Source organism: Triticum aestivum, chromosome 3A, assembly GCF_018294505.1.
Source record: "Triticum aestivum cultivar Chinese Spring chromosome 3A, IWGSC CS RefSeq v2.1, whole genome shotgun sequence".
NCBI classification, from domain to species: domain Eukaryota; kingdom Viridiplantae; phylum Streptophyta; class Magnoliopsida; order Poales; family Poaceae; genus Triticum; species Triticum aestivum.
This window is the reverse complement of record NC_057800.1, coordinates 705,933,791-705,985,378: the sequence shown is the minus strand read 5'-3', so window position 1 is coordinate 705,985,378 and position 51,588 is coordinate 705,933,791. Positions and strand designations below refer to the sequence as shown.

At 44.6% G+C, this 51,588-nt stretch overlaps 1 long non-coding RNA gene across 4 annotated transcripts; it reads right to left on the bottom strand.

Moving 5' to 3' along the window:
- Positions 1–29,457: 29,457 nt before the first annotated feature.
- Positions 29,458–35,169, bottom strand: LOC123059299 (uncharacterized). 4 transcript variants are annotated; one of them, XR_006427409.1, is made up of 8 exons: positions 34,335–35,168; positions 33,518–33,738; positions 33,398–33,447; positions 33,011–33,092; positions 32,186–32,259; positions 31,065–31,162; positions 30,538–30,617; positions 29,458–29,713 (listed from the first exon to the last, which is right to left on the bottom strand). It is a non-coding gene; the product is annotated as an uncharacterized lncRNA (long non-coding RNA). The 4 variants fall into 4 exon arrangements; XR_006427408.1 differs by having other exon boundaries at positions 33,011–33,447; positions 34,335–35,169; XR_006427410.1 differs by having other exon boundaries at positions 33,011–33,738; positions 34,335–34,414; positions 34,912–35,169.
- Between the last annotated feature and the right edge of the window lie 16,419 nt (positions 35,170–51,588).

Genomic DNA, 51,588 nt, shown 5'->3' with positions numbered 1-51,588 from the left:
GTCTCCTCTGGATCCCGATCCAGATCGGGCGAGAGGAGGGGGGCAAGTGGGTGGAGTGGGGGGTGTCGGTGGAACGTGGGGGGGTGAATGGATAAGGGAGAGGACGTGGGGGCCAACCTGGGCCGGCCTGGTTGGCCCGATGGCCAGCTGGGCCGCGTTCCAGCAGGGGGGGGCTTCTCTTTCTCTTTTTTTTTGTTAGCTTAGTTTTTCTCTTTTGTATTTTCTTTTCTTTTATTTATTTACTTTTCTGTTTTAAATAATTTTAAATTATTTAGGCCTTTTATAAAAATGTGTTTATTTCACGATAATTACCGATGCAATATTTGGCAACCCCCGAACATTTTAGTTTTAAATTTTTGAAAACTTTTATTGCTATCATAGATTTGAATTTGAATTTCGAAACAGTTTTGAATTAACCCGAGATTAGGAACAGTAATCGAGGTGATGTGGCATCATTAGCAGAGGATCACTGTAGCTTAATTACCCGGGCGTCACAATAACGGAGTAGTACTATTTGCTGCACAGTATTACTGGCCGCCATATTTGAGCACAACATTATTATGCATGGACCTTGACTATGTATGTCACCATGTGTCCAAATCTGAGATGCCGCGTGTACCAGATGAACGGCGCCGAGTTCGACCCCCGTGATGCTACGTGGGTGTCGAGGAACACTCTTGGAGAGTACTCGCTTTTTATTGGGGACAGCTACCCCATTGTGAAGTGGATGCCACCTTCCGTGCACGACACGGAAGGTCTGCCGTTCATGAAGCATGGTTGTGTCTTCAGTGCGCACCGCCGAATGAACGACATGCTGGGACACGCTATCCATGATTTATGCCGCTTCAGCTTGTATGAGTCTCCATCATGTGGAACCGGACTAGAAAGCTGTGAGAATGATTCCTGTTGCCCATCTATACGGATCGTGCCATCCATGAAGAACACCTGGGACTGGAACCTGGAGCAGGACATGTAGCCCATCTATAACATGTAAGTGGAGCACGGTAAATTATGAATGGTAGTGCTGTGAATATATGTAGACTAGTCGTGCATAAATTTATCACATGAATTGGAGATGAACTTCTGAGGCATACTGGCATTTGTCCTTTAGAATTTATTACTAGTAAATGTGTTATGTGTACGTGCAACTTGTGTGGTTGTTGCACGGGCTCCAACACGCTCTTTAATTAAAAAAGGTGGCACGGCTTTGGATATACGTGACGTGGCGGCATCATACAGTAGCATCGTTCGCTATAGTTGTAGTACGCTCCTACTAGGACGACAACTCCTATAAAACCTTGCGTTTGGCTCTTTGCCTCTTCGGGAGGTTCAACAGTTCATACTCGTGTGAACCTTGCACTTGGCTCTTCGCCTCTTTGGAAGGTCCAACAATGATGATACTATAGTACACATTATGCTTCTGGCAATCTGACACCGATTGAACTGTTGCACGTCCACCGCGAGGGCGAGGGCGAGGGAGAGGGAGAGGGAGAGGGCGCCGTAGTCAAAACCCTCTCCTCGTCCTGTGAACCACCATGCGCGTGGGCGAGGGAGAGGCGTAGTAAGCAAGCTTCTCCTCGTTCGGCGAGTTGACGGGACACATCAAAGCAGTATTAGTACTAGTCCATACTGCATCCTTTCCGGTTAATATGGCTTAATTTGAAACAAAAATAGACTGGCGGTCAACGTATGTGACAATACGCTCTTTACAGTCACTATATATAGTTTTGCGGTGATTATACGATCACTAGCTCATCGTAGAGCACCGTATTGCACCCTACTGACCGGCCACATAGTCGACGTGGCACTTTGTTGACTGGTTAAATTGTCACCTGGTTTCTGGGTCCCACCTGTCAGTTGGCAGAGCAAAGAAATCAGCTAAAAAACAAAGAGTGTAGTACATCTACACTTCCAATGCATTTAGCCTTTAATCTAAATCGATCTTGATTGACTAATGCACCAACTTGTGCTCTAGGTATAGGCTACATGTCTATCCTTAATTACAGCATGCAACGACCTTCATTTAATCTTCTTCTCTGAATGGACGCATGCACACATAAGTCTGCTACTTTTGGGCGTTAATTATGCCCTGGTCAATGTGTAAATCTCTACATGTACAGTCTTTCACGGACGTAGGGAGTAGGTTGAGCACTTGAGCGTGAGTGTGTGTGTTGTGTCGTGTGTTGTGTGCCACATGGGTGCGTGAGTGTTGCGTGCGTCCATGTGTACGTGTGAGTGTTGCAGGTTGCATGCATGCATGCATGGGGCTTACTCCCTCCCATTGACATGTTCATATTTTAAGCTTTCTCTGTTCGCTCCATATGGTGATACTCCCTCTGTTCCCAAATACGGAGTAAAATCCTCTCTCTGTTCCCAAATACGGAGTATTTTTCTTTTAGAGATTTCAACAAGTGACTACGTACAGAGCAAAATGAGTGAAGTGAGCGTAGAGGCATAGGGATAATGTAGAAAGGAAGTCTTCGCGATCCATTATTCCCTATCTCAGTCAGAGAGAACTAATCAACTAGTCTTCGCAGTGAAGTGACAATACACGCTGCAGCAGATGGGACACTTAATTAATAAGCTGAACCAGCGTGTTGGTGTTACTCAATCAACCTTACCTAGTACTGCCATCATGTTTGCCAGTAGAGCATGCTTCTGTCCTCCATTAACTAACATATGGGCCCTCTTGTGGTAGACACATATGTCATCAGTGTAACTATTTACACTCCAAAGGACGGTATATCCTGGTAGTAGTAGTAGAATTGAGATTTAATGCACTTTCTTCCCTGTCTTCCACTCTTCTTCCTCCTCTCTTCTTCTTCTTCCTCCTCTCTTCCCCATCATCAGCCGCACACCATTTCCCCCGCTCTCTGCTCGCCCGCCCGCGCTATCTTCCTTGGTAGCTCGCGCGTACCATATCCCCCCTCTCATAGCTCGGCCACACGAGGAGAAGCTTCTTCGCTCACCCGCCCGAATCCACTTCCTCGCTAGCTCGCAGGCACCGAAAACCCCAATGGCAGAACCGACTAACACGCAGATCCATGATTGGAATTCCCTCCCCGATGTTCTCTTGGAGCAGATCTGTAATCGTATGGACCTACTCAGCACCATCCGTCTGGCCGCATGCTCAGTGTCTTTGTACCGTCTACTCGTCTGCAACCGGCCGGCTCTTTTCAAGACACCCTACTTGCTGATGCCCGATCCTCGCAGGTGGCCCAGACACCGACTTGACGATCCTACGGAGGTTGCCGTGGTGCCCCTCGACATGCTACCAGTACCCGTCCACCTGTCCTTCATTCGCGACCACTACTGGGAGGGCATGAAGGCCAACTGGATCTTCCTCATCCACCAATCCGATAGTCCGTGGCGTCTCGTGCATATCTACACCCAGTGAGAGATCACCCTTCCATCTTTGGATACCGCCGCCATCGAGCCTCGCGGCCCGTCGGACAATCCTGCCTACTACGCACGAGACGCGTCGAGCTTTTGGCTCGACCTTTGTTTGCTGAAGGTTGTAATTTGCGAAGTGCCCACACCATCAGAAGACTACATGGATTACAATCTCATTGCCATGTTCAACATGGGATTAGTCTATCTGGAATCCGGTCGCCATACATGGTTATGGATCATCATCGATCCTCTTTACCCAACACTTCTGTCTGATGCTATAGTGCACGATGGCATCATTTATGCGGTCGACGCACAGATTGGCTGCCTATACTGGTGGAATCTATCGTTGTGTAATTGTTCTATCTCATCTCATCTTTACCTTAAGAATATGACTGCCTGTTCATTGTTACAAATTTAGAATATATAATATGTCTATAACCACATCATTGCTATATGTTCCTCTCATTTCCTAGATTTTTATGACCACACATGTTATTGTTAGAGTTGATATGAGAACAATTGGTATCTAATGATTGTTAGAATAGATATTATGAGTACAACCTCATGATTGCTATATGTTACTCTCATTTCCAGGATTTTTATAACAACACATGTTATAAAATAGAGTTGATATGATAACTGTAGTAAGTGCTATGGTAGAATATGAGTAGGCCCTGTCATATCTGTTTTCCTATCATTGTTACGTGATATTTGAACCATGATATATTGCTAGAATATTAAAGTCATTGGCTTATTTTTTTTAACTTGGTGCATGATTATGACCACGGCATTGCAATTCTCTGTCTATGATATGTGTCACTGTTATAATAATCTTAATTCCACACATACTCCGGACATGATTGTTTATTTTTTGTCCTTTTGGTCTCCAATTTGAATTGTTGCAGCAGACGCAAATGTGCTGGCCTTCATGATTCCAGGACCTGCAATCATACCAGCCGATGGGTGGTGGTTTATCGCTCGTTCAGCTGACGGTGGTCATTTGATGCTCATTTTCATGTACCAAATTGAACAAAACATTTCATCAAACCACCTGCAGTACAATGTCTGGGGCGTTCGTGACATTGATGGTTATGGCTGCTTCGTGTTCGAGAAAGATCCCAACTCCGTTGGGCCAGGCGTATTCAACTGGAGGCGGGTTTACAGCCTCGGCTACCACTCCATGTTCCTCGGGCTCAATTATCCGATCTTCCAACCAATCATCAATCATATCACCGACGATGATTACCATGCTATGCAACTTTCATTCGCCAGGGGGACTGTGTTTACACATCATACCATGGGTTTCATGAATCACCATATCCAGAGATTCGTCAACACAGCTTGTTGCCAGATAATCTTCAGTGTGTGAAAGGCATCAATTTTCCATGCGATAGATGGCTTTTGCAAACCCGACATGCGGCGATGTGGTTCATGACAATAGCAAATATGCACAACTTGATTCGTACTGATGTGTAGACTGAGCCATGTATTCTGCTGCTGTAGCACGACCCTCTTTTGTTGGATATTATGTATTGTTGTTAGTTTGAAGAACTCCTCTGGTTTGAAGGATACATACCTTTCTGGGATCAAGTGCACACTACTAGAAAAAAGGCTATTAGTGGCGCACCACATATTGCTATTAATGGCGCACTATGGGTGCGCCATTATTAATACGCCATTAGTAATTGTTAGTAATGGCGCACCTTTGATGCGCCATTGGTAATCCAAATACCAATGGCGCACCACATGGTGCGCCACTACTAACCCTTAGGTGCTCCACTGGTATTCCCTCCAGGTGCGCCACTAATAGCCTTATAGGTGCGCCACTAGTAATAAAGGAAGGTGCGCCACTAATAAGGGCTTAAATGCGCCACTAGTAATGTATTTGGAAAACAAAAAAATCCAAATTTACAGAAAACAACCTATAAGGAAATATAATTTAAAAACAAAAAATGAAATAGAATCATAATTTTTATTATAGTAAGAATATTACAATGTCTTTACAAGTATCCAATAAAAGGAAAATTGCAAGGAAATAAAATAAATTCCTAAAACTAATCTTCTAGTAATATTTTCTTCTTTTTCTTCACTTTATCCCTGCAAAATGTAACAAAATAAACAGAAAGACAGACAAATAAACAGAATATTACACTGAGCTAGAAAGAAAATTCACCAGGAAACAGATGGCCGGCGACTTACTTCCAAACGTTGAGGATCTCGTTGTGCCCGGCAAAGACGCTGTGGAGCGCGTCACGGACGGACTGCTCACAACGATAGATGTGCAGATCGATTTAGAAGCACCCCGGAGGAACCAGTACGAGTTGGTGGGAAGGAAGAAGCAGCCAATGTCCCTTGAACGAGTTGGTGGTGGTGGTGGTGCTGCTGCAGAGATGTCATAAACTGGTGAGTACTATATCTATATGGCATGAGCAAAATCACATGAGAAAAGAAATGAATTTTCTTGTGGAACTAGTAGAAATTATCATGATTGTACTGCTGTACAAGGTTGGTACAGTGAGGCATATTTGTGGAACTAGTTTGAGGGTAGGTCCAACAAGTGTCTGCGGGTGGTGGTTGTGATTATGCACCACCAACAAAAGTGGTGAAGCTGAAGCAAGAATAAGTGGGTGAATAGAACTTGTTCATTAGTACTCCTCATACAATATAAACTGAAGATAGAAAAGGGATTGCTATGGCGGATGAACGAGACGACGTTCAATTTGAAGGTGTTTGGCAACCACTTCGTGGGCGTTCAGAGCGACGGCTCGGTGGTGGCCATGGCGACGTCCCCGGGGAAGTCGGAGATGTTCCGGTTAGTGCGCAACGCCGGCAAGGACAGGATGCGGATTATGGCGCCAAACGGACTCTTCTTGCAGGTAAGATTAAATGAAATATATGTCTGTCACTACTCATATTTGCCAAAGAGGCAACAAGTGTCATTCTTTTACAAACATGTAAAATATTCACGTCTCACTACTCAGTATCCATATTAAATGGAAACCAAGTGAAAACTATATTTCAGATGTTCTAAAAATTCTGAAAAAATACAGTATGGTAGAGAGTTAATGTCTGCAAACATGTAGACCCTCTGTTCCCAAATCCTACATCTAGAAACAGAGGTAGTAAAATTTAAATTTAGTGCTAATCTTTGAGCATATCTCAACAAAATTGCAACAACATACATTCATCATTATTAATCCACACTAGAATGAATGATCCAACTCCTGCATAAGAAAGAAATTAGCAAGGTATATCCAACAAAATAATTCAATGATTTACATACAGTTTCTTAAACATTTACTAGTCAGGATGTACGTACATTCAAAACCGGCATTGTACTCAACATGCGCCTCCAATGTTGACTTGTCTAGCCGTCTAGGATATTGACCTGGTTGTATAGTTGTAGGCGGAAGGAATCCTTCCTTGTAGGATCCCCATCGCTGGAGAGGCTCCTCTGGCAGGCTTGGCCATGTGAGACCAGTCTACCTGGTCAGTGTCGGAGTAGCTTCTCCATGGCCCGCCCCCTTCCTTCAACTGCATTGCCTGCACACAACCACACGCACGCACGAACGCATCAGATCAGGGGAAGAAGAAGAAGAAGCAGCAGCAGAGGAGGAGGAAGAAGAAGACAAGGCACTCACGCGTGCGTCAGATGCTCCTCGGATTTGGAGGGGATCCCGTGCTGCTGCCGGATTCAGGTTGGACGCAGCGGCGAGGGGTGGAAGGAGGCGTGCTTCGTGGTGCACAAGGCGACGTTCCTCTACTTGTTGCCGCAGCCCGACCACGGCTATGGCCGTGGCGGCTGGATCTGGGGCCTTGGGGTGGCAAGGAGCTCCTCCTCCTGCAACTTGGCGGCCTCCACACCCCGGAGCAATGCCCTCGCCGGAGGACGTGGTCACCAGCTCTCCTCTGGATCCGGTGAGGAGGGTTGGGGAAGGAGCTCACCGTGGATCCATGCCCTGGATCTGGTGTGAGGGAGGGGGAAGGGAGAGGAAGAGACCTGCAGCCGGGGCTTCCCAATCTAGATCAAACTCGAGGGAGGTGGGTGGGTGTGTCAGGAGGAAGGGGAGGGGAGAGAACGTGGCGAGAGGGAGGGGTTAAGGGGTGATAGCAATGGCGCACTGGTAGGGGTGCGCCATACATATAGATAGCAATGGCGCATCTCTTACTGGTGCGCCATTACTAGTTAAAACTAGTAATGGCGCATTTTCTCCTGGTGCACCACTGCTAAGTCTGGGGAGGGGTGTGGGGCCAGTACAAAACTAGTAATGGCGCACCACACACCAGGTGCGCCATTAGTAATATGGCCACTAATGGCGCACTACATACATGGTGCGTCATTAATGTCCGTATTAGCTATAGCCGTTTTTGTAGTAGTAGCATCCTAACTGACCAGCGCAGGATGTACTGATAATGATGATGAAGATGTTGTGCAGGATGTATTTGAAGCCTAAGTGCATATTTGTTAGTTAAACCTATGGTTAAAATGTGACACTAAATACGACTAGTAAGTAGTACAGTAGCAATACTAGTATACCTCGGTCAAATTATTCATCATGTCCACACATTGAATTGACGTGACAACACGCAGCGTGTGAGGTGACACAAGAATCCCGGCGGCGTGTTCGGGTATTCTAGACTTCAGATTTGGAGTACCACTTATCTGTCAAAATCTTTCATCATTCACTTAAAATAGTAGATTGATTATACATTGAGTACCATATAACTCAAATTAACCCATGCAAGTCGAAGAAGGATTAGCCGGTGCTGCCAGCTGGCGTCAAGTTCGATCCCACGGATCAGGAGCTGATCGAGCACCTTGAGGCCAAAGTGAGTGCTGATAGCGCGAGATCTCACCCTCTCATCGATTTGTTCATACCAACCATCGACAGCGAGCACATCATATGCTACACCCATCCTGAGAAACTCCAGGTAAGACCCCGATCGGCCGTCTACTTGCACAAACATATTCCTTTATTTATAGCTCTCTATTTTTCTTTTTAGACGCAGACCTGGTGAAGCAATTACAATTTGACAGTTAATAAAAAGTGAAACAAGTGTCTGGAACATGCCAAATATGTTATGAAAATGCCAACTACATACACTAAAATATGTATTCGACAATATTGCAGGTATCACACTCAGTGGCCTAAGCAAGCATTTCTTCTAGCGGAATTCCAGGGTGTTCAAAAGGGGCACATGGAAGCGTCGCAAGATACTGTCGGAGTGTGGCATGCACGCGATGTGGCACAACACCGGCAATACCTTACCGGTGATGGTCAACGACCGGCAGACCGGCAGCAAAAAGGTTCGGGTGCTGCACACCAACAAGAACTTCGACCAGTAGAGGACCAACTGGGTGATGCACCAGTACCACCTCGGGGACCTAGAGCAAGAGAAGGAGCGGGAGCTGGTCCTCTGTAAGATTTTTTACCAGACGAACACTAGGGCTAGGAGTAAAAAGATTATAAGTTAGTTTGGTATTGATACTTGTCCTACCTTGTCGTCCGCAAGTTGGTATTTTTGTTAACGATCTTTTGGTATGAACTTGGCATTTGCTTCCAACCATCATGCCGAGGGTCGACATGGATATAAAGCTGAATCATTTGTTTCAAAATGAATTTTTAGGCATCTGATTTTTATTTGATAGGTAGCATAAGCACCTGCCGTTCGAATTCCCAGTTCTCCAAATTTTTCGAAACAAGTGCATGCTCTTATTATCATGATGAAAAAATAATATCTCTGCTGCATCCCAGTTATCAGTCTGTACTTGCAGAATTCTCTTGTTTATTGAGCACGCATATTGTTTTTTCAGGTCGAGCAAGTTTCAACTGGGTTGTAGACTGCCCAGGCTTGGTTTTGTTTTTAACAGGCCTAGCCCATGACGACAACGAGGCACAAAGATCATGCGTACACAAGGTTTATCAAAAAAGAAACTTAGTCAACAATCGACTCTACCAGCGTCACACCGTTAGATGTCAATCTAACGGCAATCGTGCTTCTTTAGTCTCTGATCTTCCTGCCTCAGCCGCCCAAACCAGCGCCGTCGAAACCGCCTGCTCCCGCCTCCCGTGGCCGGTTGTGCTACCGGGTAGGCCTCACGGCCCCATCATATACTCACATCCCTGGCCTGTCTATCCCTCTACTCATCCACACCTCCTGTTATTTTCCGACGATGGCAGCCGAACCAGTCAACCATCGTACTCTCCATCACGTGGGCAGCCACTGCCGTGTCTTCCCCGGCTCCGTGTCGTTCCCTTCGTAGGCCTCGTCGTCGTCCACCTCCCCGGTGCTCTCGGCGCGGCGTGGTCAACATGGTCAACGAACGACATCCATTAAAGTGGACTGTACGTGGAGAGGCTGACAGGTGGGTCCACGGCCGCACACAAGGAAATGCCTCCTTATTACGCGCAAAATAATGATTCCTCCACCTGACATCTGGGACCCGCCGGAAGGGCCTCTGTATTTCGTGAAAAAACATTCCCTTCGCTGACAGGTCGGACCCACCAACTATATCTTCACACTCAAGGAAGTGCCTCCTTATTGTGCAAAAAAATGAATACCCCTGCCAGCTGGGACCCACCATAGTGGGAGGCTGACTTGTGGGCCTACTAAGTTGACGGGGACATAGGGCTTTGTCAACTTAGTCAATATGAACGATTCTAGCTCTAGTGACTGTACGATGTCCATCCAACGGCCTTAGTGCTTCTTCAACCTCTGGTCTTCTTGCTCTAGCCGCCCAAAGCAGCGCCGGTCGTGCCGCCTGCTCCTGCCTCCCGTGGCTGCCTGTGCTACCGCGGAGGCCCCACCGTCCCCATACTACTCCCACCGTTGGCCAGGCCATCCCTCCACTCACCCACATCCATTATTATTCTGCGACGACGGCAGCCGAACCAATGAACCCATGTACTCCTCTCCGCGTGGGCATCCACTGTCGCGTCTTCCCCGGCTCTGTGTCGTCCCCTTCCTAGGCCTCGCCATCGTCCACCGCCTTGGTGCTCTCGGTGCGGCGTGGTCAATGCGGTCAAGGACCGACTTCCATCGGAAGAGTACTGTACGTGGAGAGACTAACAGCTGGGTCCACGGCCACAACCCAGTTTTTTTGTGATTTGCCAAGTAAGTCGCTCTGTCAGGCCTGTTGGGCTGCAAATCTTTCAAGACGAGGAGAGCTTCATTTGGCTGGCCAAGAAAATGGCCTATCAGTAATGAGAAATGGGTTGTACATTTTTAAAACACATCAAACCGGCAATGAGTTTCAAATTTCTTTTTTTTATTTCGAGATTTTAAATTGCAATGATTTTTATGCATGGACAATTTGTTGGATTTTATATTGATATACATTTATTTTTAAAATCAGTTTGAATGTGACTCAAAATTTCGAGATTAAAAACAGTTCAGACCGCACCGACATATGCAAAATTTCGTATAATTTTTTAACCGTGGCCATAATATGGGCTGTAATGCTAACAAAAATAATATGGGCTCCAAAAAAACCTTAAGAATTAGCAAATGGGCTGTGAATTATTAGAAATAATGGCAGATGGGTTGTATGATATTTTCCACAGATTTGAGGCCTTCCTAAAAAAAGGTTGACGCACAAGCAGTGACTGTTGGATGTCCATCCAACGGCCGTCGTGCTTCTTCAATCTCTGCTCTTCCTACTCCAGCCGCTCAAACAAGCACCGGCGGGACTTCCTGCTCCCTCCTCCCCGCGGCCGGCTGTGCTGCCACGCAGGCCTCACTGCCCCACCATACTCCCATCGCTGGCCTAGCCATCCCTCTACTCACCTACACCTGTTGTTATTCTCCGGCAACGGAAGACAAACCAGTAAACCCTCGTACAGTCGTACTCCCCTCCGCGTGGGAAACAACTGCCGAGTCTTCCCTTCCTCCGTGTCGTTCCCTTCCTAGGCCTCGCTGTCGTCCACCGCCCTGGTGCTCTCAGCGCGGCCTAGTCAACGACCGACATGCATCTAAAGTGGACTGTACATGGAGAGGCTGACAGCTGGGTCCACGGCCGCACGCAAGGAAATGCCTCCTTATTACGCGCAAAATAATGATTCCTCCACCTGACATCTAGGACCCACCAAAAGGGCCTTTGTATTTCATGAAAAAAAATGTTACCGTCGCTGACAGCTTGAACCCACCAGCTATATCTTCGCATGCAAGGAAGTGCCTCCTTATTACGCACAAAAAATGAATATTCCCCCTGCTAGCTGGGACCCAGTATAGTTGCTGGTTAACTTGTGGGCCTACTAAGTTGACGGGGACGGAGGGCTTTGTCAACTTAGTCAATATGCACGATTCTAGCTCCAGTGACCGTACGATGTCCATCCAACGGCCATAGTGCTTCTTCAACCTCTGGTCTTCTTGCTCCAGCCGCCCAAACCAGCGCCGGTCGTGCCTCGTGCTCCTGCCTCCCGTGGCCGGCTGCGATGCGGCGGAGGCCTCACCGCCCCTACTACTCCCACCGCTGGCCAAGCCATCCCTCTACTCACCCACACCCCCTGTTATTCTGCGATGATGGCAGCCTCACACCGCAGCGAACAAGTGAACCCTCATACTCCTCTACGCGTGGGCATCCACTGTCGCGTCTTCCCCGGCTCCGTGTTGTCCCCTTCCTAGGCCTCGCCTTCGTCCACCGCCCTGGTGCTCTCGGTGCAGCATGGTCACCGTGGTCAAGGTACGGCTTACATCGTACGTGAACTGTACGTGGAGAGGCTGACAGCTGGATCCACGGCCGCAGCAAGGAAGTGCCTCCTTATTACGCGCAAAATAATTATTCCTCCACCTGATAGTGGGGACCCACCGGACGGGCCACCGTATTTCGTGAAAAAAAACGTTTTCCCCTGATAGCTAGGACCCACCAGCTTCAACTTCGCACGCAAGGAAGTGCTTCCGGGCAAAAAAGACGATTCGCCCCCATGACTGTTGGGACCCACCAGCTACATCTTCGCACGCAAGGAAGTGCCTGGCTGTCGGGACCCACCTGGTCGAAGCGTACGTAGCGTTGTCATTCTGGTCACGAACGTGTACATACATACTGGTCGATGTAGAGGCGCGCACGTGTCGTAGTAGAGGCGCGCATGTAGCATGTACACGTACGTACAGCGGTCAGTGTGCAAGAAAGAAAATACGGCCACGTACGTACATACGGGCAGGATCTTGAACGCCTACTCGCGCATACGTACGGCCAGGGCTCGTGTACATGGCTGGGTCGGAACGGAGAAACTGCGTCGTCGTCGTGTTCATGGGGAGCTAACCGACTGGGTCAGAACGGAATGCGTCATCGTGTTCATCGGGAGGGCTTGGACGGAACAACCGATGGAAACGAGGCCTGGCGTACCACAGAATGGAGGAAACGGCCTTGTGTTCGATCGGCCACATTCGAAACGGGATCCTGTTCATCGGGAGGGGTCTGGCGTACCGCAAAATGGAGGAAAGGGACCTCCTACGGTTGAAACGGGGGTCCTATTCATCGGGAGGGGTATGGCGCACCGCAAAACGGGACTCCATGGGATACTGTTCATCTCCACCGTCGACCCCCTCCAGCCTCCACAGGCTATTGTTCATCCACCGTCGACCTCCTCCAGCCTCCAACTGTGACTGTTCATCCAGCATCCACCGCGCGCTACTCCATCGGCTGCTGTTCAACCAGCCCTCTCCACGGGCTCATGTTCAACCACCCCTCCACGGGCTACTGTTCATCCAGCCCTCCACCGTCTACTATTCATCCTGCCCTCCATGGGGTGGTCCTGTTCATCCATCCCTCCACGGGGTCCTGTTCATCCAGCCCCAACCGACTCGATCGGTCGGGGTCCTGTTCATCCAGAGGTAACACCACGGGGTCATGTTCATCCACCCCTACCGGGAACTGTTCATCCAAGGCCCCCAGCAACACTCACTGTTCATCCAGAGGCAACACCACGGGGTCCTATTCATCCACCCCCACCGGGAACTGTTCATCCAACCCCCCCCAGCAATGCTCACTATTCATCCAGAGGCGGCATCGATCGGCTTCAGTTAGCAGCAGTAGCGAAGGAATCACTCGATCGGGTTCAGTTAACACCCATCAATCGATCGCTCGGGTTCAATAACGCGTAGCCTGCAGTGCAATTGCTCGGGTTCAGTTAGAGCCCAACGCCTCGCTCGGGTTCAGCTAGAGCCCAACGCCTCGCACCCACGCGCGTGCGTGTACGAGAGAAACGCGCATCGCTCGGCCTCGACCACCCACCTTAACCGGGAACACCCCGATATTTTCCTCGCACTCGCTTCTACCACGATTTTTTCCATCATGGACGGCCCAAAGAATGACATGCAGCTGCGTATCCAGCCCGCCCAGGACGAAAAGCCCATTTTCTGTCATGATTTTTTGTCATAGAAGTAGGACCCCACCACATCTATGATGATACCGTGTTTTGTCACAATTATTGTCATAGAAGTGTCATAAGTATGATAGAAAAAAATTCGTTCGGATCAAAATGTCACGGATGTGTATTTTTTTTGTAGTGTTTCTCTACTTGATCTACTTCACTCGGAGGACTCCATCCACTACTTATTTTATAGGGCTTGTAGTATTTGGTGCTTGTAAGCTGCTTCGGCAACACTATGTATATGTTGTTTTTCTTTCTTGCTCTTGTTACCAGCTATCCGCAGTTGTTAACTGGTTGTAACAATGGCCTTGTGTAATCCCTGGTCGGTTGATGGCTTTGTTAATTCAAAGTCGAGCTCTTCTTGAGCCTTCGTTCTAAAAAAAGCACCAAAAGCGCAAACAATTAGCCCGCACTCAGGTCGACGCAAAGCAAATGATAATCCGATCCGATCGCCCTCTACCCACTAGTAGCAGGGCCTTGTGTCCCAAGTGGGCCGGTCCGTCTCCCATGTTCTACTGTTCCTCGCCCGAGACCGCTTCTTCACTTCATAGGTTTTTGCACAGCCGCTCATGGGGACGGCGGATGGAGGACGCGGTCGCCGGAGGGGAACAACAAGGATTTGGATGATGGCCGCCCCCTGTAGTCCAGGTTTAGGTCCGGTCCCTCCCCCTTTTTTGAATGAAAATTATCTGAAATGTAATGAATGTGCTCCAGTTTGTATGAAAATCATCCAGGTTGCATGTAATTCGTCCAGTTTGTTTAAAGAGTGTTTCAAATGTATGCATGTAGCATTGGATGGCCAGTTTCCGCATCCGTGTCCGCGAATGAATGCGGGTGAAAATTTAGGGCTCAGCGTTGGAGATGCCCTTTGATAGTATGTTAGTTTCAAATTGGAGTTAATTGACGCGGGCTAAGATTTGTAACCAAGTAAGGACCAAAAAAGAAAACAAAGACTACAAAGAAGAAAGACAACATTAGGCTATTTTGTCAATGCAAACGGGAGGCCATCTTCAATTGCGAGGGGCGGAGGTGTCGTCGCGGAAGATTTGCCGCTTCCACAAATTTCAGACAATATATGTGGCTATAACATTGAGCATGTCTCTACCATTTCATACAAGTAGCGAACGCACCCTCTCCCATCAGCTTGGCAAATTAGTGTTGAGTGTAAAGCCCAGGGAAAGCCCGGACAATGGAGCAGAGCACACATGTATAGCCAAATCTCTTTGTAGGAAGAAATTTATGTGTCAAGTGTGAAGTAGGCTCCAGACATGGTCACATAATTAATGGATGGATAGCTGATGCACTTGCCATCCTTCCGTGGTGTAAGCACGATGGGCTAAACGGCACACTCCTCCGCGACATCTACTTGTAGCATGTACTATGTTACCAAGATAGTACAAGAAGCCAAGCAAACATGGTGGGAGTCGAGGCTCCCGAGCCAGAGAGCACTGAAGACAAAACAATGGGGTTGAGTCAATCAATCCTTTATGGAATAAGAATGGGAGGCATATGGGAACGCACCGTCTTCAGAAACCATATGCGGCATAGCAAGACGACACAGATTCGTGTTGGTTAGGAGGGAATGGACACCAGGAGAAGGAGAATCTCCAAGAGTATCCCGTAGCGAGAGAGCTGCACTGGGATTTGTGGCACGATAGTAAGATGGTGCGAGTAATCAAACTGTTATTCACCGGCTAGAACAAGAGGCACTACTTACACTTGTTCAATTACTGCGGTGCTACTATAAAATGTAAGAACAGTGGCATGTACGATAAGTGGACAGCCACATGCTACCTCTTAAGCATGCGTTGGTTTCTCCTTGAGTAAGAAAGGGTGATGCAGCAAAGCAGCGTAAGTATTTCCCTCGGTTTTTGAAAACCAAGGTATCAATCCAGCTGGAGACCACGCGCGAGTCACCTCATACCTACACAAACGAATAAGAACCTCGCAACCAACGCGATAAAGGAGTTGTCAATCTCTTCACGGCCACTTGCAAGAGTGAGATCTGATAGATATAATAATAATATGATAAATATTTTTGGTATTTTTATGATATAAATTGAAAGTAAAGATTGCAAAATAAAATAGATTGGAAACTTGTATGATTGAAGATAGACCCGGGGGCCATAGGTTTCACTAGTGGCTTCTCTCAAGATAGCATACGTATTACGGTGGGTGAACAAATTACTGCCGAGCAATTGATAGAATTGAGCATTGTTATGAGAATATCTAGGTATGATCATGTATAGAGGCATCATGTCCGTGACAAGTAGACCGACTCCTGCCTGCATCTACTTCTATTACTCCACACATCGACCGCTATCCAGCATGCATCTAGAGTATTAAGTTCATAAGAATGGAGTAACGCTTTAAGCAAGATGACATGATGTAGAGGGATAAACTCATGCAATATGATATAAACCCCATCTTATTATCCTCGATGGCAACAATACAATACGTGTCCTTTCCCCTACTATCACTGGGATCGAGCACCGCAAGATTGAACCCAAAGCTAAGCACTTCTCCCATTGCAAGAAAGATCAATCTAGTAGGCCAAACCAAACTGATAATTCGAAGAGACTTGCAAAGATAACCAATCATACATAAAAGAATTCAGAGAAGATTCAAATATTGTTCATATATAATCTTGATTATAAACTCATAATTCATCGGATCTTGACAAACACACCGCAAAAGAAGATTACATCAAAAATAGATCTCCAAGAGAATCGAGGAGAACTTTGTATTGAGATCCAAAGAGAGAGAAGAAACCATCTATCTAATAACTATGGACCCGAAGGTCTGAGGTAAACTACTCACACATCATTGGAGAGGCTATGGTGTGTTGATGTAGAAGCCCTCCGTGATCAATGCCCCCTCCGGCGGAGCGCGGGAAAAGGCCCCAAGATGGGATCTCACGGGTACAGAAGGTTGTGGCGGTGGAATTAGGTTTTCGTGGTGCTCTCTGATGTTTTCAGGGAACGTAGGTATATACAGGAGGAAGAAGTAGGTCGGTGGAGCCATGAGGGGCCCACGAGGGTGGAGGGCGCGCCTAGGGGGTAGGCGCGCCCCCTGCCTCGTGGCCTCCTCATTGGTTGCTTGACGTCCAGTCCAAGTCCTCTGGATCACGTTTGTTCCAAAAATCAAAGGTTTCATTCCGTTTGGACTCCGTTTGATATTCTTTTTTGCGAAATACTGAAATAGGCAAAAAAACAACAATTTGGGTTGGGCCTCTGGTTAATAGGTTAGTCCTAAAAATATTATAAAAGTGTATAAATAAGCCCATTAAACATGCAAAACAGAATATATAATAGCATGGAACAATCAAAAATTATAGATACGTTGGAGACATATCACCACACATCACCTAACATCTCATCAACTCGAAGTGAGCACACATCCATCGGCCACACCAGTTCCATCCTCCTCTTGTACACCTTTGCCCCCTCTCGGATTCAAATTCTCCAAACCATCTGCAGAAGCAGAAACACTGAAGAAACAAAACGAAACCAACCAAAACAGACCGAGGGGGCAAAGCCCGCCACCACCACCTGTGCCTATAGCTGATTGCTCAGGTCCTCGCATGCCTTGACATGATGTAGGTTTCTAAGTGTGGGTTCTTGAAGACATCTGTCTTGGAGATGAAAAACATAACAATAGTGTGGTGAAGTTGAGAAAATGCAACAACACATGTTTTTTCCTTGGATGCAAAAATCATTGAAGTGGAGCACCATGATGTTGGGAGTTTCTATTTTCTTAGATAGTATATTGATTTCAAATTGGAGTTAATTGGCATGGGCATAAGATTTGCATCCAAGCAAGGTCCGAAAAATAAAACAAAGGCTATAAAGAAGAAAGACAACATTAGGCTATTTTATCAATGCAAACGGTCACGTCATGTCATTTCAATCTTGGAGGCCATCTTCAATTGTGAGGGCCAGAGGTGTTATCGCAGAAGATTTGAGCATCTTGCCACTTCAACAAATTTCAGAAAATATATGAGGCTATAACATTGAGCATGTCTCTTCCATTTCGTACAGGCTGCAAACGCACCCTCTCACACCAACTCGGCAAATTAGTGTTGAGTAAAGACTAGGGAAAGCCCGGACAATGGAGCAGAGCACACACGTGTAGCGAAATCTCTTTGTAGAAAGAAAATCATGTCTCAAGTGATAAGTAGGCTCCAAGACATGTTCACGGAATTAATGGATGGATAGCTAATGCACTTACCAACCTTCATTGGTGTAAGCAAGGTCGGCCCTTATAAATGGCACACTCCTCCGGGTCGTCTACTTGTAACCTTTGATTATGTTACCAAGATAGTACAAACAACCGAACAAACACGGTGGGAATCGAGGCGCCCGAGCCAGAGAGCACCGAAGACAAAACAATGTGGTTGAGTCAATCATTCCTCATTCCTTTACGGAAATAAGAATGGAAGGCATATGGGAACGCATGATCTCCAAAAATCATACGAGACATAGCAAGAGCCATCAGGTCTGTATTCGTTAGGAGGGAACGAAGACCAGAAGGAGAAGAACCGCCGAGAGCGGTACGTAGCGAGGGAGTTGCGTTCCAATTTGTGGCACGGTAGAAAGACCGTGCGAGTAACCAAACTGTTACTCACCGGCTAGATCGAACCGCATTGCTTATACTTGTCCAAGTACTGTGGTGCTTGTTCCCTTCAAAAAAAAGTACTGTGGTGCTACTATGGAGTGTAAGAACAGTGGCATGCACGTTGAGTGGATAGCCACACACTACTCTACCTAACAACATCTCATCCGCCTTGACAACCCCAAGTGACCAAACAACAAATCCATCGACCACAGGAGATCCGCATCCTCCCTACACCTTGCACTCCATACCTTTGCCCCCTCCCAGATTCAAAATCTCCAAACCATCGGCAGCAGAAACGAAACGCAGAAGAAACAAAACGGAACCGGCCAAAGCAGACCTACTCTGGGGGGCAAAGCCCACCACGGAAGAAAAGCACCAAAAGTGCGAGCAAAAAAATTAGCCCGCACTCACGCTGGCGCAAAGCAGATGATAATCCCATATTCCAATCCGATCGCCCACTAGTCACGCCCCACTGAGCTAACCCAGTGTACTAGCTGGAGGAGAGTAGTAGCGTTCCGGTCGCTCGTCCACCAGCGACGTGAGTAAAGTCACTCGCCCCCTTCACAACCGCCGCTCCCCCTTCCCTCCCACCAGCAGCGCGGCCAGTGCTCTCCTCCGATTCACCTCGCCTCGCTGTGGTTTACTTCTCACTTTCTCCCACCTTCCTCGCCCACCGCACCGCATCACCTCCTCCTTCTTAAGCAAGCCACCGACGGCGGCCGCGGAGCAGGGGCCCGGACCACCACCACCTAGAAGCACCAGCAGCCCACCCACCGACCCGCTCTACAGGCAGGCAATGTCGTAGCTTAAGATGCAGATGTGCCCAAGCTAAAGGTCATCAGCGCGGGCAAACTGCTTCTATCCGTTCTTCGCGCACGGATGGAAGCAGTTCACCCAGTCTCATGACCTTCAGTTCGGGAACGTACTCATCTTAAGCTACGACACCAGTCGGATCCTTGACCATCAACCCCTAGACCCTCGACCCCTCGCCCCTCGATCCTAGACACTCGACCCCTTGGTAACCGGCGATTCTCGACCCGGTTCTGTCGGTGCTGACGCACCCCTAACCTCGACCCCACTACAAGAAATATGTCAACTTGTGACCTTGACTATTGGTTACCGAATGGTCATTATTTTCCATTTGTGACCTTTTTTGTGACCAAAAACAGATGGTCAAAAGCTGGCGGTCATAAACTGAAATTAACGACCTTCTCTGTGAGAAGGTCGTAGACGTTTACGACCAAAATATTCCTACTGTTTTGTTTTGGTCACTAGCAACCTCCCCAGGACACGTAGGCATCCACCGTGGCAAGCTGATGTGGCACAAGATTTAGCCTGGTCCAATTCGGTTTTCTACATGGGCCGAGCCCAACAATTCAGCCTTTTTCATACTTTTTTTTGTTAATTTTTGCTAGCTACATGGGCCTGGCCAGCAATTTGGCCTTTTTATTTTCTGTGACATGGCCTTTTTGCGAACCATTTCATTAAGCTTATTTTCTGGTTTTTCTGAAATACACACTGTACCATACACTATAGTTTGGGACACTGCCTTTTTAGAGCCCAAATATTATTTTGTCAAGTAGAACATTTGGTCTTTTTCATTCACAGATTTCAATTTACACATTTGAACAGTAAAAAATCAATAAATCTCTCAATTAACTGATTAAATCCAGAAATCATCCAGTCAAATACTCACAAAAGCACATATTGTAGGATCTTGAAGTAGATGTGTCTAGAGGGGGGTGATTAGACACTTAGTTCTAAAGTTGCAATTTTTAGGCCCTTTTGGTTTGAGTGGAGTTTTAGGCACAATTTCAACATACACAATACATATCAAGCAAGCATGCAAAGAGTATATGAGCAGCGGAATGTAAAGCATGCAACTTGCAAGAATATAAGGGGAAGGGTTTGGATAATTCAAACGCAATTGGAGACACGGATGTTTTCCCCGTGGTTTGGATAGGTGGTGCTATCCTACATCCACGTTGATGGAGACTTCAACCCACGAAGGGTAACGGTTGCGCGAGTCCACGGAGGGCTCCACCCACGAAGGGTAATGGTTGCGCGAGTCCACGGAGGGCTCCACCCACGAAGGGTCCACGAAGAAGCAACCACCCACGAAGGGTCCATGAAGAAGCAACCTTGTCTATCCCACCATGGCCATCGCCCACGAAGGACTTGCCTCACTAGCGGTAGATCTTCACGAAGTAGGCGATCTCCTTGCCCTTACAAACTCCTTGGTTCAACTCCACAATCTTGTCGGAGGCTCCCAAGTAACACCTAGCCAATCTAGGAGACACCACTCTCCAAGAAGTAACAAATGGTGTGTTGATGATGAACTCCTTGCTCTTGTGCTTCAAATGATAGTCTCCCCAACACTCAACTCTCTCTCATAGGATTTGGATTTTTTGGAAAGAAGATTTGAGTGGAAAGCAACTTGGGGAAGGCTAGAGATCAAGATTCATATGGTAGGAATGGAATATCTTGGTCTCAACACATGAGTAGGTGGTTCTCTCTCAGAACATATGAGTTGGAATTGTGTATGTGTTCTGATGGCTCTCTCCACGAATGAAGAGGAGGTGGAGGGGTATATATAGCCTCCACACAAAATCCAACCGTTACACACAGTTTTCCAATCTCGGTGGGACCGAATCAACAAACTCGGTCGGACCGAAAAGGTAAACCTAGTGACCGTTAGAGATTTTCGGTGAGACTGACATGCAACTCGGTAGGACCGATATGGTTAGGGTTTGGGCATAACGTAATCTCGGTGAGACCGATTACACAAACTCGGTGAGACTGAGTTTGGTAATAAGCTAACCAGAGAGTTGGTCAGGTAAACTCGGTGGGACCGATTTGCTCTTTCGGTGAGACCGAAAAGTTACAAAAAGGAAACAAAGAGTTTACACTGCAATCTCGGTGGGACCGATTCGCTCTTTCGGTGAGACCGAAAAGTTACGAAAGGGAAACAGAGAGTTTGCAATCCCATCTCGGTGAGACCGAGATCCCTATCGGTAGAACTGAATTGCTAGGGTTTGGCAGTGGCTTATGACAAGTGAAACTCGGTGGCGCCGGATAGAAAGAATCGGTAGGACCGAGTTTGGCTTAGGGTTTAGGTCATATGTGGATATGGGAAAGTAGTTGAGGGTTTTGGAGCATATCATTAAGCACATGAAGCAAGAGGCTCATTAAGCAACACCTCATCCCTCCTTGATAGTATTGGCTTTTCCTATGGACTCAATGTGATCTTGGATCACTAAAATGTAAAATGAAGAGTCTTGAGCTTGAAGCTTTAGCCAATCCTTTGTCCTTAGCATCTTGAAGGAGTTCCCACAACCTTTAGTCCATGCCACTACATTGTTGAACTTATCTGAAACATGCTAGATAGAAATGTTAGTCCAACAAGAGATATGTTGTCAGCAATTATCAAAACCACCTAGGGAGCACTTGTGCTTTCAATCTCCCCCTTTTTGGTAATTGATGGCAACATACATCAAAGCTTTAGATAAAGATATAAAGAACAACAAGTAAAGCTTTGGAAGGACATGTAACAAGCATAGGCTCCCCCTACATGTATGCACTCATGTTAATATGAAATATAGAGGCATGTGAGAGCATAACGATGACAGAGTAGGCAATGCGTTACATGTATCTTGGCCATATGCATCAGAGCAAAAGATTATCAAGGAAAATACCTTCATGCTCATGAGTCCTTCTTGCAAACAGTATGTACATAAGCAAGAACTCCTCATACTCATGATTTTGATGCATATACTTACCTTGTGGTCTTGAGTTGGCTTAGGATGGAATGAACCTACACAAACAAAGTTAGATAACACAGGTACATCCACTAGCCAGAGCAAACAAAAGAAACCACAAGAATACCAAGACTAGGATGACATGTAGAGAGTGAGTACAAGGTACCACATTGGATTCAACATGTCCCCAGGAATAAAGATATGCAATGAATTTGACTGATTTCTTTCCCTTAGGTGTCTTGCTCCCCCAGAATCTTACATGGGATATTGGGAGAAGATAAGGAACAGCAAATCAGAGTTGAAAGATACAAATGAACATGTCTTTCCCCCTAAAAAGACATGTGACATCTCTCGTCTTGAACATCAAGCATCAAGCATCTGGGACATCTGGGATCCTTGAGTATTCTCTCCCCTGGAAGTCTCTCTCTCCCCCTTAATACTTTCTCTCTTGTAGGTTTGGTCCTTGAGACTTTTTCTCTCCCTTGATGTGATCTCTCTCTCCTACAAGCTTTGATGTGATCTCTCTCTCCCCCTTTGACATCAATTTCCAAGAAGGGCTTTCTGGAATCCGTCGTATAGGTTTGGTCCTTGAGACTCAGCACAAAGCAATGGATAAAATTGTGATGCTTGTAGAGGACAAGATTCATTGAGTAGAGCTGGATCAGAAGAAATATAGAACAAGTGGCAAACTGTTTTTCCTGTTGCGAAGTCGGTGGCACCGAGTGGTATGTTTCGGTGGCACCGAAAAGATTCGGTTGGACCGAAAATTACAAGTCGGTGAAACCGAGTTTACACAGAGAAAAACACTTGTCACCTCAGCTCACTAGACATGTAGGATCTCACAAAGATTTGCAATGAATTACCTGAAGGATTTGCAAGGAATTAAATGCAGAAAATGCAGAACATAAACAGAAAGAAAAGAGAAGAGACTGAAAAATCTAGATGGAGTTTTTTTTTGTTTTTGAAAAAGAGAAAGAAACTAAACATGCATGAGATACACACAAAAAGAACACAAGAGAACTCCATCTAGAGTTGGGCGGTGACATAGTCACCTATGTTAGAGTATATTGACTTAGGAGTCAAGTGAGAACACTTGATCATAGGTCATACTCATCGTTTAAGCTCAAAATGGGGTTAGCATTTTTCGTTTAAGCATCTTGATGTATTCACATCTTGTTGAGTTGCTTTGACTCATGTCTTGGAGTAAAGCTTCTCTAAGATGGAATAACATACCTTGGGTGGTGGTGTGGTTCTTGCTCATGTAGTTGAACTTGTGTGGGTGCTCAAGGTTGATGTAGCTCTTCAAGAGTTGGGAGCACCACTTGGAGTTTGAGTTCATCTACCTACATGGGTTAGTTCTTGCAAGGAAGAGCACTTGTGTATCCAAAAATGACAATCATGAAGCTCAACATAGAATTTGTCAAAGGATATGTTTGAATGGTTTTGTGCTTCCTTGTCTTCAACCACCATTGTGTAGAGTCTTGGTGATGTAGAGATTGCTCAAGATGTGAGTGAGTCGCAATCTCATGGAATTAGATTCAACCAAGCACCTACATGGGTTAGACAACATGCAAGGTGCAAATATATCCAAGACATAAGATAGTTATCATAAGAGATATATCATGGATTAGTCATAAGCTCATGTCTTGCATGTATCCAATGGAGTTTCTACTCCAAGTTCGAAGCATCAATGATGTTCAATTCTCCTCTCAACCTACAAAACACTTTCTCATCAAGAGGTTTAGTAAATATATCCGCTAATTGCTTATCGGTGCGAACATGCTTAAGATCAATGTCACCCTTAGCAACATGATCTCGAATGAAATGATGACGAACTTCAATATGCTTAGTTCGAGAATGTTGTACAGGATTATGGCCAATTTTGATAGCACTTTCATTGTCACAAAGTAGTGGAACATGTTTCACATAGATCCCATAATCTTTAAGAGTTTGGGTCATCCAAAGTAATTGAGCACAACATGAACCAGCGGCAATGTATTCCGCTTCAGCGGTGGATAAGGATACCGAGTTTTGTTTCTTGGAAGACCAAGACACAAGAGATCTACCAATAAATTGACAAGTACCCGAAGTGGACTTTCTATCAACCTTGTCTCCGGCATAATCCGAGTCGGAATAGCCAACGAGATCAAAAGAAGATCTCTTAGGATACCAAATGCCAAAGTTTGGTGTATGGATTAAGTATCTCACTATCCTTTTCACAGCCTTAAGATGACATTCTTTAGGAGCAGCTTGATATCGTGCACACATGCACACACTTAGCATAATATCTGGACGTGAAGCACATAGGTATAACAATGAACCAATCATAGAGCGATAAACCTTTTGATCAACCGGTTCACCATCTTTGGTTAAATCATTATGTCCACTAGTAGGCATGGGTGTAGACATACCTTTGCATTCTTGCATATTGAACTTCTTGAATAAGTCCTTGGTGTACTTTGTTTGAGAGACAAATGTACCTTCCTTAGTTTGCTTGATTTGCAAACCGAGAAAGAATTTGAGTTCACTCATCATAGACATCTCAAACTTCACTGACATTAGCTTTCCAAACTTTTCACTAAAGAGAGGGTTAGTTGAACCAAATATGATATCATCAACATAAATTTGGCATACAAATAGTTCTCCATTAACCCTTTTAGTAAAAAGAGTAGAATCAATTTTACCAATTTCAAAACCACTTGTAATAAGGAACTTGGTCAAGCATTTATACCATGCTCTAGGAGCTTGTTTAAGACCATAAAGAGCTTTGTGAAGTTTGTAAACATGATTTGGTTTCTTAGGATTGATAAAGCCGGGAGGTTGTTTGACATAAACTTCCTCCTCTATTTCACCATTTAGAAAAGCACTTTTAATGTCCATTTGGTACAAGGTGATATTATGGTGATTAGCATAGGCAAGTAAGATGCCAATGGACTCAAGTCTAGCAACGGGAGCATATGTCTCACCATAGTCCATACCTTCGACTTGTGTGTACCCTTGGGCGACGAGACGTGCTTTGTTTCGAACCACTTGTCCATCTTCATCTTGCTTGTTGCGAAACACCCATTTGGTACCAATGATGTTGTGGTTGTTGTCGGGCTTCTCAACCAATGTCCAAACTTGGTTTCTCTCAAAATTGTGTAGCTCTTCATGCATAGCGTTTATCCAATCCGGATCTTCCAATGCTTCTTCAACCTTCATAGGTTCAATGCTAGAGATGAATGAATAGTTTTCACAAAAGTTAGCTAAACGAGTTTTTGAGCGAGTGATTCTCCCCGGTTTGTATATCATTGAGGATTTGCTCGACGGGATGATCTTTGGCAATTCTTGCTCGAACTCGTGAGAGCTTTTGCTTGGGTCTTCGTTGAACATCTTCTTCATCTTGTTCTTCTTCTTGGCCTTCTTCATTGTTGACGTCATTGTTCTCTTGTCGTGGTGGAGAAAGAGGTTGTTGATGTTCGTCTTGATGCATTTCCTTGTCTTCTTCATCTTGGTGTGTCCCACTTGTGGATGCTTCCATGTCGATTCTTGGTTCACCTTGTCGTGAAGTAGAAGCTTCCACTTGGACGGATGAAGTACTCTCCTTCACCTCCGTTGGACGAATTTTGCCAATGGACAAGTCTTGGATTGCTTCTGAAGGGTCTTTGTCTCCTACATCAATTGGCAATTGCTCTACTTGCGAGCCATTAGATTCATCAAACTTCACATCTACCGTCTCTTCAACCTTTCGGGTGAAATTGTTGTAGACACGGTAAGTGTGAGAGTTTGAGCCATAACCAAGTAGAAAACCTTCATGAGATTTAGGAGCAAACTTTGAACGACGATGCTTATCAAGAATGTAGCACTTTGAGCCGAATACTCGAAAGTATCCAACTTGGGGTTTGTTACCGGTGAGAAGCTTGTATGCCGTCTTGCCGAGTAGCTTGTGAAGATATAAGCGATTTGTTGCCTGACAAGCTGTCTCAACCGCTTCTGCCCAAAAGTGCTTTGGCGTCTTGTATTCATCAAGCATCGTTCTTGCCATTTCGATGAGCGTCCGGTTCTTCCTCTCAACAACTCCATTTTGTTGAGGTGTGTACGTAGCCGAGAACTCGTGTGAAATCCCTTCTTCGTCAAGAAAGGTGTCCACATTTGCGTTCTTGAACTCCGTTCCGTTGTCACTCCGAACCTTCTTGATCTTCACGTCAAACTGATTTTGGGCCTTCCTAGCGAAGTTTTTGAAGATCTTCTGGACCTGCGACTTGTCATTAAGAAAGAACACCCACGTAAATCTTGAAAAATCATCAACTATAACTAGACCAAAAGAATTTCCACCGAGACTCTTGTAGGTGTTGGGACCAAAAAGATCCATATGAAGTAGCTCGAGTGGCCTTCTTGTGGTCATGATGTTCTTCACGGGATGCCTTCCTCCAACCTGTTTACCTACTTGACAAGCACTGCAAAGTCTATCCTTATCAAATATGACATCGTTAACTCCAAGGATATGATTTCCCTTAATAAGCTTGTCAAGGTTTCTCATGCCAACATGACCTAGTCGTCTATGCCACAACCAACCTTTTGAGGATTTAGCAACAAAGCAAGTTTTAGGTTGTGCCTTTTTAGAGAAATCGACAATGTAAAGGTCACCTCTACGCATACCGGTAAAGACCATTTTATGATTGTCTCGACGAAATACTTGGCAATCTACCTCAGTAAATAGGACATTCAAACCGAAATCAGCAAGTCTAGATACTGAAAGTAAGTTGTAGCCGAGAGATTCAACGAGCATGACATTTTGAATGGAACTATCATGTGAGATGGCCACCTTACCAAGGCCAACCACTTTACCCTTTGAATTATCACCAAAGGTGACATATTTTTGAGGGCCGTCATTTTCAGCAAGCTCACGAAACATCTCTTCATCTCCGGTCATATGATCAGTACATCCACTATCAAGAACCCATTCCTTTCCTCCTGATTCATATCCCCGAAGATTTTCCATAAGACCAAAATGTCTCATTGCATCATCAAGATCGAAGTCACTATCATCATCATCATCATCATAGTATCCATGTTCATCATGATCTTGTGACTCGTCATTTCCTAGAGAGGGTAATTCATTAGATAAATGATCATCAAAGTGGTCACTTTTATGAATTCTTATAGCTTCGAATATGATATCACTAATGATTCCAACATCTCCTTTAGCATGCTTAAGATTGGTAAGTTCAAATAGACAATTACCAAAACTAGGATCACTAGAGTTCATCTTACTCAAGGCAATAGATTTATGGAGAATTTCATCCAAAGTTTTCAAGGAATGATTGGGAAATCGTTCCTCAAGAAATTTCCATATAGTATAGGCACAATTAAGAGTAGGCAAACTAGCAATCAAATTTTTGGGCAATCCTCTAATGATGAGCTCAATAGTTCTAAGATTGCGAATCATGTCAATATCTTCATCTAGGGTAGGATGCAAAGGATCAATATGAGGTGCACAAGGGCTAGCAATATACTTGTTCAAATGATATTGATTGAAAATTACAAGCATCTCATTTTTCCACTCATGAAAATACTCTCCATCAAGAATAGGCACTCTATGTCTAAGACTCCCTAAGGTAGACACATCCATCTTCCTCCAATGGTGATTAAACCAAGGCAATGGAGACCAAAGCTCTGATACCACTTGTAGGATCTTGAAGTAGATGTGTCTAGAGGGGGGGTGATTAGACACTTAGTGCTAAGGTTGCAATTTTTAGGCCCTTTTGGTTTGAGTGGAGTTTTAGGCACAATTCAACATACACAATACATATCAAGCAAGCATGCAAAGAGTATATGAGCAGCGGAATGTAAAGCATGCAACTTGCAAGAATGTAAGGGGAAGGGTTTGGAGAATTCAAACGCAATTGGAGACATGGATGTTTTTCCCGTGGTTCGGATAGGTGGTGCTATCCTACATCCACGTTGATGGAGACTTCAACCCACGAAGGGTAATGGTTGCACGAGTCCACGGAGGGCTCCACCCACGAACGGTAATGGTTGCGCAAGTCCACGGAGGGCTCCAACCACGAAGGGTCCACGAAGAAGCAACCACCCACGAAGGGTCCACGAAGAAGCAACCTTGTCTATCCCACCATGGCCATCGCCCACGAAGGACTTGCCTCACTAGTGGTAGATCTTCACGAAGTAGGCGATCTCCTTGCCCTTACAAACTCCTTGGTTCAACTCCACAATCTTGTCGGAGGCTCCCAAGTAACACCTAGCCAATCTAGGAGACACCACTCTCCAAGAAGTAACAAATGGTGTGTTGATGATGAACTCCTTGCTCTTGTGCTTCAAATGATAGTCTTCCCAACACTCAACTCTCTCTCATAGGATTTGGATTTTGTGGAAAGAAGATTTGAGTGGAAAGCAACTTGGGGAAGGCTAGAGATCAAGATTCATATGGTAGGAATGGAATATCTTGGTCTCAACACATGAGTAGGTGGTTCTCTCTCAGAACATATGAGTTGGAATTGTGTATGTGTTCTGATGGCTCTCTCCATGAATGAAGAGGAGGTGGAGGGGTATATATAGCCTCCACACAAAATCCAACCGTTACACACAGTTTTCCAATCTGGGTGGGACCGAATCAACAAACTCGGTCGGACCGAAAAGGTAAACCTAGTGACCGTTAGAGATTTTCGGTGGGACTGACATGCAACTCGGTAGGACCGATATGGTTAGGGTTTGGGCATAACATAATCTCGGTGAGACCGATTACACAAACTCGGTGAGACCGAGTTTGGTAATAAGGTAACCAGAGAGTTGGTCAGGTAAACTCGGTGGGACCGATTTGCTCTTTCGGTGAGACTGAAAAGTTACAAAAAGGAAACATAGAGTTTACACTGCAATCTCGGTGGGGCCGATTCGCTCTTTCGGTGAGACCGAAAAGTTACGAAAGGGAAACAGAGAGTTTGCAATCCCATCTCGGTGAGACCGAGATCCCTATCGGTAGAACCGAATTGCTAGGGTTTGGCAGTGGCTTATGACAAGTGAAACTCGGTGGCGCTAGATAGAAAGAATCGGTAGGACCGAGTTTGGCTTAGGGTTTAGGTCATATGTGGATATGGGAAAGTAGTTGAGGGTTTTGGAGCATATCATTAAGCACATGAAGCAAGAGGCTCATTAAGCAACACCTCATCCCTCCTTGATAGTATTGGCTTTTCCTATGGACTCAATGTGATCTTGGATCACTAAAATGTAAAATGAAGAGTCTTGAGCTTGAAGCTTTAGCCAATCCTTTGTCCTTAGCATCTTGAAGGAGTTCCCACAACCTTTAGTCCATGCCACTCCATTGTTGAACTTATCTGAAACATGCTAGATAGAAATGTTAGTCCAACAAGAGATATGTTGCCATCAATTATCAAAACCACCTAGGGAGCACTTGTGCTTTCACATACACGTTTGCACATCCAACAAGTGCACATACAATCAAAAACAGATACACAAGCACCAAAACTTGGTGGCAACATCAACTAAAACTATGGCGCGCATCTCCAAGCTTCTTCTGATCTTCTGTCACAGCAGCAGCAACCTCGACAACATTAGATCCTGATCCAGATAAGTTATTAGTGAAATACACTGGAAGTAAATAATATTCTCTCAAGAGGCTAAAATTTATACATACATGCCCAAATGCCCCAATTCAGTAAACACTAAGCATGGCATAACAAAACTTCCAACAACTTGAATGCAACAGATTAACCTGATGTTGTTCTACAATAATAATCTATACATACCTGCATGGTACATTGGTACAAAGTTTAGGTAATGAAATGAACATCACTATAACGCTAACCTAAAGAAAATTCCTATTCTACTACCACGACCATCCATTCAACTAACAATAGTAGTAAGTGCACAGAGACTAACATCACAAGGCAGGAGACAATTATGACAATTTTGGCAAGTTGGAGAAATCGTTAGCATTGAATCAGGTTCATTTCAATTAATTTCTAAAGCATTGAATCAATAAAATGAGCATGCAACAACAACATAAGAATTTAATCAACAACGGCGTGAGTATAAGCATTAAATTAGCAGCAGCAACACAAGCAGCACCACCACCAGCACAAGTGCACACCTATTCAAGCTAGTAGCAGTCTAGCAGGCTAGCAGCAGAAGCATTCAAACAACTAGAGAAGCACAGTACAGCATCAAATCAGGTTTGAACTGTCACATGTCATAACTTATAAACTTAGGAAAGTGTTCTCAGGTTATCCTTAACATCATGCACTAACTTGGGTAATTAGCATCAAACAATACATATCAATACAAGGCTAGGCAAGATAATAAAGACTTGGGAAAAGATAGCAGAGTTATAAAAAATGATATGTGCCCTTAAAGAGAGGGCAGTGTCAAGTGCGGCCACATACATAGGCATTAGCCGCACCCACGACCCCTGGACACCCTCACAACCGAAGAGGAGGTGCCTTGCGTATGGTCTCCTTCGAGCCTGCGAGAGAAAGAACGAGGTGAAGGTCAGTATGCGCATCAAGGATGCTACTGTTCTGGGTCAAGCTAAGTCAAGGGCATAAGAGAATTTAGTCAAAAAATAAAATAACATGTGAACATCTTGCACAAACTATCATCATTTATAAAAAATACAAAACAAATATGCATAAAGTTGTAGCTCATACTTATATTATATCAGGCAATAGCATTTAGCATATTCCAATATGTAGTAAACATATTCCAATAAGACAGAAATGCACACACATGGATTTGCAATTAGACTATGCCTCTCTCTCACCGGTCTTGCAGTACTATATATAATGCAGTACTATATGATATGTTCTGGGTCAAGCTAAGTCAACAGCATACAAACTAATTAGCAGTACTATATATGATATGCAGTACTATATATGATGCAGCATACAAACTAAATAGACCAACGACATACACACTTATTTATAATGCAGTACTATATATGCCTCCGAAAAAACTGGTCGCCGATCTTGAACTCGTACGCCTCCGGCTGCACAGAATGTACTCCTTCAACTACAAAAACTCATACGGAATTAAAAGGACGCCGATAAGAGCAGGGAAGAACAACATTCGATAATGCTTCCCAGTAACTAACTAATCGATCCTTGATAAAGTTGCACAGCATTATTATTTCTTAGTGTATTGGCCAGTCATAACATGCACATTTTCAGTATTTTGCATTCATTAATCAAAGAATTAAGAGAACTAGTCGCCAACCCGTGCATTCGCACGGGCTTGTTATTTACATTCAGTTCTATATGTGAGTTTCCATCTTGAGTACACACATTTACGATGGAAAAGAAGAAGTTAATTAGAAACTCAAAGTTGAAGTAATGCTAAAACGGAACTACTTCATGTACAGAATGCTTGCGCACAGTGGCCACACACACTTCTCCCTGACCTCCAAAAGCTCCCTATGACCCTTTGTATGGAGCATTCAAAGTTCCAATACACTCGCTCAGTGTCAGAAAGAAGAAACAAATATTGCATAATTTATGATATATTATATGCATATAATAAAAATATAAAAAGTAGCTGTAAGATTACAATTAACCGTTCAACATGATCATTTTTTGTAATAGTTTAACACATTCACTGAATATATTGATACCTCATTTTGCATTTGGGAAATCTAGTACAAATGGTGCAGGAAATTAGTTTGTTCGGCCTACAATAATCCATGGAAGCAATATTTATTTAGAAGATAGAAAATTATGGACCAATTATCAAAGATATTAGGGTGATCTTAGAAATTTCAGAAATATATTGAACCATGATCTCATATATAAATAGGGCAGAAATCTGTTAGCATCTATCAATAAATATTTGCAAACGATGAACAATACGTTTTCTTTGTGTAATTGCAGAAGTTCTAAACTTGAACATTATGCCAACCTTGTCAAAAAAATAAAAAGGCGCATGTGGTCTTTCCAACCAATATCAATTTGTGTACAAAAAATAATTTCAATTAATTCTTGAAGTGATGCATAATAAAGAATGTACATATACACCAAAGGAATGTCATTTAATACTTACAAATAATAATTTCAAGTAGCGCCATCTATATAGATAAACAACCTATTTTCCGTCCATTAAGTAATTGTCCTCACCTGAAAATAAAAAAGAAATAAGAGTTGCCATGAATAATGAACTGTTGCGCCAATTTCAGCCAAGTATGGCCCTGCTTAAAAGATGACCGAAATTACAAATTAATGACTTCCCAACTATGCTTTTGATGGCTTGATAAAATTTGATGTCATTAAATCTGTCATGCATATGAAACCTCTGAGTTAAATTTGACATGCGTAAAGTAGAGAGCAACCAAAGTGTACGTACAAAGGATTTCTTCATAATCATCTCATCACGATAAAAGAAAGACATTAGTTATCGAATGTGATTTTAGAATTAATTAGGGCATACCCTCATCCCTTCCTTTTCTTTCTAAGGTATTAGATCATATAACATGATTCTTTCGATTATATGAGATTGGAAATAGATGCATGTAAGGCCATATATTCTGCTTAAATAAGGAAATAGAGACTGAAACTTATCTACTCACGATGTGTGTGTTGTAAAGTCTGCACATGTATGTATAACATGGATATCTTCTACAACAACATATGGTTTAGCACCATGGAATCAGTTAGTACATATAAATCTCTTGGAAATTTCTTGGTGTTACTAAACAGATACATGTACATAGAAGATGTTACTAAGCAAGTCCCAACACTATACAACAGAATATGCAGACTGTAAAAAAAATGAACTCATGCCATTGCTTTATTATTTATGGTACATCATTCTAGCAAAGGAGCGACATTAAAATAACGCTGTAGAAAAAATATATGAAGAAGAAACTACCAAGAGGTTAACTTGTGCATCATTTTTCGATCTTCCTTGTTGCTTGGAATAAGTGCTGCTATGGTGCCTCCTAATTGAAATTCTGAATGCATAATCAGAAGAAATTCCATCTGAACAGAGCATAATTTATTCTTCCAAGATGCACATATCTCTATTGGATCATTACATGAGCATAAAATTGAAAGAACAGATCAAAGTTAACTGAAAAAAATATTTTGCTTGTTAGAAAACCTAGTAATGCTCCAAAATGACATATCCACTTTCCAACAAAATAAGAAGAGATGCTTAATTTCAGAAAAGTAGGTTGAAATATGGTTTTAAACAACATGAAAAGCATTAAGAGGAATATATAGTAAATATTCCACAGAAGTATTCAGTACACCATACCACACACTGCATTGATTCGCTGGTCAGAATTAAAACACCACTTTGGATCTCTGCATGAGAAGAGAAAACAGGTCTGACAGGCAGCCGATACAGACAGTTTATTTACTAAATTGAACAAACCTGATCTTCTATCTTATTTGCTACCGAGTTAGGACATAAGATATCGCGGAACACCATAATTAAACCAACAACTCCGCCAAATTACTTTGTCGATCGATTTCTCAAACGAATACTCCACTGATGGACTGCAAGATATAATATCTTCACGTCATGGTTCTGCATGTATTTGCTAGATATTTTTCCTTCCAGGAGCTATGCAAGAGCATGTCCTTGATCTGCGCCTGTAACAACACTGGGGTTATACAACCGGGAGAAAGATCATAGACCGTGGACGTGAGGGATTTTTGTAAAGGTAAAATACTTGATTAATCCGCCTAATACGACTCATGTTTATGGTTTTCCTAATTAAAGAGATAATTTGCATACTGGCAGCCCAGTGCCATAAGCTTTGATTATGCTCTTAAAATAGCAGCCTGTCCTTATTTGGTTTGAGTCTTTCGAACATCAAGATGATGGAAAATCGGGATAGGGACTGATGGCCTGCAGCTTTGACGACCCGTATTTCAATTCAGTAATCTACGTAGATAAGAAAAATATTTACCATGGGAGATTGAGATTACATGGAATTAAATATTACCATGTTAGAGAAGGAAAGCAACAGAAACTTATGATGTCAATTTTTTATAGTCAGATTTTCTATTGTAACGTAATCTAAATCCTTTTTTTTAGGCATCATGGTTGTGTCTCATCAGATCTATGTGCATGCTATTCTACAATTGGAGCCATTATAACTCGTCTTTGTGACTTAAAATTCAAATCTGAACCACTAATATCAAGAAAGAGAAAAGTCTAAAGATATAGAGATATTCAAATTTACCTGCTATATAGAGAAATCTTGGAAGCAACTATCTGTTGACCCTGGGATGAAACGATGGACATTGTTTTGGACAGAGAAAACTGCACATAAAGAGAACCTATCCGAGGTGAAAACTTGGAAAGATTGCATTGATGCAACACCAATAGATTGAGATGAGTCGTCGATTAGGGGAAAACCACTATTGGAACATTGGCTGGAATTAAGCCATCAAGAGAGAGATGTTTGATCGAGGAGCAGGAAGCCGGTTGTGTTTGATTGCGGCGGCAGCGAAGCAAGACGGATTATGGAAGTAGACAGATGAAGGCGAGCGGACGGGGCAGCGAGTTGAGTCGATCATAACTTACGATTCAAATCTGAACTATTGAAAAAATGGTAAAAAAATCAAAAATAAAATACGGATCTATAGAAATTTCTGCGGCAACGGAGTTGGATTGAAGCCATTAATGAGAGAGCAGAGAACCATGTTGCTATCTTTTCCAATTAAAGAGAGATCAAGGGAGGAGAGGGGAGCCAATGCATAGAATCGGGATTGGCGAGGGATATGATGTAGAAATAAGACAGAGGATGTCGTGCTAACCTGCAACATGGTTGACGGCGATAAGAGGGCCGAATAGAGAGAGGGAGATGGCTGGGGAAGGCAGCAGAAGAAGGAGATCATTGATACACGATGGAGAGATGACCTGCACGTGAAAGGGGATGCCTGAGCGAGAGGCCATGCATACATGAGAGGAGAGGATCTTGAGGCGTTTTGGCGATGGAGAGGAATAAGAGACGTGAGAGATTGGGAGAGGAAGGAGAAACGTGAGAGATTGGGAGAAGATGTGTGTACGTGAGATACATGCGGATAGGAGGCATGCCCGAGAGGCTGACAGGAGGCTTGCATGTGGGATTATCTAATGGCTAGAGATGATCTGATGCTTAACACAATTAATTTCACCATTGATTTTCTTTGGTTTTGATTAGATTAACCTAAAAAAGTTGGAAGATCTTTACCGTAATAATTGGGTCCCACAATATGAATGGTTTGCAATCACCGATTGACGTGGGAAAAAACTTAGAAGATCTACACCGTAATAATTCGGTCCCACAAGATGAACGGCTCTTAATTACTGATTAACGTGGTAATTTCTTGGGAGTCTCTAATTAGTATAGGTATAGATGCACACATAGACATCCAAGAAGAAATCAGATTTGTGCATTTGATCGAACAAAGGACCAACCAAATCTGAGGCTGATAAAGGGGGCAAAGATAGTAGTATGAAGGAATGACACATACGATTGAAGATTTGTAGTTTCCTTTGAGCTACATCAGTGGTATAGTGGGACAAATGCACGGGAGTGAGAGGGCATCCATGACCCGAGGATTAGCCAGAGGTTGCTTCTCACCACGCAAGCACCAGGCACCATGGCACCTGACCATTACTGTGTCCGCTCGAGTTGTGAACAGCCAAAGCACTCCATGATCCTCACCCGTCCCAGAAACTGCGAGATGAGTGAAAACAGTCCTACCTTCAGATTCTTAATCATTCTGATATATATATAACGAATGTGCGATGCAAATTTGACAAAAAGGTAAAAATAAAAATCTAGATTATGGTGCCCAAACCAATTTCATCTCCAACTCAAAATGAACAATCAGCAAGCCCAAATAAAGTTAGATATTCTATGCAAAATCCGTCCATAAGCGCCCACCCACCGGTTCCATGCAGAGCAAACTTCTAGGTTTCCTTTTACATGGCCGGACAGCCACGCGGATGGACTAATTTCACAGCAAGCAGACATAAACAAGTCACCTGATGGCTTGCATTCGCTTATTTGTCTGGTGGTCTGGCAGCAAGCAGGTACGAGCAACAGTTGCGATGTCCTGAAACTATGGAGCTAGGTGTTATTCTAAAGATTGTAAGCCCCAAGATTCTAACAATATTGACAGACTGCAGATATTTTGCGTTATCTGACTATGCGTAGAGGCTACGATAATGTTCCCAAGTGACTGTAACATGGCCAAAATGAGTGGTTGTTCATTTTCATAAGAAAAATATGGGCCTGTCATGCTACTGTAAGACCTAGAAGTCAGATACTATTTATTTCCTGCACAAATTATAGATACTACTAGTGCTGCTACCAAAGGAATGCAGGGGAAAGAACCGAGAAAGATGTCGAACCTGCTTGTCACTGACAGCGTCGGTGATTCGGCCCTTGAACTCTGGAACTCCGCGGCAAAGACGGCGTCACTGGCGGGAGCGGCACGGTTGGGGGTGGGTCGGGGCCTCGCCTTCCACATCTGGCCGGAACCCTAAGCAGCCGCCCGCGTCGTCGCATGTGTGCGGTGGAGTGCTGGTGCACTGACTCCGCCAGCACCACCTTGACCGCCTCGGACGACATCTGCGGGCATGAAAAATAGAACACCAAAGGAGCGCATGACAGCGTCAGAACCTTGGCTCGAGAAGGAGAAACGCATGGGCTCAACGCGGGGCACGACGGGAGAGGAAAATACCTTGGGGTTGGGGACGCCGGAGGAGGAGACAAGCTGGGCGCGGGCGTGCCCGGTGCGCGGCTCGCCGCCGGCCGCATGGAAGCAGCCGAACAGGCACCCCGTCCTCCACCTCGGCCTCACCGCGTCCGCCTCGCAAGCTTCGAGCCTTGGAGCCTAGGAGTAAGGCGAGGGGAGAGGTGCATGGCGAGGGGAGGGGTCGGCGGTGGTGGGTGGGGGTGGCGGCGTTGCCTTGATCAGACTTGGGAGAAAGCTGAGACGAGGGAGAGGAAGGCGGGGTGCCTCGATCCGATCTGGGGAGGCCGGTGCCTCGCGGGCTGTGTGGGGACGAGGAGGCGTCGGGGTGCGGTGCTGGGGAATGAGCACGGGCGGCGGGAGTGCTACTGCGGGCATGGATGGATGGTTGGATCGATGGAGGCCGGTGGTTGCAGGTGGCCTCGTTCCCGACGAGATCGAGCAGGGATGTGGCCATGGACGTGCGGTTTGGTTGGGTGGGGGAAGGGGAGGGGCATGCGGGAGGCCATGGATGGCGGCCAACTCCGCCGGAGGGAGGTGCCAGCGGCGATCTGGAAGGGAGGAGGCAACTCTCTCCCTCTCTCTCCGTTGGGCGAGACAACGAGGAGATGGATGAATGTGGGAAAGAAAGGAGGCGGGGGGTGGATGGAAAATGACCAGCTAGGGTTTCGGGGTTGGTGTGGAAGGGTTGAGGACAGCCGTTGGATCCACGAGCATCCGATGGCGTATGATGCATGATCCGCGTGAAACGTCTACGGACCAATCAGAATGTAGTATGATGCTATCACTAGTGCAGAACCGGGCAATAGCACCGGTTCGTAAGGCCCTTTAGTGCCGGTTCGGTAACCGGCACTAAAGCCCCCCCCCCCCTTTAGTACCGGTTCAGCGCGAACCGGTGCTAAAGGGCAACCATGTGGCACGAGCCAGCTTCGGGGGTATGGAGCCCTTTAGTATCGGTTGGTGACACCAACCGGTATTAAAAGGTTGGGGGGTTTGGGTTTATGATTTTTTTTTCATTTAATTTTGTGTTTTCCATTTAATTCTTTTTCGTTTGCTGGTATTTTACGATACAACATATTGTACACGTTATGCATATATATAAATAGAATTTCTAGTAGAAGCGATCATAATATATGTATATATATATCATCGAATGTCTCACAACCACCATTAATTAATTCACACATATATACACACATGTGTATATATATATACAATTAGCTAGCTATCTACAATTTCTCCTAATTGGTGCCTTCGGAGCCAGTGGCATTAGCCTAATTGGTGCCTTCGGAGCACGATAACAATTGGAAGTGGTTCATGGGGGCGGTAGCGGGTAATAGTATTCTCCTTTGGGATCTATGACCTGGTCGAGCAAAAATCCCGCTATTTCCTCTTGAATTGCTTCTATCCGGTCCTGTGGTAGGAGCTTCTCCCGCACCTCTTTGAACTGTTAAGAAGGAGATCAATATGCATGTGTATTAGTTGTGTGACTAGATATCGATAATGGTGTAAAAATTGTGAATAGTGTTCTGACAAACGTACCCACTCCTGTCTTTGAGATCTGCTCCTTTCGGACGCCATCATGCGAATGTTCTCGCAAACGTAGTATGCACACAGATTATTCCCCGGCGCCTGCTTCAGGGCCTTTACGAGAATGGAATTTGATCAGATAATAATTAATCAAGCATGATAATTAAAGAGATGGCAGCTAGCTAGTACTACTTAATTACTTACCTGGGGTTGATACCATTTCAGATTTTGTTTCCATGGGCCTGGAGTGGCCCTGATGAACTTTGCCCAAGCCCTGCCCGCCGACAAAGAAAATGAATAAATGGGTTATTAAATAGTTGTTATCAGGAAATGACGAACTAATTAAATAGGCCGAGATATAGTTAATAATGATTGAAATTACCTGTTGACTATCCCCTTCACGATGGTGTAGTCACTTGCTTTCTTAAGTAGTGAGTCTAGTACTTCAACTGTTCCTTCATCAACTTTAATGATTAACAAGATCCAGTGAAATCTGCATGCACACACGTTTGCATGTCTTAATTAAGCGGGTATATGTAAGCAAAAACATGTAGTTAGCTAGTAGGCAAAAACAGAATTTGTAGTACAAGACAGTGTGACTCACTCGAAGTTGTAAGGAAGTAGTATATCTTCATTGTATTTGAGGCGCTTGAAGAACTCTAGCATGCTTTCCTCTACACTTTTTTCATAATATGGATCTAATTTCCATGTGTATTCATTAATGATATTTGGGTCAACGAACCCAATGCCATAGCGTCCACCTTTTTTCATTTCATAAATCTTTATCCTGCATAATACCACAGAAAAGAATATAGTGAGGATAATTACAAGTAATGATTGATCAAAATGATCACTACAGCTAGCTTGAGACTTAAATTACAGAAAGAAATCACTTACAGACAATAGCAACTGACGATAGATTTGTCGAGTGCGTCTTGATTGTATAGCTGAAATAGTTCTAAATACTCAACGGACACAGCTGTCTCATGGTAGTAATGATCCTTCTTGACATTCACCATGAGGGACTCTCGATTAGAAATCTTGGTAATGTCCATGTACCATTGATGCAATTCATACATTCTCGTTGAGAGCTTCTTGACCTCGTCTGGCTCGACCAAAGGTTGGCCCTGGACATATTTCTATTTTATTTCCTCCTCTCTAGTCGGAGACATGGGCTCAATATCGAGGAGTTGTCCAACAGTGATCATGAGCGTTTCAGCCTGCTCAATATGCTCCTCGGTTATTACCACATCGCCCAGCCCGGGAACGTTAACGGTTTGCCCACAATAATATTGGGCGCGCCTACTCTCATGAGTTGTTGGCACAACAAGCAGGGGGATTGATTGCGCCGCCTGTTCTCCCAGCTGGGGAACGGTTTTACCGCTCCTTTTGCCAGCTGATTTGCTCGAGCTCGAGCTCGCCTTTTTCTGTAGATGTACTCGATTTAACTTCTTGATGTGGCGCTCATAGTCTGTGTCAACAGGCTTGGGAGCTGGTGCTCTAGCCATACGAATGAAGTGGTCAATCTTTTCCTCAGGCACTTTCTCCCTTGGCGGTGGTGGCGGTTTCGGTGCAAAATGGGCTTCCACCTCGGCCTTTGATATGGCTATGTTTTCCTCCTCGGATTTGTCGTAAGGCCTCTACGGAAGAGGCGCGAGGCTTGGACCATATTGAAATCGCTTGCCTCCGCATGTACCTCCAGTAATACCTCGACTTATACCCGCTACGCACCATAGCTGAGGCGGCTCTCTTCCGTGATTGCTGAGGCAGCGAAGACGGCTGACGTGGCTGAGTTGGAGGAGGAGGAGTGGCCTGAAGTTGTTCCGGACTTGGATGAGGAGTGGCCTGAAGCTGTGCCGGACTTGGAGGAGGAGTGGCCTGACGCTTTGGTGGACTTGGAGGAGCGGGAGTCTGCTGACTTGGTGGCGGACTTCGACGAGGAGTCGGATGACGCGGCGTCGGTGGCCTTCGAAAGATGATGTAATCCTTTCTCCATAGGATGATACGATGGTTGGCCTCTCCTAGTGTGTGCTCATCGTCACCTCCAGGAATGTCAAGCTCTAGCCCCGACTATTGGTCCACCACCTCATCAACTAAGACACGAGCATAGCCCGCTGGAATCGGGTTGCAATGGAAGGTTGCCTCGGGGGGATTTGTAAAAGCAAGGGCGTCCGCCACCTTCATGGATATGTTCTTCATTTTGAAGTGTAGCCCGCAGTTAGTGTTCTCCATGATGTCATCCACTGGGTAGCTATCCAGCAATGCGTCGCCCGGGGCGGAACCCACGCTGCTTCTCGGCATGGATGGGACAGTGCTATCCAATGTTGGATCATCCGCTAGCTGCTGCAGCTGCTGAGACCCCCTTTGCTGGCTAAGTGAGTCGATCTGCTCCTGCTGCCGCTGGAATTTGACTGCCAAGTCCGCATGCGCTGATTCTAGGCCTTGAAGGCGTTCATAGTCTAGCTTCCTCTGCTCCTCCTCCATCTTCCTCTTCTTCTCCTCCGCAATCTTCTTTCTCGCACGGGTTCTATAGTCGGCGCTCCAGTCCGAAAACCCCTCATACCACGGAATAGCGCCCATGCCTCGTGTTCTTCCCGGGTGTTCAGGATTTCCCAGGGCACGCGTAAGCTCGTTGTTCTCTCTGTTGGGCTGGAACACCCCTGATCGAGCCTCTTCTATTGCAACAAGTAGCTTATCTTCGGCTCCGTCCAGACATGCCTTCTTCGAAACTTTGCCTGTCTTTGGGTCCAACTGCCCCCATGCGCATAGAACAAAGTCCTGCACCTGGGGGGCCAGCTCAATGTTTCTGGAGTGACACCTGCATCCTCCATCTCTTTCTCAGACTTATCCCACTTAGGCATTCCCACCGCATAGCCACCTGGCCCCAGCTTATGGAACTTATCCTTTTTTGCGGCATTCGCCTTGTTTATTCTCGACCGTTCCTTAGATAATTCCGAATCCTTGAATTTCACGAAATCGTCCCAATGAGCACTTTGCTTCTCTAGTGTTCCCTCAAATACTGGAGTCTTCCTTCCTCCCTTGACGTACTTGGCCCATTCACGATTCTTGTGGTTGTTGAATGCAACCGCCATCTTCCTAAGAGTAGCGTCCTTGACTTTCTCCACATCTGCATCTGTGAAATGATCTGGTAGGCTGAAATGTTCCATGAGCGTTTCCCAAAGCAGAAGTTTTTTGTCTGTCGTCGACAAAATTAACTCCTGGACGTGGCTTTGCTGGCTCTCTCCATTCTTGAAGGGAGATCGGGAGTTGTTCCTTCACAAGAACTCCGCACTGACGAATGAACTTGTTCGCAATCTTCTTTGGCGCTAATGGTTCGCCATTAGGTTTGATGGCCTCGATATTGTACTTTACGCCCTCCTTCAACTTTTTGTTCGGGCCTCGTTTCCTGTTGCCTGAAGATTTGCTCGATCTGGATGGCTGAAAGAAGAAAGATCGATTCGTTAATATATCTTCAAGTCATTTAAAACATGTGATGATCACCAGATGCCTGCTTATATAAATATATATACCTCGCCAGTCTTTGTTGTTTCAAGATCAACATTTTCTTTGTCATGTTCATAGTTCATGACTTCATCAAATCGGTCGTCGCGATCGAATATCATATCACCCTCCCCGGTGTTGTTTAGATATTCGGAGCCGTCATAATCTTCTTCATTCTGATCATCATCTGGCCCGCGAGGATTGCGTATGATATTGAACAGGGCCTCTTCTCCCTCTCTGCCAGTATTGTCCGCCATAGGTTTTATTTAACTAATCCAAAAGAAATATATTCAAATTACAATGCATGGATGCAATCAATAAATAAGGAAAAACTGAATCAATCATAGTACATAATAAGCATCATCGAATATAATCTCGAATACGTCGTCTCGAATAATAGATATAATCTCGAATACATCGTCTCGAATAATAGATATAATCTCGAATACATCGTCTCGAATAATAGATATAATATTGAATACATCACTAGCTAGCTAGCTAGCAAGCTAATAAAGATCGAATACTACAGAGTAATCTAGGCCACTCGCGGTTCCTGAGGTGCGGGCGGTGGACACCCAAAGAGAAGGAACCATCACTGGATCATAGCTCGGGTGATCTCCCAAAAGAACCTGCTAGGTATTGGAGAACCTGACGTCCATAGCAGCCATGTAGCGATGGGTGTGCTCGTCCTCCTCCCTGACACGGCGACGTACCACCTCCGGCAGGGCCGGCTCCCTCCGCACCGAAAGTGGCCCACGCGAACACCACCAAAGGAGATCAGGATCGACGATGGGACCCGGGGCTGGGTTCCTCACCAAGCGTCGCGCCCCTGAAGGTAGAACCTCCCAGTGCCAGCCCAGCAGAGCCCAGTCCCGGACATGGGTCCTCTGGAGCAGGACGTCGTCGCGAACGGGTCGACGGTGAGGATGCCGGCCGGGCATCGTCGACAACAAATACTATATGCCGCAAAACTAACATTTTTTAAATGATTGCATTTTGATTTCTAACATTTCTATAACTAAAATTGTATAACTAATTTTTCTTTAACATTTCTAACATTTCTGTATAACTAACATTTCTATAACATTAATATAGAAAAAACTAGCATTTCTATATAAACTAACATTTCTATAACATTAATACAGAAAAAACTAACATTTCTATATAACTAACATTTCTATATAACTAACATTTCTAACACATTTCTATATATAACTAACATTTCTATAACACTAATACAGAAAAATAGGAAAAAAACTAAAAACTAAAAACTAAAAACAGAAAAACTACAAACTAAAAACATTGTGTGTGTGTGTGTTTGTGTGTATGTGTGTGTTTGTGTATGCATATGTGTGCAGAGGCGACGGCGACGGCGAGCCAAGGCGACGGCGTCGGCGGCGCGGCGGCTTCGATTGGAGGGAGGAGAGGGGGGACAGGGGCTCACAGCGCGGGCGAGAGGTCGAGGCGACGGCGACACGGACAGGTGCGGGGACATGGACGCGGGCCGGTGCGGGGACAGGGACGGGCCGGCGACGCGGACGGCGTGACGGGGGCGGCGCGACGAGGACAGGGGCGGCGCGGAGTCGACGGGGACGGCGCGAAGGGGGTGGCGACGGCGCGGGACTGGGCGGCGGCGATGAAGCAGAGGGAAGTGGAGAAGTAAACTGATGAAATTTTTCGAAGTGTTCTCTCATATAGAAAACACCTTTAGTACCGGTTGAAGCCACCAATCGGTACTAAAAGTCTCTTTTGGGCAGGCGAAGCGGCGGGAAGCGCACCCCTTTAGTACCGGGTGGTGGCACCAACCGGTACTAAAGACCCCCCTTTAGTACAAGTTGGAGCCACAACCCGGTACTAAAGGGAGTGTGCTGGCGCAGGTGCGGTGCGGCAAGTTTAGTCTCACCTCGCTAGCCGAGGGGCGTCCGCACTGGTTTATAAGCCCCAGTGTGGTAGCTCTGTCGAGCTCCTCTCCAAAGCAAACCTACTGGGCCTACCTGTTCTGTGCTGCCCTGTGGGCCTACAGGGCATTTGCGGGCCTGCATCCTGGCCCAACAACACGTTGGGTTTCTAGTCGTATGCAGGCCGCTTTGGTCCAGTAGGCGGGCTTTTTATTTTCTTGTTTTTTTTGCTTTATTTATTTTTGAGTTGTTTTTTGCTGTATTTAGAGTTTCTTTGTGAATATTTTTGCTTTAGGCACAAAAAATTACAAACTTTCTGTTAGTGCCCGTAATTTTCAAATTTGAATAGTTTAAATTTTGAATTATTTGAAATTTCTGTGAATCACTAGTTTGTGAATAACTTAACTTTGAAAATAGATTTTTCAGTGATTCTTTTTTCTTATGTTTAATATTAGTGTGTTTTATCATTATATTCAATTTGGTAATGCTTAGGTTATTTAAAAAATGAAATGCCTTTGTAACAGATGAGTTTTCGTCCGAAACCCGTATACTTCGAAAGAGATTGTCCATTTTGTACACGAAGTGCATCCAGTTTGTTTGCGCATAAAGTTTCTTCGCGTTTCAAATGCCAAAACACATAACTAGCTACCCTAACTATTACAGAGATTCCCTCCTGGGTGTGAAACACAGAAGAAAGTGATGATAGTGAAGCCGATCACATCCCAGATCTTTGGGTGTGAAACTTTTTCTTCGCGTGTGTCCCTTTGCGCCGTAGCCATGGAAAATCTTCATCATTTAACTGGATGCTCGGGTCAATATTCACTGTGAATGGAGCAATTTCATCAAACTTTTCATAATCTTCTGACATGTCTGTCTTGTCATCCACTCCCACGATGTTTCTCTTCCCAAAAAGAACTATGTGCCGTTTGGCTCATCGTACGATGCATTCGCTTCCTTATCTTTTCTTTTTCTCGGCTTGGTAGACATGTCCTTCACATAGAAAACCTGTGCCACAACATTGGCTAAGACGAATGGTTCGTCTGCATACGCAAGATTATTGAGATCCACTATTGTCATTCCGTACTGCGGGTCTTCCGTTACCCCGCCTCGTGTCATATTGACCCATTTGCACCGAAACAAAGGGACCTTCAAACCACGTCGATAGTCAAGTTCCCATATATCCTGTATATAACCATAATATGTTTCCTTTCCCGTCTTCGTTTCTGCATCAAAGCGGGCACCACTGTTTTGGTTGGTGCTCTTCTTATCTTGGGTGATCGTGTAAAATGTATTACCATTTATCTCGTACCCTTTGAAAGTCATTATATTCGAAGATGGTAACTGGGACAGCAAGTACATGTCATCTTCAATAGAGGCGTCATGCATGGTACGTGTCTGCAACCAGCTGGCGAAACTCCTGGTTTGTTCACGTGTAATCCAGTGATCAGACCACTCCGGGTGTTTGGAGCATAGCAAATTCTTGTGTTCATCCATATACGGAGCCACCAAGGTGGAATTCTGTAGAACTATGTAGTGTGCTTCAGTGAGAGAATGTCCGTCCATACATATTATTTGTTCCCCTCCTAGCGTGCCTTTTCCATCCAGTCTGCCCTTATGCCGCGATTCAAGAACATCAATCGGCTTAAGGTCAGGAATAAAGTCAATACAAAACTCTAACCTCCTTATTTTGACGGCCCTTGGAGATGCTTCCTTCTGGCCTAGCACGGTTATGAACATATTTCTTTAAGACTCCCATGAACCTCTCAAAGGGGAACATATTGTGTAGAAATACAGGACCCAAAACGTTAATCTCTTCGCATAGGTGAACTAGGACGTGAGTCATGATGTTGAAGAAGGATGGTGGGAACACCAACTCAAAACTGACAAGACATTCCACCAAATCATTCTCTAACCTTGGTATGATTTCTGGATCGATTACCTTCTGAGAGATTGCATTGAGAAATGCACATAGCTTCACAATGGCTAATCGAACGTTTTCCGGTAGAAGCCCCCTCAATGCAACCGAAAGCAGTTGCATCATAATCACGTGGCAGTCATGAGACTTTAGGTTCTGGAACTTTTTCTCTTCCATGTTTATTATTCCCTTTATATTCGACGAGAAGCCAGACCGTACCTTAATACTGAGCAAGCATTCAAAGAAGATTTCCTTCTCTTCTTTGGTAAGAGCATAGCTTGCATGACCTTGATGTATGTCGTCTTTTCCGTGCATACGTTGCTGGTCCTCTCGTGCCTCAGGTGTATCTTTTGTATTCTCATACACGCCCAAGAAGCCAAGCAGGGTCACACAAAGATTCTTCGTCACGTGCATCACGTTGATTGCGGAGCGGACCTCTAGGTCTTTCCAATAGGGCAGGTCCCAAAATATAGATTTCTTCTTCCACATGGGTGCGCGTCCGTCAGCGTCATTCGGAACAGGTTGTCCACCAGGACCCTTTCCAAAGACCACCTTCAAATCCTTGACCATATCATGTACATCAGCACCAGTACGGCGGCGAGGCTTCGTCCGGTGATCCGCCTCACCTTTGAAATGCTTGCCTTTCTTTCTTACGGGATGCCTGCTCGGAAGAAATCGACGATGTCCCAGGTACACATTCTTCTTACAATTAGCGAAATATATACTGTCAGTATCGTCCAAATAGTGCGTGCATGCGCGGTATCCCTTGTTTGTCTGTCCTGAAAGGTTACTGAGAGCAGGCCAATCATTGATGGTCACGAACAGCAACGCCTTTAGGTCAAATTCTTCCCCCATGTGCTCATCCCACGCACGTACACCTGTTCCATTCCACAGTTGTAAGAGTTCTTCAACTAATGGCCTTAGGTACACATCAATGTCGTTGCCTGGTTGCTTAGGGCCTTGGATGAGCACTGGCATCATAATGAACTTCTGCTTCATGCACAACCAAGGAGGAAGGTTATACAAACATAGAGTCACAGGACAGGTGCTATGGTTGCTGCTCTGCTCCCCAAAAGGATTAATGCCATCTACGCTTAGACCAAACCATACGCTCCTTGCGTCATCTGCAAACTCGTTCCTGTACTTTCTTTTGATTTTTCTCCACTGCGACCCGTCAGCGGGTACTCTCAACTTTCCGTCTTTCTTACGGTCTTCTCTGTGCCATCGCATCGCCTTGGCATGCTCTTTGTTTTGGAACAAACGTTTCAACTGTGGTATTATAGGAGCATACTACATCACCTTGGCAGGAATCTTCTTCCTAGGGCGCTCGCCCTCGACATCACCAGGGTCATCGCGGCTGATATTATAGCGCAATGCATCGCATACTGGGCAAGCGTTCAAATCCTCGTACTCACCACGGTAGAGGATGCAATCATTAGGGCATGCATGTATCTTCTGCACCTCTAACCCTAGAGGGCAGACAGCCTTCTTTGCTTCGTACGTACTCTCGGGCAATTCATTGTCCTTTGGAAGCATATTCTTTATCATTACCAGCAACTTTCCAAATCCCTTGTCAGATACACCATTCTCTGCCTTCTATTGTAGCAATTCCAGTGTGATGCCCAGCTTTTTCTTGTCACCTACGCAATTCGGGTACAACAATTTTTTGTGATCCTCTAACATGCGCTGCAACTTCTTCTTCTCCAAATCACTTGCGCAGTTTCTCTTTGCATCGGCAATGGCCCGACATAGATCATCAACGGGCTCATCCGATGCCTCTTCTTCAGCTTCTTCCCGCATTGCCGGCTCAGCTTCTTCCCGCATTACCAGCTCAGCTTCTTCCCTCATTGTTGTATCATCGTATTCAGGGAACCCATGGCCAGGATAGCTGTCGTCGTCCTCTTCTTCTTCATTGTCTTCCATCATAACCCCTCTTTCTCCATGCTTGGTCCAAACATTATAGTGGGGCATGAAACCGGACTCAAACAGGTGGACGTGAATGGTTCTTGACGTAGAGTAATTGTGACCATTCTTACAGCCAACACATGGACAAGGCATAAAACCATCCGCCCGCTTGTTTGCCTCAGCCGCAAGCAGAAAAGTATGCACGCCATTAATGAACTCGGGAGAGTATCGGTCATCGTACATCCTTGCCGGCTCATCTTCAATACACAGCACCGAAAACACCAAATTAATACAATACATAAAGTTCATACATAAAGATCATACAACACTTAAATGCAACAAACAAATAACTCTCTAGCTAAAGAATTTAAATGCAACAACAAATGCGATCAAGATCGCAACTAAGGTAACAATTGATCCAACAGCATAATGATACCAGGCCTCACTATGAATGGCATATTTTCTAATCTTTCTAATCTTCAAGCGCATTTTCTCCATCTTAATCTTGTGATCATCGACGACATCGGCAACATGCAATTACAATTCCATCTTCTCCCCCTCAATTCTTTTCAATTTTTCCTTCAAATCCTCGTTTTCTCTTTCAACTAAATTTAACCTCTCGACAATAGGGTCGGTTGGAATTTCCGGTCCAACTACCTCCTACATACAAATATCTATGTCAACTTGATGGGCATAATTTGTCATAAACACGAAATGCAATGAATACTTTTAAAAGAGAATATACCACATCCGAATCATAACCCGGACGAGGGCCGATGGGGATGGATATCAAAAACATGGCACTATGTATAACAAACAACATATGGGTAAGATAATTATACGAGTAACTATATATCCAAATCACACAAACATCAATTTTTTATATAAAACTTCATGAACAAGAGGCTCACCACAAGGTGGTGCCGGCGACGGGATGTTGCGAGCGATCGACGGTGGTTACGACGGAGATTTAGAAGGTACTAAGTAAACCACACCTACATATGCAAACTAAGTGTTATTTTTGACCTCAAATTGCATATAAATCAAATACTAGCACATATATATAATTCCTCCCAAATTACTAAACTAAAAAATCAATCACTATATAAAGCATTGCACGAGCTAATCTAGCAATGAGAGATGAAAGGACAAAGTTGCTAACCTTTGTGATCATTTGAATGGATGGGGGCCTTCAAATCTTGATAAAATTTGGGCAAAATGTGTGATGAGCTTGAGAGGAAGAGAGAAAAGAACAGAGAGGAGAGGGGAAAGGGGAAGAACAGAGCGAGTTTGGGTGGACGAAGGGTCTATGTAGGACGACCTTTAGTCCCGGTTCGTGTACGACCCGGTACTAAAGGTGCTGGAGGGGCCCCGGACTGACAGCATCCTGCCACCACTCACTTTAGTACCAGTTCGTGGCACGAACCGGTGCTAAAGGTTCGCCACGAACCGGTACTAATGAGAGCGGACGGCTAGCCGTTGGAACCGGCACTAATGCACACATTAGTGCCGGCTCAAATTCAAACCGGCACTAATGTGCTTCACATTTGACCCTTTTTCTACTAGTGTATGACCATCTAAATTGGTCATAGTTGTCTAAAAATAATATGTTAAAATCATGTCAGCTATTTTATGACCTGAGAAATTCAAAAACAAAATAGAAAACCTTCTCATTGTGTCACCAAAATGTGAACGAGTTTTCAGAAAAAATAACAAACATGAAAAAATATAAATATCTTCAAAAAGGTGTAATGAGAAATGAGTTTTTTTGCAAAAAACATTTTTCATTTTTCGAGAGCCCAAAATGAGTTTTTTTGTGAAGGACCTACCATATATTTGTTGCAAAATTGGACCTAATCAATTTTATAAAATACTAGGCCATAAATAATGCACAATTGACAAAATGGTTGGGTGTCAAAAGTTTTGATCCACCTCTGGTGAAAAAGACAAATTCCCGCCGATTCAGTTGGAAGCGGGTCAAATTTGAACTGCAGGTGCCTCATAGTTTGCTATTTATTTTTCCAAGAATCATTTCTAGCTATATAATTACCTATTTAATCAGAGAAACACCAAAAAAATCCAAGATTCAACCACTAGCTAGGAACGGTCATTCCCGCCGTTTTGACCGCATTTTGAAACGGGCATAAAAAATTTTAAAAAATCAAAAAAATTGGGAAACCTTCGCATTGTGTTATTATATGTGGCCAAGTTCCCAGGAAAAATAACAAACTTGTAATACGGCAATTATTTAAAAAAAGTGTTCTCAGAAACGAGCTATCACGTGTGGAGATCAATGGCTTTCAAGCCAAATGATCAATCTTATGGCCACATTCATGGCATAGTTTGTTCAAATGATCTCATATTGTGCACAAGGGTGCATATTGGAATGGCAAACAATGTTTCCTAGGAAGTTTTCATTTTCTTTGGACGAAAAAACATTTTCCATTTTTCGAGTGCCCAAAAGGAGGTTTTTTTGTGAAGGACCTCCCAAATAATTGTTGCAAAATTGGACAAAATCATTTTTCTAAGATACTGGGACATATTTAATGCACAATTGACAAAATAGTTGGGTGTAAAAAGTTTTGATCCACCTCTCGTGAAAAAGACAAATTTCCGCCGATTCAGCTGGAAGCGGGTCAAATTTGAACTGCAGCCGCCTCATAGTTTGCTTTTTATTTTTTCCAAAAATCATTTCTAGTTACATAATTACCTATTTAATCATAAATACATGGTTTGGTGGTGATACGTCGAGGTTTGGATGGTGGCTGAGGGCTCCAACTCTAGAGCGCGTAAACTAGCATGCCCGCCGCGTGGTCACCGCGTGACTGTGGCATTGCCATGTGTTTTGGGCGGCCTAGGCATGTCTAGTGGGTTGGGAACTCCCCAGGTAGGTTCCAGGAAGAAAATCACAACATAAGATTCTCACGACGAGACCGATTGGTGCTCAAACATGAATAAGCAGCCAAGTGTTTGATTAGCGGTACGGGAAATGCACATGGCTAATGTGTGTGAGCTTTGGCTGAGGATGATCAGTTACTAAGAAGACCGTCTTCACAAATTTTCAGCTCAAAAGGAGGACCCTAGGTGGTACTTACTTTGCAAAGTACCACACTGGACATAAATACGAATGTTGAAGCTAGGCTCAAAATAATGAATGGATTGAGCTGGAATTTGGTGGAGGATGGTTATTTCGGCATAGGAAAGCACTATAGAAAATGGATACTATTTGGACATGCCAAAGTGGTACTTCCTTCACAAAGTGTTTTTCTGAACAGAATAGGAAAATGAATATTTTTTAATTATTTTTGAACTAGGCAAGGAAGGTTTTTTTTTACATATTTTATGAAGATATGACCCAAAGAATTTATGAGATTTGTTTGGAAATTTTGGGAATGACAGAAATATAGGTTGCTTCACAACCTAGGGCAAAAACTGCCACATGGACATGACACATAGGCAAAACCGATGAGGTGGCGCCTAGTCATAGCAACTCACCACAATTTACAAGGTTATGACCATCTATATTGGTCATGATCAGCTAGAAATAAGGCAGCAGACCAGTGCTATCTGCTTTATGACCATTTCGTGTAAGGAAATTACGACCTTTCTGACCAAAATGGTCGTTATAGTTTAGGGTTTGGAGCCCCCCGAACAGTTTTTGACCAATTGGTCTGAAATGGTCATAGATCTATGACCAATTCTTCCAGGGTCACTGACAGAAGGTCACTAGTTGACATATTTCTTGTAGTGCCCGGTTCTGTCGGCACGGACGCACCCCTAACCTCTTCTTCTTCGTCTTCTTCTTCCTCCTCCTCCTCCTCCTCCTCTTCTTCTTCTTCTTCTTCCTCTTCTTCTTATTCTTCTTCTTCTTATTATTTTCTTTTTTTTCATCTTTCTTCTCTCTTATTAACTAAGCCTAAACTAAACTAAATATAAACCTAAACCTAAAAAATAGAAGAAAAAAACCTAGACTAAACCTAAACCAAACTAAATCTAAAC